Raw genomic sequence first — 63541 nt, 5'->3', positions numbered from 1 at the left:
TCTAAACATAAAGCATAAATGATATCTATAAGTTACAAAATTTTGACATTTTTTTTTTTATAAAAATATACATAAATTTGAAGGCAAAATAAAGAAATTGATAATCCGATTTCACATGTTTGACTTTTTAATTATGTGCAACAATGGCTTTTTTTCATTTCATTATCCACACATGATTTTAATACCTGTAATTATGTTACCAACCACATTCAAACTACACTTGGTCTTTTTTATTCAATAAATTTCATTATCCACACCTAATTTTGATACCTTTAATGATCTTCATAATTCATTATCCAATTTCCTGTTATAAAAAAAATGATTATCACCTTTATTTATATAACTTATTTTATAATGACTTATAAAAGAGAAAAATGATAATTCTAAAACATTATTAAATATTCAAATTTAGAAATAAAAATACAGACGCGCCACGTAAGATCATAATAAAAAATAGAGTAAATGCTACACTATGATCCAGCCTTCGAGACTAACTGGTTTTTTTTTTTTTTGGCTGCAAATTAAAAGTATTATTTATGATAAATGACTATTTAAACATCATATATATATATATATATATATATATATATATATATATATATATATATATATATATATATATAATTATATTGAAAATAATACAATTATTAAAATAAAAGCAAATAAATTTCTAATTTAATGAAAAAGAAAAAATGAACTGTTTCTAAATAGGTTATAACCATAATGGCAGGCAAGTCTGGTATTAAAATAAAAATAAAATAAAAAGGCACTTTATGGAGGAGGGTATTTGTAGGACTTGTTTGATGTAGATTTTTTTGAAATAATATTTTGATGAGAAAATCTAACAAACTGATTATTTGAGTTAAAGAATTAATATATTTATATTTAATATTACAATTTTATAAAAAAAATAAAGTATTTAAACCCTATCTGGTTTGGGTTATATCCCAATATTTTTAAACTGATTTTTTTTTACTAAAATACCTCTAATCAATTTATTTTTCAACAACCGATATAAAAACAAGGTTATTAAATACATAATTGTGATTAGCTAAATAGCCCCTAAATGAAATAAGTCTATTTATTAATTTGATATAAAAATTAGGGTGTGAAAGTCGGATCGAACTGACTTGTAATTGATTCGAACCCGGTCTTATAACCTGATTCAAATTAAAATCAACACAATTTAATCCAAAACTCATTTTATCTTTTGATTTTTTAGTTTTTTCTTAAGAAACCTGATTAATTAAATTTTATAAAAACCCTAATTTTGATGTTTTAAAGACAAAAATAAATATAAGATAATTTTGATAGATAAAAAATCTTAGTATCATTTTATTTAAAAATCAAAAACCCAAAAGAAAAATTTATATTTATATGAGTTATAAATTAAGACAAAATAAACTTTGTATTAATTTTAAGTGACATAAACAATATCAATGAATAACGGAATACAACAAGTCAAACAACAAACCACAATAACATGAAAATTAGGCCATTTTGAAAGTATTTTAACTAGTGACTTCTTCATAAGAGATGCTCCATCTTTGAAAAATCAACCAATTTCTTTGGTAAGTGGGAATTCTCCTCCACGTTTGAATAAATGAGTTTCTATAAAAAATTATACCCTCCAAACTTGTTTAATATCATTTCGAACTCTAGAAAAAACTCTCGCATTCCGATCCATTCAAATGTGATAAATAATATTGGCAAAAAAACACTTAAAGACGTTTGAAGCAAAGTCATTTACCCTTTGCCTTGATGAGAGCAACAACTTTAATATCAATTCATTCTCTTGGAAAACTATGAAGACCCATGTATGCGGAAAACTTATCTCAAAGCAAAGGAGTAAATAGGCAGCCCCCCCAAGAAAATGATTTATGGTCTCCTCATTTCCCACACATAAAAGACAACTTGAATCCCGAATATTCATATACCTCTTATTTGATCTCGCGTATTAAGCCTTCCACGAAACACCAACCACAAGATGAATTGGTGTCTAGTTATGACTTTTAAAGGCCACACCAAATGAAATCATGGTACCGACTCCCCTCTAGCACGAACAATATCCCATGCTAAACTCGAGGAAAACTCATCTTCAATTTCAACACCCCAAACTCGAGAATCCTCACAATCATTAAAATGATAAGAAGATATAAAATTAAGGATCATCGTTCCTTCTGAAATACTCCTAAGAAGATTGTTCCATTCCCCGTACTTGACTTGACAAATAGTAACCAAATGACATTCACTCCTGATTCGAGTAAAAGAAAAATCTCTATTAAGTATAATCAGTTGATCCTCAAACCAAGGGTCATGCCAAAACAGAGTTCTCATCCCATTTCTAATATGAATATTGAGCATCTTACTAACACTATCTTTGAGTTTCAGAATCTTTTTCAGAGACCACGCCATTTCCATCTTAATTTTGCACGTTCAAATGCTGATCTCCTTTCTTATGAATCTCGAATGCACCCATCGAACCCAAAGTGAATCTTGTTTTCTCTCCAACGCTCAAAAATGCCAATAAGTGAGGGTTTTGTTCCATTCAACACAATTTCTAATACCAATACCCTCTTCGTCCTTTGGCTTACAAACATTTGGCCTCGTTTGATGAGGGGGTTTTTGGGATAAAACCCAGTTTTTATCCCAAAACCTAAACATCTTATCAACCATCAAATCAAATAATTTTATCATTTAAATATCAAAACTACCCTCTAATTTTATTTTCTCTCTCTAAACCATCATTCCCTCACCTACACCATATCTTCTAAAGTCAAAGGACAAATTAGTTTTCAAATTTTAAAAACCAGTTTTTTTCTACTTTTTATCAAACAAGGGTTTTTTTGGATAAAACCTAGGTAAAATCCAAAAAACCCTTCCTCAAACAAGGCCTAAGCCATTTCACCTTCTTCGAGAGAACCATGTCCATCTCCTTACTCCCCCAAATGAAGTTCCTCATCAGCTGATCAATCTCTTTCATGACCTTATTCGGGAGAACCAACATTAGAAATCCAATTTTTTGATGAATTTATTTTGAGTCATTTATGTTAATTCAATTTTAACATGTTTATTAATCTGAACGGATTGACCTGATTTTAACTCAAACTCAAACTCAAAGTAATGACCTAATTTAATTAATTAATTAATTTATTTATTTTTATTTTTTTTGTGTGTGTGTGTAGGGCTAGAAATTATTAGATTTACATAATTCTTCTGCAACAATGTGTTAATTAGTATAAAAATGGCGTGTAATCACGCTCCATGTAACGACGTTCTACACGTCACCTCGAAAAAGGCGCGAGGAAGTTCTCTCTCCTCCTCTCTCTCCACCATTTAAAAATTCTCTCTCGCATCTTACCTTTGTACCAGCAGGGATCAAGAACTGCTACGTGTTAATCTCTTACAAGCTTGATTGGATTAATCATTTGCTCTCTAGGAGAGAGAAAGAGACACTGAAGAAGAAGACCTTCTGAAGGAGCAGACATGGACGGCTTAATGAATTGTAAATGACGAGGTCTTGATCAAAGAGAGAGAGAGAACGTACTTTGCCTTCAAAACGACAGAGAATGTGAATTGAAAAATCCCTAACCTCCACAATTTCAGAATTTCTTTAACTCACTGCACATGGCTTAATCAACATCTGTTTCTCCTTTTTTTGCCTTATTCTCATGTTCGTTCCCCCTTCTCACTCTCTCTCTCTACATGCATTATACATTGTTCTAATTATATTTTTATTTGTTTTCTCTTCATTGACCGTTCAGTTCACGTTTCAGTCGCCTCCGTTCAGATCTACAGTCACAACAAAGAAAGAGCCAGAGTCGGTTGAAGAATTCTAATCCAAAATTGCTCTAGTTTCTCAAGGTTCACTTTCCGTCTCTTGCTGATGAATTTTCTATGTCGATTGCATTACTGTAATGCTAGGTTATCTTCATTCTCTACCAAATCAGACTTAGTAATATGAATTATTCTATCATCTGTTCATTTCAGACTCGAATCCTTGGAAATTGATCTACATTCAATTCAATTTGCACTTCGATTGAATCTCTGCCTTAACTATTCTTGTTATGTAAGATATGAGCAAATATTAGCTCGAATCATGGTTATACAATTAAGTTAGTGGACTTTACGTTGATCTTCATCAGTATTGCGTAAGTCCTGATCAGTTTGTTGTTAGATCGTCAGAGGCTCCAGTTTATTTTTTGAAATTGCTCTAGTTTCTCAAGGTTCAGTTTCCGTTTCTCGCTGATGAATTTTCCATGTCTGACAATGACTATATCAAAGGATAACTTATTTGTGTGTAATGCTAGGTTATCTTGATTCTCTACTAAATCAGACTTAGTAATATGAATTTCTCTATCATCTGTTCAATTCAGACTCGAATCCTTAGAAATTGATCTACATTTAATTCAATTTACACTTTGATTGAATATCTGCGTTATCTATTCTTGTTATGTAAGATATGAGCAAATATTAGCTCGAATCATGGTTATACAATTAAGTTAGTGGACTTTACGTTGATCTTCATCAGTATTGCGTAAATCCTGATCAGTTTGTTGTTAGATCGTCGAAGGCTCCAGTTTCTATAACCTTCGTATTTTCTACATTTGTTTGAGACGTAGAAAACATTTGTTTTCCAATTTTAAAGTAGATTATAATCTTATACAGAATATTATTTCACTGTTTTGTGGTGATTGCTATTTTAAACTGTTAGTATTCTTGAATTGTGAGTTTGTTCAGGTTTCTTCTATTATTAGCAGCTCATAATGGTATCTTTTGTGCAGAAGAAATCCCAGTGGACAGTGGGACACCATTTTGGTTGGATTTGATTCAGCTTTAAAATGGTTTGTGAAATGGAGAGTGATCTCCTTGAAGAGATGGATATTGAAGTTGTTTCTTCAATGTGGCCAGAGGATATAAATGATGGAAAACAATTTAACATAGAAATTCCAGAAAGTGATAGAGATATGTTGAAAGAGGTTACAATCAATGAGGATCCTTCAATAGTTGACTTCCAGCGTCTGGCAGAGCTGACCAATTACAGTGAGAAGGGGTCGTCTCAGTTAGCATATCTCTTAAAATACTGGAATTATAAGCAAGCTAATGCTGTGAGATTACTCGAGGAAGAGATTGACAACTTGAGCAAGCAAAGGCAAGAAGTTGAACTCAAGCGCTTGGAGATTCTGGAAGAACATCGTTTTGAGCAAGAAATTTATTATGGTGATAAACGTCCTATTTCCATATTAGATGGAATCTATGATATATGGGAAGATGTTCCTTCCATGACAAAAGATGTAGTTGTTCAGGATAAGAAACTAGAAATAGATGCAGAGTTTGACACTGTATTGTACTGGAAACAACGAGCTATGAATTTAGAGAAGTTGTTGGAGGCAAGTGTTCAGAGAGAGCAGATACTATTAGAGAAGCTGCAGGAAAGTCTAAAAAACTTGGAAAGACAGTCCTCACCTGTGGAAGAGTTGTCCCAAATGCTTAAACGATCAGATAATTTCTTACACTTCATTCTCCAGAATGCACCATTTGTAATTGGTCACCAGGTAACATATTCCAGATCCCATCTTTTAACAATTATGTTTTCTGCTTCGATTCATGAAGTAATTGTATTATCGAACAAGGCCTTGAGGTGTTATTTTTTGAATTATGATTGATGCTGCTTATCTTCTTGTTCATATTCTGCTAATTCTTACTTTTACCCATCTTTTGTTCTTCCAAACTATTCCATCATCTGATTCTAATTAATCATTAATGTCCCTCATTGCAGGATAAAGAATTACGTTACCGCTTCATCTATAATCATTTCCCAAGTTTGGATGAAAAGGTAATGAATTTGTGGTATGACATGGTGCATTCCTTCCTGAATTGGATGTTAAAATTATTCTATTTGTAAGACATCATATGTTCCAAATAGAATCCTAGACCACAGGGCTAAATTTGTGTTTTCTTTAGGATATCATTGGAAAAACAGACGTCGAGATTTTCACTGGCACTGGTGTTAAAGAATCCCAAGATTTCAAAAGAGAAGTGTTAGAAAGAGGATTGCCTGCGAAGAGGGAAATCACATTTGAAACAGAGTTATTTGGGTCAAAGACATTTTTAATATATGTTGAGCCTGTTTTCAGCAAGGCTGGGGAAACTATCGGTGTGAATTACATGGGAATGGAAATAACTGACCAGGTTAGAAATTTTGAGCATTTTTAAACGATGTGCATTCTTCTACTTAAATCATAGTTAATAAGCATCAATGTCAACAAAATGATACAAATATACTAGAATGACTGCCTATTATGGTTAAACAATCTGTCAAAGTTATAATGAGGATCTTGTGGAAATTCTCATGGATTAGGTTTGAAAACGATTGTTTGTAACCATCAGTTTTAAAACCTTTTCCAACCTAGGTTTTGTAGTTTGTGAAGCATTCATTTGATATGTTTTGCTTGAAGAAAGGATCTTAAAAGGATTCTCCATGCAACGACAGGTGAGAAAAAGAGAAAAGATGTTTAAGATTAGAGAGGAGATAGCTGTACAGAAAGCCAAGGAGACTGAGTTGAACAAGACTATTCATATAACAGGTTGATTCATCTCTTTCTGAGTTTTAGTTATTAATGAACTCTCTCAGAAGATAGAGGACGCTAAACAACTTTGTGTTGTTCTTTCAGAGGAAACAATGCGAGCTAAACAAATGCTAGCAACCATGTCTCACGAGATAAGATCTCCTCTATCTGGTGTTGTAAGCATGACTGAAATTCTTTCTACCACAAACCTTGACAAGGAGCAAAGACAATTATTGAATGTCATGTTATCTTCTGGAGATTTGGTCCTTCAATTGATCAATGATATTCTCGATCTTTCCAAAGTCGAGTCAGGTTGGGTGCCTTTCAATCATTAATTGTGTAGTACTAGATGTATTAGACAATGGTTTGATATTTATTATTGGCATAAACTGCACCTTCTTTACCTTTTCTATTTTTTAATTTTATGATTTTCATGTTTCTCAGGAGTTATGAAATTGGAAGCTACGAAGTTCAGGCCAAGGGAGGTAGTAAGACATGTACTCCAGACTGCAGCAGCATCGCTGAAAAAAACGTTAGTTTTGGAAGGGAATGTATCGGATGATGTTCCAGTCGAGGTTAGAAATCTATGCAATTTTGTATAGTTCTTATAATCAATATGGTATAGTGGCGATAGATTGGAATTTGGACAAGGATCTTCCATTTATCCGATACTTGTGTGAGAGACAGTCTATTAGCAAGACTTCAGTTAGCTTCCTATTTCATGAATGATGATGACCTCCAGTTCCAACTCAATATAATCATCCACATCAGGATGTATCTTCTGTATATTAACTAAAACCTCTTATTCAGCTTTCAGCATTTTAACAAGCAAAATCCCAATTTCAGGTTATTGGAGATGTCCTAAGGATACGACAGATTCTTACTAATTTGATCAGGTACGGTTGTGAAGGAATTTACATATATCTTGTAGTTATTCTATAATTGAAGTTATCTTATAAACATATGCTCTTCCACTAGATACTCTATTTTCTTTTCTTGAAAAAGTTAATTGTCTTATTTACCTAAAAATATATTGAGAGCACAAAGAGGCTACACCACTTGGGCATTACTAACGATGAAAAGAAGCTTTATTCTGGTTTGATAATTGTATTTTCTTGACAGTTAAATTTTCTGCAATTCTAAGTATAGATGCATTCTGATTTACATTCATTCTCTTAACTGTTGGAAGTCCTTCTAGTGTACTGAATCTCTATTCCTTGTTCTTTCTAGCAATGCAATCAAGTTTACCCATGATGGCAAGGTGGGGATAAAGCTATATGTGGTGACTCCACCATCTTCTTTAAGGGAGGAAAGTTCTAATCAGAATTCAACTCCAGTGCAGTCTGGTTACCCAGAAACTGGACAAAATATGGATACGAGTTCCCAAAATCGTAAGGAAGACGATCCAAAAAGCCCACTGCAGGACATTTCTCACCTACAAGAAACAGTTTGGATATGTTGTGACGTACATGATACAGGGATTGGAATACCAGGTATACTTTTCAAATTCCTTCCCAACTTAAAATTACACTGAATTCTATGTTTTTTAATTTTGAATTTGATAAATGAATGAATGAGACTTGTCTCTTTGTATTCACAGAACATGCTCTGCCTACTCTGTTTAAGAAATACATGCAAGTTGGCGCTGATACAGCTCGCAAGTATGGAGGAACTGGACTAGGCCTGGCTATCTGCAAGCAACTGGTAATCATGTTGCCATGCATTCTATTATCTAGACCCTAAACTAAATTATTATGAACTGTTTTGCTACACAATGGGCCCATTTGAAACCATTTTTTGTTCTAAATCTGAATTCTGGTTCAGATGAGAAATTGCGTAAAAGTTTCTGAATTTATATTTAACTAAGTTATGTTTCCAAAGGTAATCGAATCTGAATCCACATCTTGTCGAGATATCAGACAAAAGAAAGTGTTTCCATGCAGGCCTAACATTTATGGCCATTGATGCGAAACTAGGAAATTTTAGATGTTTCCTATGAACATGTCAATGTGGGGCTAGTTTGATGTGGGTTCATAATCCAATATACTATCAACCCATCAATGTTTTTTGTAACATTTTAAAATATAACATGTTAAAGGAATTTTTGTTAATTGACCCAAAAATAATCCAATTCCTCATTCAAAATTATTTTTCAAAGAAGAACCCAATGTTATTTACCTTTTCATGGATTTAAGGTATCAATATTTTGTTTGCTATCAGGTTGAACTTATGGGTGGTCATCTTTCAGTTAACAGCAAAGATGGATATGGCTCTACGTTTACGTTTGTTCTACCTTATAAGGTTTCAAATATAACAGATGATTCAGATGATCAAGAAACATTCTCAGACATGGAAGAAACCGATGTAGAGGCTGATTCCAATGATGATAGTTGTGGTTTTTTCCAATTCCATCCACGCAACATAGGTTCTCTATTCTCTTCCAACAGTTCAACAAGAATGCAAAAGGTGTTGCCAAATAATTCATTATTATTCTGTGACTCTCTTGAACTAAATGGATCAAAGGAATTGCCTTCACTCGAGGATGCCGGCTCCATTGTTGTTGATAGTATGGAGACACAACACGAATCTTCTACAACACACAGTTCAGATATTTCCAAAACTAAGCCATCTCATAAAGATAACGATTCAAGTTCCTGTTGCATTGATATAGTTCCAGAAGAAGTTCCAAAGGCTATCATCTCTAAACCTAGAATCCTTCTGGTGGAGGATAGCAAGATTAATGTAATGGTGGCACAGTCAATGATGAAACAGTTAGGCCATAAAGTAGATGTTGTCAATAATGGAGCTGAAGCTGTACGTGCAGTTCAGGGCCATTGCTACGACCTTATTTTGATGGTAAGTCAATCCCATTTGGAAAACACTTTCTTTGTCTGAATCTAGATGAGAAATCGTTAATAAATTGATGAATCTGTGTCTTAATAAGTTATCTTCAAAGAAGTTTATTCACGGTTTTTGATCTAAATTCAGATCTAATGTTTCCAAATGGATATAATGAAAAAGTAAGACTATGTTAAATCGTGTTTTATGTTTAGGAAGGTTTCATTACATAATCAGGTCTTTCAAGGTAGTTGAGAGTAGTTTTTATGTGTCAGGGTTAATTTTTCGTATCCATGAATAAAATTGTTCTAACGTGTTTTTCTCTATATGATTTATGATTACTATCATGGTGTTGAAATTCCATATACAATTTGTGCAGGATGTATGCATGCCGATAATGAATGGACTTCAGGCCACGAGATTGATTCGATCTTATGAAGAAACTGGGAATTGGGATGCTGCAATAGAAGCTGGAATTGATACTCCTTTGCCCTCTTCTTCAAATTCATTACAAAGCAATGGAAACTGTATATTGACAAGAAAAAGAGTCCCCATAGTTGCGGTATTTTCTCTTCCCTTTTCAAAAAATTCAAATTAACAGATATGAAAAATACTCAATTTATTTTGTATTGTGTAGATGACAGCAAACGCGTTATCAGAGAGCGGGGAAGAGTGTTTTGCAAATGGTATGGACTCTTTTGTATCGAAGCCTGTTACTTTTCAAACGTTAAAACAATGTCTTGAACAATATTTGGCTTGAGATAGTTTGAGAATTTGGTTATTGTATATAGTTAGCAAACTTAAAATGTGTATAGATAGTTAATGTATAATTAGGGAAGTTTTGTAATGTCAATGGATCTTTATCTCTCTCGATTGTTATATATCATCACTACGAATATGATCGTCTCAAGGGTATTTTTGTCCAAAAAAAATATGTGTAATTATAAATTTGATAATAAATCCTCACTTAACAATAACTTATTCGATGACTTCATCACTGAAATTGGTTGGTCCAAAAAAATATGGTATTGGAGGTGTTTTTATTTATTTATTTAAGTGGTTTTATATTTGAATTAATTGAATTTATTTTATTATTAATAGTTATTCAAATTAATCATGACATAGATAAACTATAAATACATTGATTTTTTATCCACATTTACATCACAATTCTCAAACTAACACAACCGATACAAAAGTTAATAAGACACGAATGTACTGATTGATCGTGATACTTTGAGCGAGTTAAGACACAATACATAATGAGAGTGAGTTTCGACACAGCTCGACATGATTGAAAATCTGACACGAATTGCCATAATCGAATACGACTGTTTAAACACGATACTGAGCTTTAAATTGAACTTTCACCATTTTAATTATTCGTGATTTTTCCCAATTTAACAAAAATATGTCAATTTTCTTATTCTAAACTATTATTTTTTTCTTTTTTTTTACTTAATTTGTTGCGCCTGCAAATAAAATGATATTTAAAAATTTTGACGATAGAATATTCAGTTGAGATCTAAGTTTATCGAAAGTTAGTTTGAATGACTAAAAAAATGTGATATAAACAAATATTTGAGAAAATATTAATTAATTTAGTATTCATTTTCAGATAATTTTACAACCGTACAAATTTTTATTTGTTTTAAATTGACTATTTTTAAAATATACACATTTGAAACATTTGAATGCAATTTGAAAAAAAAGAAAATAAAAAACAATTGCTAATTTTTGTTTTATGAATTTTTTTTAATTAATTAAGAAAATAAAAATGCAGTCTTTCTTAAGCCTAAATTTGAATATTTCACTCAAATTCAGTGGCCACACCGATCGGAAAATTTTGAATTCTAGAACTGTGATTTAGAGAGAGAATGGGGCATCGTTATCTTCAAGAAGACCGTAATCCGGCGGTAGACGGTGTAGCGAATTTATTTACAAAGGCCAGCCACGATCTATCACTCGTACACGATAAGCTAGAGAAAGAGTTCATAAAGATTTACCCCAATGATGTAAGTATGATCAACCCTTTAACTCAAACCTAGATTTTCTCTTTACAATAAATTGATTTTTCAGGCGAATCCGATGAAGCTTGTGTCTCGGATAAAGAAAGTAGAGGAAGATCTGTCCACTTTGAAAGATCAGTGCCGTGAGCTACTCGCAGCCAAACAGGTATATGATTCAACCCTTATGTGTATTTCCTTCAATTCAAATGATTTGCTGTAATTTCTTCAATTTAATCAAACCCATCTATGTCTTTGCTGAAAATTCTTCAATTCAATCAAACCCATCTTTGTCTTTGCTGAAAATTCTTCAATTCAAGCCTACTTATGTCCTTGCTTCAATTCAAATGATTTGCTGAAAATTCCAGAGAAAGAAACAGTATTGATAGTTGTTAAATGGAATTCATAGGGTATTGATTATAGTTTTTCAAATGTGGTTTGAATTTTGGGTGAAACTCATGAGTTCAATAATGTATTTTTTAACATGTATAGGATTTAATAGATAAAGCCAGGATGACCCTTGTTGGTAATAAGTTGTCAGTACAAAGGATGCAGTCCTCTTTGAACATTCCTGTTGCAAATGATAATGAAGATCCAGCATATGCTAACTTCAATCAGGTAAATGAACCTATTTCGAAACTGCTATTTTGTCACAATCATGATCCCATTTATGATTTGTTCTTTTTTTGTATATGATTGTTTTGTGGATTTAATTGGATCAGATGAAAAATCACTTTTATCTTGTGCAAAGGATATGAGTTTTTTTATCTTCTACTTGTAGCATTGTATTTTGGAGGTTGTAAATTTTCCAAATGGTGTCTAAAGTGGTTACACCCTTTGCCAGCACGCAACCGAAATTGATTGATTTGGCGAGTTTTCTCTTACCCAATTAAGCTCATTGCCTATGGCTCATTAGCTGAAACCTTGCTAACACACATGGCTTCATTTGAAAATATCATTTATGTCTGATTTCTCATTCTGATGTGGATCCATAAGAGATCACATTTGAAAATTGAATTTAATCTCACACATATGATTAGTGATCCTGATGGTATTTGATCATTGACATACACACAGGTTATTGATGAATGGACTGCCAGAGTCAAATCTAAAACTGGTAAGTTTTTTTAGAGAAGATGACTGTTTTGTTTGAGTTGAAAACATATTTGTTCAAAATTTGTTGATCTGGTTTATGCAGGGGATAAATCAGACTCTGAGGATTTAAATCAGTTGCTGTTTTCAGCAATTGTGAATGACAACTGAAACATAACTCATTATACATTGAGCCCATTTCGAAAAACTTGTGGGTCTCGATTTGGGTTTGTCTGTTTCTTGTGGGTCTCGATTTGGGTCTAGCTGAGAAACTGATAAATAATTTTGTTGTCGATATAAAAATTGTAGTAGATTGAAATACATTGATGGTGTTGTTATCAAAAGTTCTAGTGTTAGAAAATCATTCATTTTATGCATTTTTTTGTTAGTTAATTTTTGTATGATGAGTAAATGAGGAATGATATAATTACAGTTAATATATATTAAAAAAAGAAGAAAAAAAAAGAAAATCACCATTTGAGTGAAACTCATTAAACATTTATTGCTTATATAAAATCCAATTGAAATTATGTTAATTTTATAGTATTTTTTGATTTTTTTCTTGAAATTAAGGAGAATTAGCCTAACACTCATAATCGGTTACACTTTCAAATGAAATAATAAGTTCGAAAAAGTAAGATAATAAGAACTAAATATTTTTTGGGTATTTCTTTTCTATAAAAGAAAATGTAAAAATAAATAAATAAGGATTGATAGTAACAATGATATAATGCTTAAAGTTTTCCAAAAATTTAGAAAATTGTCATTGGCGTAAGAAATGGACTATGTATATCAATTTGGAAAGCTTGATGCTTTTAGTTTCACCATTAAGGAAATAAACCATTTCATACAAATTCATACAAATTAAAGAAAATGGTAAATTTTGATAATGTATTCATTTTACATTTAAGGCTAATAAGATTAATTTGTAATGAAGAAATGGTCTAAATTAATGAAACCTATAGGTGAATTTGTTCATTTTTACACTGATAGGGTAAAAATGATCTATATAAGATATGGGCTATTTTATAAGAAAAATCATAGAAGTAACACAATGAAGATCATCATCATGTTCCATGTTGCTATTCTTCTTCTCTTTTCTTTTGTCTCCCAAGGTAACTAACTTCCTTCCAATCCAATGTTCTTATACATATTTTTTTTATTTAGTTGGAATTAAGGAGAAATTGTTGTTTGTATCGAAGGAAATTGCCAAAGAATGTGTTCATTATCGAGGGTAAATATCTCCACTCATAACACATTCACGACGTTTCAAGGAATGACGAGATGGACAGTGACTATAACGAACAATTGTGAATGTATTATAAGAGGAGTTCCAGTTTACTGTCATGGATTTCAAACCGTTCTTCCGGTGGATCCGAGTTTATTATTACAAAAAGGTGATGGAACTTGTGTTCTTATCAAAGGCGACTTATTAATCCCATCTGAATCTGTTAGATTTGATTATGCTTTTGATCCACCTACATTTCTATTGCCCACAAGAAATTCTATAATTTGTCAATCATAAGTTCATAACTTAATTAGGGTTTTTATTAAGCTCATTTTGATCTTTCATCCACTTTCATTTCTTGTTGTTATTTGATGTGTGTTTTGTTATATTAGTTGTGTGTTGAAAAAATGTAAGTGAGAAATGAAATTGTATTTTGATGAGATTTAAGATCCAACACAACTCAATTGACATCTAGTGGACAAAATTTGAGAAAAATTAAAAATTAAGATAGAACAAGTATATGCATTTTTTTTTTTTCAATACTAACTTTTTAGCCAGTAAATTATAAATAAATAAATGGTAAATTAGTACGACGAATTGAACTTTCTCCGCTAACACTTTTTACTTTTTTGAAAATTTATTATTGTCTCAAACTACTCTAACATTATTTTTGTCCGTGTTTCGTTAATGATTTAGTATTAGTATGCATTTTAGAAAAAAATTTGAATGAAAAAAATTAATACTAATATTTACCTCATTATTTTACCCTTCAAATTATGAGGTTTTTAATTAGAATTGAACCTAAAATATACCTCATAAGTAACTCTTCAACATGACTTAAACCTGATAATTGTAAAAATAAATTAACTAAGAACTGAGATTAAAAAATTACATGTAAGAAAATAATAATACCCCCACTAAATAGCTTAACCGATAAAAGTGATTTCTAATCTATATATATATAATGATGCTTAATTTTTAAAGTGTCCGGATTGTCGGGTCGAGAGTTGTGGTTAATTTGGATACTTGGGTCGGATTGTGGGTTGACCCATTTTTAAATTTAAAACGGTTAAAAATAAAATTAAAAATGTTAGAGGTATGTTTCGAACTTGCAATCTAACAAAAACAAGTACAACTCTTTAACCAACTAGACTACAAAGACTTTATATTTTAAATTCAACACCAAATTTGATAAACGTGGGACGTTTTAATATTAATATAAGTTCAACTTTTTAACTAACTAATCTATATATATATAATGATGCTTAATTTTTAAAGTGTCCGGATTGCCGGGTCGAGAGTTGTGGTTAATTTGGATAATTAGGTCGGATTGTGGGTTGACCCGCCTTTAAATTTAAAACGGTTAAAAATAAAATAAAAAATGCTAGATGTATGTTTCAAACTTGCAACTTAACAAAATAAGTACAACTCTTTAACCAACTAAGCTACTAAGACTTTATATTTTAAATTTAACACCAAATTTGATAAATGCGGGACGTTTTAATATTAATATAAGTTCAACTTTTTAACTAACTAATATATAATGATGTTGAGTAAATGGATACTTGGGTCAGATTGTGGGTTGACCCACCCATAAATTTAAGACGGTTAAAATTAAAAATGTTATTCGTAATTTTTTTCACGATTTTTTTTATATTATTATTCGTGCATTTGCTAAATGTTAGTTGACTAAATGTTACATGTTTGACTTAAAACAAGTTAAATAAAAATGGAAACCAGGATTCTCATTGTCTAAGATGTTAGGCTAGCTTTTTACATTAAAATAAATAAATAGATGATAATAATAAATAAAAATAAGTATTATGGTACATGAAAAAGTTAGATGTGAGAGCCTTGCCGGGCATATACGAGACTTGATCATGTGCTCGAATTTTGAATTATACTATACAATACTCTAACTTCTCTATTCATCACTGACAGTTGAATAACTTCGGAAAAAAGACAATATATTTAACCTTAAAATCCTCAAACTCTTGCAATTAATGTTGTTCCACGGGATATTAAAGTTATCTTGATTATTCACCTTCACGTCTAGCTCTTGGATATAGATGATTTTAGAGCATTTGATTAGGAAGTTGAAAGTCGTGGTACTTAATGCAGAGGATTTCAATTTTAGAGTTATTATTGTGAATTTGTTGTTCTGGAGAGACAGAGTATTGTTGAGAAAATTGATGTCTCTAACATTCGATGTGGTTCATTCAGAATAAGCGTTCTCCATGAATGTTTCGGAGGCGAAAAAGCGGCAATGGTTATGAAATCGAGGTAGGGGATGGAAGAAAAAACATTCTTCAACGGTGTGAAATAATGATAGTTTGGGCGGCCGATCTTATGGATAAAAAGGAAGAATATCATGGATTATGTGATCTGGAAGCTCGCTCAGTCGATCCTCCTTGTTCTTGAGGCATTGTTTGTCTTGGTTAGGGTTCATCATAAGTTCATAACTATCACCCCACCAAAGTAATCTAGTGGTAGATTCGACACAAGTATCTTATTTTTCGATTGAGTTTATAGCTAAATGAGCAGTTGTGGTAGAATGAATGATAAAGAGTAATCTATTTTGTTGGTACAAAATAGGTTGATATAATTATTTTGTAATATAATATATTCACTTTATAATAATAATATGTAATATATTAATAATTAACCATCATTCCTTTATTAATATATTACATATTATTAAATAAATAAATAATAAATAATATTATTTATTTATTTATTGAATAAATAATATATAATTAAAGAATTAATTATAGATTTTTTTTTAAATTATTATAAAATAAAATAATATATAATTAAATAGGTTAATTATGAAGTTAAAGATTTTAAAGAATATATAATCTATTTATAAAAATAAAATAATATATATAATCATCAAGTTAATTAAAAAAAGAGTTACAATTAATTTTTTTCTTCAAATATTGGACATATAAATATGATAAACATGTCAAAACTTTTTAGATTACTTATTTGAAGTAATTGGCAAAATGTTATTTTCTTGAAATAATTACAAAGTATAAGAAAAATTATTTTATTTGAAAATATTGTGAAATAAAAAAATTGATATCTTTCTACTAAAGTAATATTGATGGTTACTCCTTTATTCATTCCTAATAGTTAGAAATTAAGGCCTTGTTCGGTTCTGGGTTTTTAAAAAACTAAGAGAGAGAAAATTTAGATGATAGGTGATGATTTTGAAAAAGTAATGATTATTTTTGATAAAAAGACTTAAATGGTATTGATATTTATAAATAAAATATAAAATAATAATTTAAAATAGAGGGTATTTTTGTATTTTGGTTAATGATATGAGTGATGTGATGGATGAGAAGTGATTGATTGGAAAATGAATTTTGTGTGGGTTTTTTAAATAACCTAAAGAGAACAAGGCCTAAAATAATATAACACGTGAGACTCTCATCTTTATCGATATCCCATAGTTTGATCCGATTCACACATCAACTTGCGGCTCGGCTCAATAATTATCGCCTCTTAACTCACGTTGCTCTTGCGTGAGACGAAAAATGAGTCTTGCCAAAAAATCAGCCATAGTTGGACCCCTCTCTCCTTTTCTCGGCCAGCCTCTATGGTTGGTCGGATGCCTTAAAAATAACTTAATGTCCTTAATCATTTTTACTTTTTTTTTTACCCATAGATGAACTTCAATTCTAGTTAAAAATTAAGATAGAAAAAATATATGCATTTTTTTTCAATACTAAATTTTTAGGATATAAATTCTACATAAATAAAATGTTTTATGACAAATTAAACTGAACTTAAGCTCATTTTGCTTTTTGAATTTTGTTTAGTCTCAGAAACTACTTTCATAAGTTATAATTTTTTTTTTAACTTATTAATGTTTTTGTATGCATTTTTTTTTTTAAATTTAAGAAATTCACAGGATTCTTCACTTCTTATGGCTTTTTTTTTTTTTTTTTTAAATGTGATTGAATATAAAAATAATTGATTTTGGTAAGACTTTTTACACACTTGACTTACAGTAATAAAAAAAAAATTAACTAGGAATTGAGATTAAAAATTGAAGATAACAATAAATGATAATAATAAATAAAAAATACCAATTATTATTTTGGGTTCGAATTTGTATCGTTTTTATCAAAATAAAAAGTGTTCTAACTTTAAATTGTGGCACATAAGATTCTATTTATCACAATTTTAATCATTTAAAACTTTTTCACAAACAAAGTATTTCAACTTTTTAAAATTAATTTATCACATTTATAAAAATAAAACAACATTTTTTTCTTTAAATTTATTTTTGTACATTACATATTTTGTAAGGCATTTAAACTGAATTAAACAGTTTTGAAATTATATCTCGAAAAAATATTAAATTTAAAAACACAAATATGTACAAATTGATAGACCATACACAAAGTTATGTTGTTACGATAATTTTTGAAAAATAATTACAAAATCTATCTCTATATTTTTTCAATTTTTTTTTGATGAGATTACACATTTTTTAGTCACTCAAACAAACTTTTGTAAATTAAAATGTGTAAATTTGAAAACAATACTTAATTTAAAAAAAATACGTTTATAAATATTATTTCATTTAAAAACTTAACAAATTAATAAAAAAATAAAAATGATATGTTAAAATAAAATAAGATAACAAAGTTTTTATCCATTTGAGAAAAACCTTTAATGACTGAAATTTTGTTAAAATTTTGTTAATTCCATCATACGACACAATTTAAAATTCAATAAAAAAAAAATACATTAAACCAAAGCATAAACAAGTTTAGAAAAGAAAAAAAAGAGATATATAATGTAAGTTTAAGAAGAAAAATAAATTTCCATCTATAAAATAAAGTCAATGTATGAAAAAAGTAACCTAGAAACAATTCAAGGGCATAATTATATATTAATTTCCAAACCAAAAAAAAAATATCTTTTTCATTTCCTAAACCTTATCACCACCACATTTTACAAACCCTAGAAAGAGAAGAAACCGACGAAAATGGAGCTAACACTGAATCAGCTAAAGGAATTCGATGGATCGGATCCATCTAAGCCAATTTACGTATCTGTAAGGGGTCGAATCTTCGATGTAACAACCGGAAAATCATTCTACGGTCCCGGCGGTCCTTACGCTCTCTTCTCCGGCAAAGATGCTAGCAGAGCCCTCGCGAAGATGAGTAAGAACGAAGAAGATGTTTGTGCATCTCTAGATGGACTTTCGGCGAAGGAAATCGGCGTTCTTGATGATTGGGAGAAGAAATTTGAAGCTAAGTATACTGTTGTTGGTAAGGTTGTATCTTAATTTCTGTTTAAATTAACAAGATTGTGATCAATTATCATAAACCTGTTTTAATAATTGGATCCTTCTTCTCTGGTTGATCGCAATTTGTAGTAATGGAAATTGGATCCTTCTTGAACTTGCTTTGTTGAAAATTTGAAACCTTATCAATAATATGTTAATGAATCTGTTTAATGTTTTTGGTTTTTGGATTGAATATGTTGCTGCTGTTTGAAATCAATTCATCTCTTTGCATTCTCAATTTTCATTCATTGGATTGAGTTAATCTGTTTTATTGAATCTATTGCAATGTTAAAGGTATGTGATTATCTTCTGTGTCTTCTTTATAAATGAATTGATGGTTGAAACCTATATTGATGGTTCAAATGGTTCTCGGGTTCGATTTCCACTTTGAATCCACCTTAAGTTTGATTTTCACCTTGAACGCCTTAAGTTTGATTTTCACTTTGAACGCCTTAAGGGTTCGATTTCCACTTTAAATCCACCTTGAACGCCTTAAGTTTGATTTTCACTTTGAACGCCTTAAATTTGATTTTCACCTTGAACGCCTTAAGTTTGATTTTCACCTTGAACGCCTTAAGTTTGATTTTCACTTTGAACGCCTTAAGTTTGATTTTCACTTTGAACGCCTTAAGTTCGATTTCTCTTGTGAACCTCTTTTAACACCACCTTATGTTGTTGGAGTGATTGAAGTGAGTGTTATGACGGTGGGTCAGCTAGCCTTTTCAGTGTTCTAAACGGCGGTAGGCGGTGGCGGAGCGGTAAGTGACTGCCTACTGCCTCGGGTGCCTAGGCGGTGCCTAAGCGGTGCCTAGGCGGTTGAATATAAATATAATAAAGATGTTCTATAATTATCATTTTACTAAAAAGTCAAATTAATATTCTCTAATATAGTAACATTTAACAAAAATAAGTATGTAGACGAGCTGGAGAAGAGATAGATGATTAGATGATCTAAGAAGATGTAGATGATCAAGGAGGTGAAGTGAATAAGATAAGAAACAGAAAAGAAAAAGATAAATGAATTATCTTAGAAACAGAAAAGAAAAAGATAAATGAATTGGAATGTAAAGAGCCATTTCAAAATTTAAATAAATAGTGGGTGATAAAGAGTTTTTTTATTAAATATATATATACATATATTAATATTAGTAATTAATTAATTAAAAATAATAAATAATTAAATAATCTGACCGCCTCATGTATAGGCGGAGCGGTGTTGGACCGCCTATCGCCTAGGCGGCCGCCTCGACCGCCATTTAGAACACTGAGCCTTTTACATAGATCATATTTTCAACTTTTAACTTAAGTCATTTTTCGTCTATGAACTAAGTGATCAGTCTTGTCAGTCCCGAAAGGTTAACTTCAACTTAAGTCATTTTTAGTTATACTCGAACATATGACATTCCAAACCTAAAAGAGTATTAGTGGAGACATTTATTCTTATAAGTTCATATTTGATTTCTACAATGTGGGATATCACATATATCTGTTTTATGTTTTATGCACGAATAGAGAATTAGATTTGTTACCCCTTCTATGCAAGTTGGTAATGTTGAAAGTAGCAATTATGATTTGAAGCTTTGGAAACTTGTGGACTAAATCATATTGATTTTAAAATACAAAATTTTCAATTGTATGAGGGAAATAATGATTTATTTGAATTGATATGGTCGTCCAACTCAATATATTGAGGCAAAAATCTCACTAAATGGGAGCTCTTTTATTACTCAAAATGGATAGCGGTTAAACTTAATCAATATTGAGAGTTTTAAAATGCATAAAACACAAATATATATGCAATTCTTCAAAAAATTCATAGCAATAAAATAAATTCAAATGTTTATGATAACTATAAAAATAGTTTTGTATATTAAACTAAATGTCTTTAATAATTATTATATATATTATGATAAACAAATAATCTACTTAAATAAAATAATAAAAATAATTAAACATATAACCTTTTAGACTGAAAAAATAATAGTGTTGCACATGGCCTTAAAGCGCCCTACTAACACACAGGTCATTTTAGACTAAAAAACAATTATTTTTTAAACAGAAAAAAGGGTTGTACATGACATTTTAAACTGAAAAATAAATAAATATTTTTTGAAATAGAAAAAAAATGTTGTATATGATTTTATAAGGCGCTGCATTTCATATTTGACCTTATAGGGCGCTGCATATGGCTTTATAGGGCTGCACATATCATTTTAGACTGAAAAAATAATATTTTTTTTTTAAACAGAAAAAAGTGCTCCACATGACATTTTATAGACGAAAAAAAACTATTTTTTTAAATAAAAAAAAAGTGTTGCACATGACCTTATAGGCCGTTGCATATAGGAGGTGTCAAAAATGAACTCGACCCGTCAATCCGACACGAGTCGACCCGAAGAATATTGGGTTAGGGTTGGGGGTTTTCGGGTTTGAATCATTTCGGGTCAGACCCAAAATATAACCTGAAAAAGAAAATTGGGTTGGGTTGGGTTCGGGTCAACCTGAATTAAAAAATCTTGTCACTCATCAACTCGAACGGGCCTAACTCATATCCTTAATTTCTATTCTTTTTTTTTCCTTCCGTCTTTCTCACTATTCATTTTCTTCCATCTTTCTCACTTCTTTTCAATATACCTTCCTTCTCTAATTTTCATCTATTTTAATCTCTTGAACTCCGTAATAAAATGAGTTCACAAATTAATCTTGATCTTGAGGAGGATAGTGTGGAGGGTTCACCTTTGGCAAATTTAGATGCAAATAAAGAAACGTGCATTGATTCCCAAGATCAAGCCTCCAAAACTAGTATCGGTAAACGAAAGAGACCATTAAAATCAAAGTGGTGGCAGTATTTTGATATGCTTCCTAAAATAGAGGGAGAAGATTTGCAATTTGGATGATTTGACTGAAAATATTATGAGTTTATTCATAAATAGGGATGATGGCTTAAATACTACTTAAACTATGAGAAGAGATCATCTAGATTTCAGACATTAGTATTGATACTCGATATTAAAAAGTAAGTAAGTTAAATTAATATATTTTTAGAAGATTTTAGAGTTTAATTTTTTTTAATTTCATATTTTATTTCAAGGTTGGACTCATACAAAAAGGTGTACAACGATGAAGAAGTAGTGGAGTTTGAACTTGAAAATACTTTTGTGATGATTGAAGACTTTTTTTTTATAATGATATCATAATTTCGTTGTGTAATATTTATTTTGTGAAAATTTTGAATTTTCTAAACATAATTATTATGTTTATGCCAATTTTATTATTTTGTAATTGAATTAAAGTATTATTATTAAGCAAAAAACTTATTTCGGGTTAGTCGGGTTGGTCTGAGTTCGGGTTCGGGTTTGTTGTTTTCAGGTTGGTTCAGGTTCGGATCGGGTTTGGATTGAAAATTTTGTTATAATGCACCTCTTTCAACCCGACTCGAACCCACCTGAATTGACACCTCTAGTTGCATATCACCTTATAAGGCGTTGTAAATTGCATTTTAGATTGAAAAAAATGTAAATATATTTAAAAACAGAAAAAATGTGCTACACATGGTCTTATAAGGTGTTGCATATGACCTTATAAGACGCTGCACATTATATTTAAAGTGAAAAAAGTAATAAAAAGATACATTTTCATGTTTTTGACATTGTCCAACTTACAATTACAAAACTAGAAAATATAAATATTGAGTTTTCGACAACAATACGAATAAAAAAAACAAAAAAAAAACAAAAAAAAAACTAGAAATAACTTACATTTGATAGTTATCGACATTATCTATGGTTTCAGGATTTATATTCTCCTGAAAATAAAAAAAACTTGTTATTTTTGGGCAGAAGAATATGGTTGATTGAATAAACAAATAGTTGTTGAAGACTTACCATTTTTTAAGATACGAAGGACAAAACAAAAAACAACAACGTTAAAATTTCTACAAGATATAAGTAATATTCAGGGTTTCAAAATTTTGTGAAGAAGAAGATGTATCTTTTCTGAAGAAGAAGATGAAAACCCTCCGCAAACGAAGTAGATGAATATCGTCGAAGAAGAAATGAGAAGAAAATTGTCGAAGAAGAAGTGAGAAGAAAAATTGATGAAGAAAGAAAGAAAAAGAAAAGAGAAAAAAAGAGTCGACACGAAAAAAAAGATAAGTGAGCGACAACGTGACCTGCCACGTAGATTCGTGGCCTTATTTTCGTTCCTATCTCGTTTTCACCTTTATTTCTCAATTATAAATATTTAGAACTAGTGTTTAATCAAGTACATCATTTTCAGAATTTGTTTATCATTCATTTCACATGAGTAAATTAAAGTTAAAAATAAAAAAATGGAAATGAATGAAAATAAAAACAAAATAAGAATGAATATCCACTCAAAGTTACCATACTTCAAAGGAAAAAAACTCACTTAGACGTATGTACTTGTACAACTAGCTCACTTAGACGTATTCACTAATAAAAGTTCATTTAAACGTACGTACTATCAAAAATTGGCTCATTTAGCCTCTTTTAGTAACCATGGTTAACTTTTATTTTTAAATTTAAATATTTATTAATTAAATATTAATATATTTTCTCTCTCTTCCCTTTTCATTTATTATTTCATTTATTACTAATAAATGAACCCTCTATTTTTATTTTTATTTCTAATTTTTTATTATTTCTATATGAGTATTTATGATTGATTATTTTAATTTTATTTTATATATATGAGCATTCATCATTAATTATTTGAACTCTATATTTCTTCTTCTTTTTTATATATTTTTTTTATATTCACATTAATTATTAATTATTTTAAAATTGTTTGATCCCAATAATTGAATATAACAATGAAAATTTTTTCAACAATAAAAATCCTTAAACACAAAACTAAATTAATTAATAATTAAGAATTAAATAATAATAAAAACTCATTCATCAAACACCAAAAGAGTAATAATCAAATATTAGACAAAACAATTTCTTTACTACTAATATAAGTCGTGAATAAAAATTAAATAAAAAATTATTAATTTCATTTTTATTTATATTAAACTAAATAAGAAAAAAACTCTTTTTTATTTTTATTATATTAAATTAAATAAGAAAAAACCCTTCACAAAAAAAATTACAGAAAAACATAAAATTCATAAATAAGTTGTTAAATTGTTTTAAAAAAATAAGAATTTAAGAAATATAAGAAATAAAAACTAATAAAACAAAAGATGAAATATAAAAGATAAATTAATATTAAAATAATAAAAAAATTAAGAATAAAATAAATTACTTAATGAAAAAGAATGAAAGAGAAAATATATTAATATTTAATTAATAAATATATAAATTTAAAAATAAAAGTTAACCATGGTTATTAAAAGAGGCTAAATGAGCCAATTTTTGATAGTACATATGTTTTAATGACCTTTTATTAGTACATACGTCTAAGTGAGCTAGTTGTACAAGTACATACGTCTAAATGAGCTTTTTTCCTACTTCAAATTGATACATATGTTTGCATTAATAGATTTATTAATAAAATATTAAAATATAGTAAATTAATTTTAAAGCAAGCATTTAAAAGGAGGGATGCCGCATATGCCAACGAACCCCATAATATAATACTTTAAGAGATTATTATTGTAACTGCATATGCAGTGTTTTTGTTCATTCAACTTCTCACAACACATCTTTGAAGGTGGTGATGTGGGCTTTGTTATGGTTCCTCCGAGACAAGGGTCGATCAATACATCTGAGTCGCATTCAACCGCTTCGACTCGAGATATTTCGGTTGTCAATAATATCATTCCCACCACCGCCGCCCAGATGGTGAAGCGTGTCATAATCGGTTTAGTTTTGATTAAGGGTAGGTAGATTATGAGTTTATTGTGAACGATATATAGTTAATTTATAGAATTTGGGAGTCACAAAAATAAATATTAAATAATCTTTTTAATTAATAGCTTTATGGTCCACCTTCTTTTGGCATTGTTTTATCATGAGGAATGATAGAGAGCGCGACTCTGAGACAGCGACTGGGAGCGCGATGATCTACGTGGCCCGACAGGTGGAATTAATAAATAAATAAAAATATAATAATAATTAAAATAAGAATATTCTCTCTCCTCTTATTAATTAATTTTTCTCTCATCTCATTAAATAATTTCTCTCTTAAAATAACTCAATAATTTACAACAAACTCTCACATTAAATATTTAAATATTTTAATAATATGTTTAAATAAATTTTAAACCCTAAATCTTAAACCCTAAACTCTAAATCTTAAACCTTAAACTCTAAATCTTAAATACTAAACCCTATATTCTAAACCCTAAACTCTAATTAATATTACTGATTAGTTGAATTATTAATTTATCTCTTTTATTTATCAAATATTTTTTATGACATCTTTTTTATTTTATTTTATATGATAGAAATTATTTAATAAAAAGAGAGAGATCTTTTTTCTTTTTTTTTATTATTTTATATGATAGAAATTATTTAATAAGAAGATAGAGAAAATAATTAATAATAGAAGAGAGAAAATAATTAATAATAGGAGAGAGAATATTTTACATGTCAAACACGTAGGCATCGCTCTCCCAGTCGCTGTCTCAAGTCGCGCTCTCTATCATTTTTCTTTTATCATATAGTTTGATTATATATATATATATATTGAGTAATGATCCCGCAAATATTGGATATTCTGTTTAATCACAGAATATTCTCTCATCTCGTTAATTTATTTCTCTCACTCTTATTTATCTCTCATCTCTTTCATTAATTTATTTCTCTCACTCTTATTTATCTCTCATCTCTTTCATTAATTATTTTCCCTCTTCTCTCCCACTAATTAATTTATTTCCTCTATTAATTAATTTATCTTGATTATTAATTAATTTATCATTTTTTTCCGATTTATTAATCTATTTTCTCGGTAGATATTAAGTTTTTTTATTAATAATTATTAAAAATATTTTTTAAATTATAAATCCTAAACCCTAAATTCTAAACCCTAAACCCTAAATTTTAAATTTTAAATCCTAAATTCTAAACTCTCATTTCTTTTTTCTTTTTCTTATTATTTTTTCATATCTAATATTTTTATTCTCACGAATTTTTTTTCATTCATTTCTTTGATAAATTCATAATTCAACTAAATATAGATAAGAGATATTAATTATGGTTTAAGATTTAGGGTTTAGAATTTAGGGTTTAGAGATTATGGTTTAAATAAATTAATTAGAGAATGAGAGAGATAAATTAATTAATTCATAAAGAAGAGAAATTAAGAGAGAAATTAATTAACAAGAAGAGAAAAAAATTAATTATTAAGAGGAGAGAAATTAATTAATAAAAGGAAATAGAATATTCGGTGTTTTATGAGAATATTCTATTTTCGCGAACTTTCGCGGCCCCAGATTCGTGTTCCTTATCATTACTCATATATATTTAGTCTTGTAACGTTTTTTTTATTACATGTATCTTAGTCTTGTATAAATTTCAATTTATTAAAATAAAGGGAATGTAACAATACACCTTATACATTATTTCTAATTAGTTTATTTTTAAACATTTAGTTATAATTCTCAAACAACTACATTTTTGTATTATATTTAGTTTTCAAAATAAATAAACTATTTCAGTAATATGTGACTATATATAAATTAATTGTTCTAAATAAAAAGATTAAATATGAGTTGTTCACTTTATTTATACATTTCAAGAATTGATTGTTTATTTTTATGTTGATATATTTTCCATGCCTATCTTTTATCAGATTTTGTTGATTTAGAAATGAAAAAAATATAATAAAGAAACCATTTAATGTAATAATATATCGAAGATTGAATCTGCTTAAATCTTAATATTAGAGTAGTAAAATTGATATTGGAATTTTAATTTCAATTTAAATTTTATGAAAATTTATATTAAATTATAATTTAATTCATAGGTTGAAAAATCTATAGAATTATAATTTAATTATATTTTTTATGTTTAAAACAAATATAATTTAAATAATTTAAATATATATATTTTTAAATATTAGTTTGACAATAACTAATATGTCAAAGAGTTTTCTCTAAAATTTTATTATCATTAAAAAATACCGGTTTAACATATTAATTTCATAAACTCAAAAAAACAATTATTAGTTAGACATTTTAAATTTCTAAATTCAAAAAACAAAATATTGTTTCAAAATTTACTAAATTAAAAAAAAAAAAAATCTGTTTAATATTTTAACATTCTAATTTTTTTTTTATATAAATTGAAAATGTTAATCGTGTTATAAATGATAAAATAATAAAAATATTTTGTTTGGTAAAAAAACATAAAAATATAAAATTTAATATTATAATTCATAGATAAAAATAGTGGAAATGAGAATTATAAAATTAAACTGTATTGAATTTTAATTCAAAATCTTAATTTCAAATATCCTATAAACTTAATAATTAGAATTGTACCTCAATTTCAATTTCAATTTCAATTTCAATTTCAATTTCAATTTCAATTTCAATTTCAATTTCAATTTCAATTTCAATTTCAATTTCAATTTCAATTTCAATTTCAATTTCAATTTCAATTTCAATTTCAATTTCAATTTCAATTTCATGGTTACCAAACACACTATAAGAATTGAAAGTTTTTTTAGACAAACAATACTAACCATTTAGAATTTTCATTAAATATTGGTAGACAAGTTTGATTTAGGAGAAGGAAAAAACCGAAGTATACAAGAAACATCATTAGGTGAAGGATTAACATTAATTAAAGTATATAAACTGATAAAAACATCATAGAAAAACAGGCGGAGGGGGAGGTAACTAGGTGTATAATTTCTGACCCAATACGAAAATGCAATCCGAACACAAAAATATCAAGTTAGGCAATGTTTTTTGGGTTTGAGTCGAAATCACGTCTACCCATTTAAGCTCGTTAATAAATAAAGAAAAATGATATAGGAGGAAATTTGAATTAAGGAATGACATGACAAAATTTGACTGAAATGATAATAAAAAAATTTCTCTCTAATAACTCTACTTTTTTTTTCATCAAATAATTAATCACAATTGAAGTAAATTGATGTAATGTATACTTTTCTTTTATAAGGTTTTGTGTTTGTTTTACATAGTCACCCACTCATATTTTTATAAAATAATTTTTTTAGTTGAAGTATCTAATGATTTAACTTTATATGATATTAATTAAAGAGGAGGGACAGTGGAGTAATTTTTTTTTTTTTTAGGAATTAAAAAAAACTAGCTTGCAATCCAATAGTCATGCCTTCAGCTTCAGATGTAATTAAATTCGTGACTTTTTAATCTCTTAAGTCGACTCTTACCATTGGATTATCTTGGTGGATTATAAAAATAGGACAACATATTAAGTATATAGTCCGCAAACACACTTAACCATTTAAACTTGCTGCCTAACGAGCTTAAACTCAAGAACTTAGGGTTAGTATCATATTTTTTTGCCGCTAGACTAGAAGAGGGGATAATAGGGGGAGGAAATTTAGGAGAGGGAATATGGGAGGGAATGACGTGTCATCATATATCACATCACTGACTTGAAAAATGATAAAAGCTAAGGAGAGAGAAGAGATAATTTTTTTTTTAATTTTTCAAAGAATGATTATGCAAAGTAATTTTCTCTCCCAATCATTTCTCTTAATTAAATTTGGTTAAATCATATTGAATTAATAGAGTCGGTTTAATTCAATTACAAATACACATCCAAAACTTCGTATATAAATATAATCTTTATTTATTTGTATGAATAATCGATTATTATTATTATTATTATTATTATTATTATTATTATTATTATTATTATTATTATTATTATTATTATTATTATTATTATTATTATTATTATTATTATTATCCTTTTTGTCTCCACCTCTTATGACTATAGCCACTGAGAGGATACATTTTTATAATTTATTTTTGTACACTTTTATTATACTTTAAAAAATAATTTTTATTTGTGTCCAAAAATGATATTTTATAATAGTAGAATTAGAGATGATAACATATAATGTTTGAAGCTTTTAAGTTGGACAAGAAATTCAATTCTCATCACAACACTTATTAGGATACAAATACAATAAACATTGTCCTATAAACAAAAGATTTCAGGTATTTTTACTATGGGGTGCATTAAGTTTGAACATGAGTGACAAATTTGAATTCGCCAAGAACCAACATTCATAACCGACAAGATCTTGAAGATATGGCCACGAAGGTGGTGAAGGGAATCAAGTTTCGAAAATGTTGCGACTTGATTCACGTCACAAAGGTTGGAACGTAATCGGAGAAGTAGGAGGATCGGTTCTAGGGTGTTCTTGGTGATGAGCCTCATTTGTTTGACAATAGACATAAAGGAAATGTGGAGAATTTGTGGAATTGAGCCTATGATTTTGAGACCTAATTTGATGTGTCACAATGATATGTACAAAAGGGGAAAAAATATGTGCGATTATTTGTTGGATTAAAAAATGCATGAAATCACATAATGGTGAAGATGATAATCAAATCCTATTATTATGGAAATGTCAAGTAAATCATATAATGATAGAGATGTCAAAGATATCACATGATATATATAAATACATTGTAAACGAGAAGAGAGTGTGAGACTAAACCTAGAACAAACAGAGAGAGTTAGAGTTTGTAATCCCTATTATAACTTTATTGAATTGATTCTCCGAAAAATGACGTAAAATATTATTGGTTCGAACATGGGTAAAATTCTTGTGTCGTTATTTTGTTTTTTCTTACTTTTAGGTTATTGTTTTGTATTTCACTACGATTGTTATTATTCCACTTTCATTTTTAGAGTGATATTTTCACCACATTGACTTAAATCTCAATGTCAAACTCCAAAATATTTATCAAAAATATTTTCCTTCTAATGGAAACATAGTCCGAGAAGAAAATATTAGACTAGTGAAAATATTAAACTTTTCAATATTGACTCACAATTTAAAGCATTCTTTGAACAATCATAAAATACATGATTATCATGTATATGCTTGACATTTCTACGTGTAACATGTATAATACATAATGTATAGTCAATGAGCATATTGAAATGAAAAAAAGACATCCTTACCCAACAATCCACTTTGATGAGACTAATTTATTCTTCGAAGTTCAACCTTTTAAAAAGTGCTTAAATGACAATAACTAACAAGAATTGATACAACGGTCACTCTATCTAATATCTTTTGAATTTGAAAAACCCTTTTATGACTTACATTCACACTCACATCAATTTGGTTGTCAAAATGAATAATTTAATCCAACAAATTCATTTATCCTCAATCCCCTTTGGGGAAGTGTAAAGCTATCAATATCCATGCCATTACTTTGAAGCTTGTGCATTTTATTTCAATTGCAACCATTCAAACTCACACCCAATTAAACCAAAGATTCAAAGAAAATACCAGATCGAATAATTTTGTTACTATAATATTAAGCTTCAATATCTAGAAACGGATAATCAGTGTAGCCGATAATCGGGTCGAGTATGTAAAATGTTTCTCAATTGTACTTGTTGAGAGGCGCATTAAGCTTGAACCTGAGTGGTAAATCTGAATTCGACAAGAACCAACTACCATAAGCAACAAGATCAGTACGATTCTCACGTATGGCTTCATTCCCATCTTCTTGTACATATCCTACAGCCGAAATAAACGTCCCATTGAAAACCTTCCTCATGGGAACAAGACTATCCGAGCATTCACTTTTTTCAAAAACATTTTTCATCCTCGGTTCAAGCATGTGGCAATAGGCTATACCATACTTGTTTAATGCTTCAGTCAAGTAGATCCCTAAAGCTTTAGGATTTGAGTCACCTGATTCATAGTAGTTAGAAAAGGGAGAAAGCCTTATACCGACTCTGTCTGCTCCTATTTTGTTTACTACATACAGCTTCAACTACTTCCAATGCAAATCGACAACGGTTCTCTAAAGACCCTCCATATAAGTCTGTTCTGTCATTGATTTGGTCTTTCAGGAATTGGTCTATTAGGTAACCATGAGCTCCATGGATCTCAACACCATCAAATCCTACACATATTCAATCAATCAAACACATGATCAGCTACCTTACCTATGTGGATTCTGGTTCAAATCATAATTAGACTTACCAGCATCTATAGCATTTCTGTCTGCAAGTCTAAAATCATTAACAATTTCAGGAATCTCTTCAATACTCAACCTTCGGGGGAGGTGTAATCTGTTCAACGTCAATATCAATGCAGAGAAGCTGTGGATCCAATGTGTTGTCGGTGCTAGAAATTGGAGATTGTCCATTTGGCTGAAAATCTGAACAAATGGATTCAAAAATCTCAACATAATCTAATTAGTTTGTGTTCAAGCAAGAATGAGTAAGTATAGATTGGAGACCTGAATTTGAAACTCTTCCAGCATGCCAAATTTGACAAAAGAAGATTCCACCTTTTTCATGGACAGCATCTACAATGGGTCTCCAAGCTTCAGTTTGTTCCTTTGTAAAAATACCAGGTGTTTCTGAATACCTTAAAATTGAAAAAAGAAACTGAATAAGAAGAATGTTTGACATGAAAATTGTGTAAGAAGAAAAGTACCCTTGTGCAGTGTTTGATACTCCAATAGCCTCTGATATGAGAAGGCCCCCTTTTGTAGTCCATTGTGAGTAATACAAGATGGCATGTGGTTGAGGAACATTGTTATAAGATCTTTGTCTTTTCAATGGTGCCACAGGACAAAATTAATGTTCAAAATGAAAAGAAAGCATTGGACAATAAGTAAAAAGACAAGATTGTTTTAGGAAAAGGAAGAAACAGCATTTGGTCATTGATTAAGAAAAAACATGTAAACTGATCAAATGGGTTACCTATGTGAGAGCTGGAGATTGGCCATCTTGTTCTTGTAGGGAGTGTGAAGATCAGGGATCGTTTCCATTTGATCATCAGGGATGGTTTCTTCTTCGATTCTTTCCAATGGAAGCTATGTATGGAGATTGAAGACACTGCCTGGAGGAGATTCATTCCTGTTCATCCCATATTGGAAATCAAATGTGGCCCCGTTTAATAAGAAGGGTGAGATTTGATTACTTACCTTATCATCCATCTACTGCATGTGCTCGCAGAACAGTCCACTTTCAAACGTCAACACACAGGAGTCATTCCCATTTTAGATCAAACGCCTGCCTCATTATTGTGCCAAACCACGTCACATAGTACTAATATTTGTTATAATGAACTTTCATATTTTCCTATTCCCATTTTTAATGATCCATTTAATAAAAAAATTGTTTAAGCATAACGATAAAAGGATGACATTAAAAAAATTATGTACAAATTTATTATATTAGAATAATTAATTGATTCGAAGATTTTCAAAAAGGCAATAAGATCTTCACACGAATCAACGGGTTTTTCGGATCTAATCTCCGGCATCGTCATGATAATGGTATTGTGAATAATTTTTAACGGCCTACTTTCGTTGTTAAAAGTTCTCCGATTTCTTTTCAACCAGATAATCCACCCGAAAATTATAGGGATAGAGACTCATATTCTTAGTCTCGCATTTTTAGTCGCCCCAATTCATTCCTCCCAATAGTCTTCTAGTTAAATTCCACAAAAGACTCCATATACTTGCAACAATGTGACAATGTAAAAGTAGTTGAGAAACTGTTTCAACCTCTTTATAACACATACGACAATGACTCACAAAAATCATGTTTTTTTCATATATCTATCATCAGTAAGAGTTCCGCCGTGAATAAAACTCCAACCAAAAAATGAAATCTTAATAAACATCTTAGACTCTCATAAATTTTCTCAACAAAGATATATCGAACTAATCTTATTGAATAATCAAAATGTAACAATGTTTCACATGAAAACTTTCATATTGTTTTACTATTATACTTTCATATATATATATATATATATCAGAAAAACCATGATTAGATGGATATCTTTTATAATAGAATTATTATTTCGTGTTCATGTTAAACCCTTAAAACACATTAAAAAGTAAATTAAAGTGTAAAATATATTTTAAAAGGTCTTTTAAGTATTTTTTTTTATAATTCCAACAAATACTAGGCATGGTAAAAATGGAAAAATGTCATAATGGTTGAAAAAATATACAAAGTTATTTTATGATTAGAATATTTTTAGAAGCACAAATAAATTGATTTTATATTTTTGGTTTGAAAAAACGATGTTTCAAGTCCCTCAATGCTCCGCGGAAGAAACAAACGACGTTGTTTTCGTCCCTACTTTGTCTTCTTTCTCGCGACGAATTGAATGAATATCAACCGAAACTTTTGATTTTTCAAAAGTGGAATCGGACGATATTCAACCAAATGTAATGATTCAAATGCTGAAATGATCACCTTAGCTTGGGGATCATTTTGCCAACGATCATAGACATTAATGACTTTTTATCTGAAATGACATTAATGATTCAAATGCTGAAATTAAACATCTCTATGATGTACTCTCTTATATTACCATTGCCCTTATACTTCATTGAAATCAAACTCTCTTAACAATAGTGCTTGTTTCAGCCTTATCGCTTTTAACAAAGCACTTTTCAATTTATGCAAGATAATCTTTAGCATTGGTGGTGACTTCAGACACAGCACCCATGAACACCTTCAAAATTGCACGTTTTATGATCATAAGACTCATGCGGTTAGAGCGTTCCCATTTCTCAAATTTAGCCTCCTCTTCAGGAGAGCTAATAACCGTAGGAGTAGCGAGTTGCTCTGTCCATATCGCAAGGTCCATGTCCATGCAACCGAGAACTATCTGAATGTTCTCCTTCCAATCCTTAACGTTAGAGTCATTAAGGACTGAGACTGAACCTAAGTTGGCATTAATATTTGCAACAATAGCTGAAAACATAATTTAAACTATAACTAACATGCTCAATTCTGTAATTTTCAATCAAATTTAAAATAATCAGCAAATCCCATCCAAAATATCTAGTGCACCATTAAATTCAAGTCTTTGGACAATGAAATTTAACTGCGAGTGATATTTTGTTGTAATAATCAAACACTAACAATAATGCATGACAAATAACAAACCTTTCTTTGGAATGATTTTATATTCTCATGTAAAAATCTTTATAATTGTTACGTGCTTATTATCACAGGTAATTGTGAACTTCGGTCAACTAGTAACCTTCCTTTGGGTCGATTATTTAGTCACATTAAAATTCACCATTACAAACATTCAAAATTCGAACTTAAACAAACTAAATTAGAGAGGTCACTTTGGTGACGTCATAACTTAACTTATTTAATTTAAATAAAGAACAATCCGCAGAATTTAACTAAATAAATAATAAAATTATTTAGAAACTTAACTGTTTTAAAATAAAATCAAAATTTTATTTTCTTATAAAATAATTAAATAATATTATTTCTTAAAAAATTCTAAATTGAATAATATTATTTTATCTGAATATTATTTCTTAAAAAATCCTTAAATAAAAAAAATTATTTTTCAATAAAATAATTATATAATATTATTTCCTAATGATCCTCAATAATAATATTATTTATACCCTAGATGTTCATTCTTGTTCCTGAGATATGAAAGACAAAAGCAAAATATATATATATATATATATATATATATATATATATATATATATATATATATATATATATATATATATATATATATATATGGATCCTTAGACATGATTAGATGTGATGGTCTTTCAAAAGGGCAGAAATCCTTTAACCTTATTTCTTCAATGATAGGGATTCAGAGAGAGAGAGAGCGTGTGATAAAAAATAAGTTCGTTCTTAATTTTTACCAACCAACCTCCCTTTTATAATTTCTTCTGCCTTTTGGGGATCATAACCGTCATAACTGTCTTATTACACTAATTTCTAATTTGGCCTCTCATCAAATTAGAAATACCGCAAGGTATCTACAATTTAACATTCATAACAATAACGTCCTTAAGTAAAATCTCAAACTTCCTTAGATCACATAATATTGACTTATTATAATCAATGACCATATATATTCATTTAAATATATAAATGTTTCTTTAAATTCTAACATTTTTTACTTAATTTTAATTATATACCGAACTATTTTGATTGATAAAGCAGACGAAAAAAATGACATTTGATTAGCTAGGACGGTTTAGTTTCTTAGTTTGGTAGTGTGACTATGAATCAAAATAGCATAGCATTATAACATATTTATGATGAATGCTTACATGCTACGGCTGATGCACATGATTTCAATAACTTGTATATTTTTCATAATATGATATCATAATTTTACTCATCCATGAGCAAATAGTTACATATAATACTTGTTCATTCAAATTTTAGATAAAATAACTTCATTATACCTTACCATGCACTAACGAATGAATCGATCAAACGTCATTTATTTAATATTTATTTAATTTAGATGGAAACAACAATGATCACTCCTGACCATAAATCTTGTTCTTGTACCACAAGACTCCTTTGTTTGCGCCCTCATCTTCATCGGCCTCCACATAAAGACATTCCTTGGCTTCTCTCCATATCGAACTTATAACCGAAGTCCCATCAAAACGATAGTATTCTCCCAACATAGGCTTTATCGCCTTAGTCGCTTCCTTCGCATGATAATGAGGCATGGTCGAGAACAAATGGTGAACAACGTGAGTATCCGTAATATTATGGAGCACCTTGTTGAGAATATTTCCGAAGTCTCTATCCACAGTCGATAAAGCCCCCCTCAACCAATCCCATTCCTCGGATTCATAATGAGGCAACGAGGGGTGAGTGTGTTGTAACCACGTTATCAGCACCAAATATACATTCATCACGAGAAGAGGCCCGACGTAAACGCACATAACCCAACCGATTCCCCTGGCCAAGGCGAGGCGGTAGATAAGGAATCCGACTGAAAGAACGCCCATGTTCGATACAAGTATCTGAAACCGCTCCTGCTTCAAGTAAATCGAGCTGTAGAAGCTGCGAATTAAATGCAAAGGCCAACCCATGGTCAGCAAGATGGTGATCTTTATGGTCCGACCAATTGGATTTTCGGTGTATTTAGCTAGGTGTCCCACAGTTTCCTTACGTTTGGGGACGAAAACCTCGTCGCGTTCGATAGAACTGGTGTTTGCATGGTGCTTGCGGTGGTTGTGTTTCCACGTGAAGAAGGGGACGAGGAAGGCCGAGTGGATGATGAAGCCGACTGTATCGTCGAGCCATTGGTAATCGCTGAAGGCGTGATGGCCGCATTCGTGAGCGATGACCCAAAGGCCGCCCAGGACGGTGCCCTGGACGTAGGAATAAATAAGCCAGGCGAATCCTGACAAAGCAGGGGGTCCCGGGAGGAGATGGATGTAGGATGTGGCGGCGTAGTAGATGAAGGAGACAATGAGGAGATCGTATACAACGTAGGAGAATGAAGTGATGACCGATCTTTGGAAGCAATGTGGGGGGATTGATTTCTTAATCTCGGCTAGCGTAAATGGCGGTTTCGAGGATGGGGCTCGATCGAGGCCGTTCGCTTGTGCTTTTTGGTTCGAAGGAGGATCAGACATTCGCCCACCTGCACCCATTGCTTAACAAACGTCGACCTGCATGCATGCAATAAATATATAATAAGCTTGGATCCATTCAACAAATTAACAATACATACATGATACATCACAAACTTGATCCCACAAATTATAGATGCCATTCAATTAGCACTAAGACACAATATTTCAGTTCAGTTTGGATTGAATTTGAATTTGAATTTAGAATTATATATTCAACTTATCCAAACCCAAATATATTCTCTAATTATTAATGTATTTCATCAAAATAATTTTTTATACTTCTTTTTTTATCAACTATATAAGTAACAACCAAATTTTTTTTTAGCTATTAAATTTTTATTTTAAATTAATTTTAAACTTAAATATAAAAAAATGGTACAACAGATTAAGTATTTAGCCCACAAACACACTTAACCAGACGCAGAACTTGTCATCTGACGGACCCAAACTCAGAACCTTAGGATGAGTATCCATCTCTTATTGCGGGTAGGCTAGAATATGGTATTAATTTTAAACTTAGGGATGCTTATTTGATGGTTTCCTACTATGTGAATCCACTTAATTTGATTACCCTAAGTAATAATCCAATCTACTCTTTCCGATACTATTCAATTTCTCTCCAAATGCCTATTTTTTATAATTATAATTATATTCTTCATTCCTTTATAAATATAATAATAATATTAATTTATTTATTAAAAAAAAATATTTCAATTATTTAAATAATATCAAGTAATTATTTGAAATAAAATAAAATAAATAATAATTTTATTAAAATAAATAATATAGTCATTTTTTATATAATTAATTTTAAATATTATATATTAATAATAAAAAGATATATCATGTTATAACCTGTGTTATTAAGTAAAACGTTATATTTAAAATAAATGTGTTTGATCTATTGTTAGATATTTTAAATTTTTTTATCATATTATTTATATTCACATTCAAATAATCTTTTTGTTTTGTTTGTTATTGAAAATGCATCAACTTTGTAGTGAAAATAGATAGATACCTGAAAGAAGCTTCTGGAAGGAAGGCGCGCAATGAGAATTCTTTTCCTCCCCTGTGAGTGTTAGAGAGAGAAACAGGAGCTGTTTGAATTTGTCAATCCGGTTGAAAAGTCCGGTATTTAAGCTTATGGAGGTGTGATCTATGATGTCGTCTTCCGTTCAAACAGTACTGTATCTTCTATTTCGGCGGCAACGCATATCCTAATTATTGAATGAGGATACATAAATATTTAACATAAAACAATATCTATATATATATTTATATATAATGCTTAATTTTTAAAGTATTCAGATTGCCGGGTCGAGAACGGTGGTTAATTTGGATATTTGAGTTCGGATTTTGGGTTGACCCGCCTTTAAATTTAAAACGGTTAAAAATAAAATTAAAAATGCTAGAAGTATGTTTCAAACTTGCAACCTAACAAAAACAAGTATAACTTTTTAACCAACTAGGCTACTAAAAATTTATATTTTAAATTAAACACCAAATTTGATAAATGCGGGATGTTTTAACATTAATATAAGTTCAACTTTTTAACTAACTAATCTATATATATATATATAATGATGCTTAATTTTTAAATTGTCCGGATTGCCGGGTCGAGAGTTGTGGTTAATTTGGATATTTGGGTCAGATTGTTAGTTGACCCGCCTTAAACTTAAACCTAACAAAAACAAGTACAACATTTTACCAACTAAACTACTCAGACTTTATATTTTAAATTCAACATCAACTTTAATGAATGCATGACGTTTTAATATTAATATAAATTCAATTTTTTTAACTAATATATATATATATAAATAATGATGAGTAAATGGATACTTGGGACATTTTTAATTCTATTGCAATCTTTGGACATATTAAACCTCTTTAAAAAAAAAAAAAAACTAATAATTTGTAACTTGTATCAAGATGCAATAGATATATATAAAATTAAAAATGTTATCCGTAATTTTTTTTCACGATTTTTATATTATTAATCGTGCAAATGCACGGGCTAAATGCTAGTTTTAATAAGAGGATAATAAAAAAATAGTCAAGTCACGAATTCGACGTGACCGGTCAGGTTGTCCCCGCGTCTTGAAACGTTTATTTCTGGACATTTTTAAAATTTTTCTCTCCTACTCACGTAGCATGTCACGTTGATTTGTGAATTTGTTTTTTTTTTTTTAGTTTATTATTTTTCTTTTAATAATTCACTTTTAAATAAATATTCAAATAATTTTTTTTTTCTTTATTAAACAGTTTTCTTTTAGAAACGATAATATGATGATCTAGCTAGAGTTGGGTCTGGGTTCTTATCTGGATTAAGAAATAATTTTTCTTGGATGTATCTGAAAACTGTTTTTTATAATTTATAATATTATTTTTTTATATTTGTTCGTTGAAATGCATATTAATTTTATATTTATTATATTATTTATAGTTTAAAAAACTATTTTTATTTAATTAGAAATGATAATTATAATTGAATTATACCATAAAAATAATTTAAATATTGTTTAAGATACTCTTTCATTATATTTAAGATTTTTAATATTAATTAATAATTATAACCTGAAACATATTTTTTTTAATGTGTTTGTTTACTGCATTACCACAATTCGAATGATAAAACATCTCTAAATACACTCATTTCTTCTCCTTGTCACCATAAATATTCTCTTGCAACAATATGTGTTGGTTTCTTTGTCTAGAATATTCTTTTTGAGTGTTTGTCCCACATAGGAAGTGAGCAAGAAAAATGTCTTGACTTGGCCTTATAAATAAAGGGCTTGGGTGTTAGTGTTCTCTTGAACTATTGAGTATCTGTAATCCGTGTTAATGATTATAATGAAATATTTTTCAGTGGCTCTGCCCGTGGATTAGTCAGCACTTTTGCCGGATACCACGTTAAATCGGGTGTCGCTTTTATTCTGTCTTTTACTATTATTATTATCATTGTTCTCGCATCCGTTATAACAAATTGGTATCAGAGCAGAGTTGTTCAGATCTGCTCAGGCAAGAACGATGGTTGGAGGTAAAAGTTTGAAAGTCGACAAGTTTACTGGGAGGAATAGTTTCAGTCTGTGGCAGATCAAGGTCCGGGCATTGTTGAAACAACACGGCCTATAGGCTCCCTTGATGAAGCCTGCACCTGTCCCACCACCTGCTCTTATGGAGTCTTTGGAAGAAAGGCGCACTCAACATTGCTCTCGGCTTTGGCAGACGATATCATTACTGAAGGTGGCTGAGGAGGAAACTGCTACTAGTTTGTGGTCTAAGCTGGAGACTTTATACATGAAGAAGAGCTTAACCAACAAGTTGCTTTTGAAGCAACGTCTGTTCAGTCTGCGTATGCAGAAGATACACCTCTTAAAGACCATCTAGATCAATTAAATGCAATATTATTAGATCTACGTAATATTGATATTAAGATAAATGATGAGGATGCTGCCTTGATTCTATTAGTTTCTTTACCAATATTATATGAAAACTTTAGGGAGTCTTTCATTAGTGGTAAAGATTCATTGGCTCTAGAAAAAGTTAGATCTGCCCTTCACAGTAGAGAATTGCGACATATATAGCTGCAGTGACACTGTTTCAGATAGTCAGACTGTTGGGCTAGTTGCAAACAACCATCGGGGATATGTTAAACTGGGGAAAAAGTAGTTCCCTAAGAAACTAGTTAGTAGGGGTTCGAAACCATCAGATGTGTGCAATTACTGTAAGGAAAAGAGAAATTGGAAGAATGAATGTCCAAAAAAGAGACAAAATCAACATGAGAAGGCACCAGGTACTGTTGTAGTTGCTGAAGATGGTACATCTCCGAAGAGGATATTGCCTTAGTTGCTGATGGTCACACACATTACAATGATGTGTGGGTTCTGGATTCTGGAATATCTTACCATATTTGTCCTAGGAGGGAATGGTTTTCAACCTATGAGCAGATGGATGGTGGAAATATTTATATGGCCAATAGCTCTACCTGCAAGGTGGTTGGGATGGGCTTGATCAATATTAGGACTCATGATGGAAAATTCCGTACATTGAACGAAGTTAGACATGTTTCACACATGACGAAGAATCTGATATCTCTAAGTCTTCTGGACAAGAAGGGGTTTAGCTTCAAAGGTGAAAGTGGAGCCTTACATGTTTACAAGGGTTCAGGTGTGATTCTGAAAGGTGTGAAGCGGGGCACTTTGTATTTTCTACAAGGTACTACAATATTTGATTCTACTGCTGCTGCTTCCTCCGAGATTGACCAAGGAGACATGACGAAGTTGTGGCACATGAGGCTTGGGCATATGAGTGAGAGGGGGATGCAAATTCTGGCTAAAGATGATCTTTTGTGTGGGCATAAGATAAAGGATCTTGGGTTTTGTGAACATTGTGTTTTTGGGAAACTACATCGCAGAAAGTTCCCCAAAGCGATTAATAGAACAAAAGGCACACTTGATTACATCCACTCTGATTGTTGGGGGCCGTCACGTGTAGAGTCTTTGGGGGGTCACAAGTATTTTCTATTGTTGATTGATGATTATTCAAGGATGACCTGAATATTCATAAGAGTGATGCTTTCAAGAACTTCAAGCAGTGGAAGGCATTAGTGGAGAATCAATTTGGGAAGAAGGTCAAGAGGTTACAAATTGATAATGGTTTAGAATTTTGTTGGTCTGAGTTTAATGAGTTTTGCAAGACTGAGGGGATTGCCAGACATCATACGGTTAGGAATACACCTCAGCATAATGGTGTAGCAGAACGTATGAATCAGACATTACTGGAGAGAGCTCGGTGTATGCTCTCAAATGTTGGGTTAACAAGAATATTTTGGGCTGAAACAGTTAACACAACATACTATCTGATTAATCGTGGACCTCACACATGTATAAATTTGAAAACTTCTTATGAACTGTGGTCTAGGAAGCTTGCTGATTACTCTATTTTGAGAACTTTTGGTTGCACGGTCTACTATCATGTCAATGAGGGGAAGTTGGAGCCAAGAGCAAAGAAGGGAGTATTTGTAGGCTATGGGAATGGTGTGAAAGGATATAGGATCTGGTCCCCTTCTGAGTAGGAATGTTGTCTTTGATGAAAATTCCATGCTTAACCCAACTGTGAAGTTCACCATTCCGGTAGATTGTGATGTCGAGAAACAGGTGGAGTAGGAAAAGACTGAGGCTAGTTGTGAAGTAGAGGAGAGTTTTTCTCAACCATTTTCAGCGGCAAATTTTTCAGTTGCTCCATCATCATCTGTAGAACATCAAAATCTAGCTCTTAATTGCCCTAGAAGAGCTAATTTTGGTGTACCTCCTATAATGTATGACTTTGAGGACATGGTTGCCTATGCTTTACAGGTTGCAGAGGAAGTGGATCCTCATGAGCCATCCACCTACAAGGAAGTTGTTACGGGTACCGAGTCTGTCCAATGGCTTGTTCCATGGGAGATGAGATGGCATCACTTCAAAAGAATCAGACTTGGGAATTAGCTAGAAGACCACCAGGGAGAAAGATTGTCACTTGTAAATGGTTGTTCAAGAAGAAGGAAGGGTTGTCACCAGCTGAGGGGGTCAAGTATAAAGCTAGGTTAGTTGCTAGAGGGTTAAGTCAGAAAGAGGGAGTGGACTATAATGAGATATTCTCACCAGTAATCAGACATACTTCCATCAGGGTGCTACTTGCTATAGTTGCACATCAGGACCTGGAACTTGAAAAACTAGACGTGAAAACAACTTTCTTACATGGAGAGTTAGAAGAAGAGATATACATGACTCAGCCAGATGGTTTACAGGAACCTGGAAAAGAGGAATATGTTTGCAAGTTGATGAAGTCCTTATATGGACTGAAACAGTCTCCGAGGCAGTGGTATAAGCGGTTCGATAGCTACATGTTTGAGATTGGCTATTCAAGGAGTTCGTATGACAATTGTGTCTACTACAACAAACTCAAAGATGATTCCTTCATCTATTTGGTATTGTATGTAGATGATATGTTGCTAGCTGCTGAGAAGAAGTCTGACATTCAAAAGTTGAAGGGACTACTCAGTATAGAATTCGAAATGAAGGATTTAGGTGTTGCTAAGAAAATTCTGGGAATGGAGATCTACAGAGATAGAAGTCATAAGAAGCTAATCTTGTCACAGAAGGGATATATTCAGAAAGTTCTATCGAGGTTTGGAATGGCTACTGCTAAGCCCATTGATACTCCTAGTGCTTCAAATGCACATTTGTCTGTAGTATTTGCACCTAAATCATCTCAGGAAAAGGAATACATGTCACATGTTCCTTATGCTAGTGTAGTGGGAATCCTGATGTATGCTATGGTCTGGACTAGACCGGATCTTGCACATGTTGTTAGTGTTGTCAATAGGTTCATGGGAGACCCTGGTAAGGAACACTGGCAAGTAGTGAAGAGAATTTTCCGCTATCTCAAGGGTACATCTGATATTGGTCTCAGTTATGGTGGTGATAGTTAGTGTCTAGTATCTGGTTACTCTAATTCTGACTATGCTGGAGATGTAGACAGTAGAAGATCAATAATCAGTTATGTATTCACGCTTAGCGGTTCTGTTGTGACTTGGAAAGCTACTCTGCAGCTTGACAGTAACTTTGTCTACTACAGAGGCAGAATATATGTCTTTGATAGAAGCTGCTAAGGAGGGAATCTGGTTGAAAGGATTGGTTAGTGACTTGGGTCTACACCACGATCAGGCTTCAGTGTACTGCGACAGTTTGAGTGCAATATGCTTAACCAAGGATCAAGTTCACCATGAAAGAACAAAACACATTAATGTGATGTGCCATTTTCTGAGAAGTGAGAAGAGGATCAAGGTAAACAAAGTGGGGACTGTAGACAATCCAGCTGATATGTTTACCAAGCCGGTTCCACAGAGCAAGTTTCAACACTGTTTGAACTTGCTCAATGTTAGAAGCTTTTGATTGCCCTTGAAGGGGCAAGTCCTGAGGAAGAGCAGGTCACATCTGGGCATTCAGTGTAATGCATCTGTTTTGTTTATCTGGGCATTCAGTATAATGCATCTGGCACATCTGGTATTTAAAGTACATCTGGTGTAGGGCTGCAAATGAGTCAAGCCGCTCGTGAGCCGCTCGCAAGCTACTCGGTCGAAGCTCGACTTGAGCTTGACTTTGACTGAGTTCGAGTCGAGCTCGAGCCGACTCGTTTATTATTCGAGTCGAACTCGAGCCCATATAAAGCTTGCTCGATGGCTTGTCGAGCTTTTTCGAGCCTCAAAATAATTAAATATTTTTTATTTATTTAATATTAAAATTTACACAATATTTTTTTTATTTCCCTCTCTCTTCAAAGCCCAATATGAAGGACCATAATCCTTAATGTAAAACCCTAATTTCTAATATATATAATTCATTCATCATATTCTACCGTCACTCTTCTTCATCGGTTACTCTTCATCTTCTTCATCACTTTATCTCTTTTTCATCAGTTAGTCTTCATCTTCTTCAACAGTTACTCTTTTTCTTCAAGTCTTCTTCAACAGTTACTCTTTTTCTTCAAGTTACTCAACTTCTTCATCAGTTACTCTTCTTCTTCAATAACTCTTATCTTTTTTTCTTTAGTTTTTCTTCATCTTCTTTAGTTTTTCTTCATCTTTCTTTAGTTATTCTTCTTCTTATTCATTAGTTATTATTCTTCAGTTATTATTCTTCTTCGTCATTCTTATATTTTCTTCTTTAGTTTTTATATATTTTTATTCAGTTTTCACAATTTCTTTTACTCTTCTTTTTCTTCTTCTTTCTTTAATCTTCACATCTTACTAATTTACAAAATCCTATTGGTAACTAAATTTGTTTTAACTTATTTTATAATTATTGTTTTTGCTTTTAGCTAATTTCTTCATGTATTAGGAGAAACTTATGTTTATATAGATAAAGTTGAATAAATATAAAAAACACTGATTTTCAATTGATTGAGGATAGAAAAAAAATCGACAAGCAATATTAGGGATTTATGATAAAAAAATTTAATATATTATATATATAATAAAAGTATATTATAAATAATATTAAAAGAGATAAATAAAGATTAATATATTATATATAATAAAAATAAATATTAGGGATATAATAACTAATATGTTATATATAATATTTAAAAGATAAAAAAATATATATTAATATATATATATATAATAAAAATAAATATTAAGGATGTAATAATGAATATATTATATATATAAAAAAACGTTAATATATTATATATAATAAAAGTATATAATATATATAATATAAAAAAAATTAATCTATTATATATAATTAAATTTTGGTTCAAGCTTTCGAGTCGAGTCGAGCTTTTGGGTAATATAGTCGAGTCGAACTCGCTCAAATTTATAAGCTCGTTCGAGCTCGAGTTCGAGTCGAGCTAAGAAATACTTAATCGAGTCGAGCTCGAGCTCCAACAAGCTTGAGCTCGGCTCGGCTCATTTACAGCCCTAATCTGGCGCATATGGCTATATGGGAAAATATTCAAGTCAAGGTGGAGATTTGTTGGTTTCTTTGCCTAAAATATTCTTTTTGGTGTTTGTCCTACATAGGAAGTGAGCAGGAAAAATGTCTTGACCTGGCCCTGGCCCTATAAATAAAGGGTTTGAGTGTTAATTTTCTCTTGAACTATTGAGTACATGTAATCCGTGTTAACGATTATAGTGAAATATTTTTTAGTGGCTCTGCCCGTGGATTAGTCAGCACTTTTGCTGGATACCACGTTAAATCGGGTGTCGCTTTCATTCTGTCTTTTACTATTATTATTATCATTGTTCTCGCATCCGTTATAACAATATGTATTTGAGTTTTTATCGAAAATCTAACATAATTTTCTAGAATTCGCCATTTTGTTTTTCATATTTCAAATGCAAGTTTGATCGTTTGATTGTAGTCCTTCAAAATGAGTTTAACTGAAGAACCTCTTTAAAATTGTTTCACGTCATATTTACTTTTAGCTTTATAACAAGCATGAAACCTAATAAATAAAATAATTATAACTTGAATATATACAACATATTTTTAAAATATCTTAAATTACTTGTTAAAAGACGTGGAAAACGTGGATCGACGGTTTTTCAAAATTCCAGTATGGGAGGAGGTGAGAGCTGCTCCAAAGTAATTGAGAGTTGTACTGAGATTAGTCTTTATATAATTAAGGAGAAAGTTTTCAAATGAAGTGAAATAAGTGTCTTAATGAAGTGAAAGTCACTGTGGAAAAAATTTATATTATAAGAATAATATTTGAGCAAATAATTGAATATTATCAAACTACATTTATTTTGGATTTTAAAATAAACTCAAACAAATAAATTAAATAGTCATTTTATCGAATTATTGGAGTGTAAAATTAAAACATAACAAAAATTAAACATTTTATCGAACAGTTGAAGTTTAAGTACAAGATTGAAAACAAAAACATGTTAACATTATAATTTTTTTAACATACATAAAATTAGTTGTAAATATTTTATTTATGGAAACTGTATTTTATTTTACTTACCATGGAGCTATTATTGAAGATGAAATTGATGGATTATAAAATTATGAAAGTTAATTAAGAATGAAATTATAGTAAACAAATAATAAATTATATAAAAAGATTGAAAAATTTTAAATTATTCTAATTTCTTATCTTTAACAAATATATATATATATATATATATATATATATATATATATATATATATATATATAAATTATAGGTAAGCTCAGCCTAACATTAGCATGCGAGGAGGATAGAGGGGACTAACTTAATTTACTCAAAGTCAATCATTAACAAAACAATAAATACAAAATATATTTGTTCATTAAATATATATTCTCATGTGTTAAATCAGCATTTATATTAAAATTTGGTAAACATACCTAATTTTATGATTAATTTTATTAATATTTATATCAGCCTTTCGTACCTGGTATAACCTTTTTTAAATAAAAATTATAAATTCTTAGAAGTAAAAATAAACAATTAGACATCAGTTTAGTGAAAGTAAGAAAAATATATTTTATAAACTAAATTTATTATAATTGTGAACTGTGTTACCCTCTTCAATTTAAATGAAATTACGACAATTATCATAGATAACAAAATTAACATAACCTCCAACTATGGGTTAAACGAGCCGAGTTGAACTCGAACTAGCCCTGGCTCAAGTTCGACTCGAATTAGACTTGACTCGAGTTCGGCTCGACTCGTTTTTTATTGGCTCGGCTCGAGCTCTATCGAGATTTCAATATTAAGCTCGAACTCGGCTCGATCATATAATCATAAGCTCGAGTTTAGCTCGAAAGACTTGAATTTAAATATATTTATATATTATAAAAACATAATGGAAGTCGAGAGTTCCTCACGAAGAATACTTTCAAGTCGTGTATTTGAGATAAACTTGAAAAATATATTAGACTTCATTAAGTTTATTTTAAAAGATAAAACAATTTATAGAGAAATAAAAATAGTTTTATATCTTATAAAATATAATACATTGATATTACATATATTAAATAATATTATGTTATAATTATATTTGATTTAATTTAATTTTCAAAAATTATGATTGGTAATTATATTATCATCAAATTTATTTATTACCTTATAATTATTATATAATATATATTTTAATTTATAAATATTATTTTGGTATATTTTGATATACCAAAATATTGAAAATCTCATAATTTTTACTGTACAAATAATTTCGGTATCGGTATAATAATTTTTTTTTCAGTATACCAAAAAAATCGATACTCTCAATATATTGTTGTACGATATTTTATTTTTGATATATCTATAATATCAGTAATATTTATCACCCCTATATATATTTTATGTTATATTAAATAAATATGATATTTTTATATAATTATTAACAAAAAATAATATTGTCAGGTATGGTAAGATATTTTGTTAATATAAAGTCGATTACAACAAAAATAAAATAAAATGATTAGGCTTGAAAAAATTTGATGAGCCATCAAACGAGTTTTATCTAAGCTCGAATTCGGCTCGAATTTTAAACGAGTTGGCTCGAACTCGGCTCAAATTCGATTTTGACCAAATTCGAATTGAACTTGGACTGAGCGATTCGACTCATTTACACCCCTACCTCCAATAAAGTATAAAACACTAAATTTTTGGACTATATATATGAAATATAATCAATTATATTAGGCTATTTATATATATAACTATTTTTAATAAATTATTTCATTTTCTAATCCTAATTCATAATTAATCAAAAAAAAAATATTTCTTAAAATAATATTTTTACTCATTTATTTCTCAGTATAATATATATATATATATATATATATATATATATATATATATATATATATATATATATTCCATTTCTTGATAATTATATATAATAAATAAAAGTTTATTATAAATATTCCATTTCTTGATAAGTATAATATAATAAATAATATTTTTACTCATTTAAATTTACCATATTTTTATGTTTTTTACATCTTTTTATTTTTGTATGGATTATATTTACACAAATTTTATTATTTTTTAGTATACATAAAAAATTTGAAACAAAATTAATAAAAATTAAAAATTAAAAATTATATCTTTAATCATAATTATGACAAAAAAAAAACAAATTCTTTAAGAGGTATATGCGTATAAGTTGTAAAAGATTGATTGTACGGAGTGTTATGAAGTTACTTTATTTGATTTTGTTTTTAATGAAATTACATAATCAAGATTCTACAATGTATCTAAATTCTAAGTTATACAAATAGAGAAAGTTCAAACAAGGATTGCCAGCATAAAGATTCAACATAAACTCATATATAGGGCCTTGATTATCGTCTATGAAGAATATTTTGTTTCTATGAGCCAACATTTTCGAAAAAAATGTGCCATTGTTACATATGATTCGTCAATATTTCAGTTTTTCATAAAATAAAACACTATGATAATTGAGGATGATTATGAGAAGAACATATTAATTCAACACCTATTAGGTTTTTTTTTGGGTAAACTATTAAACAGCTGATCTATTTTGTTTACACAGATTTTTTAAAGAGAAATGTTAAGCATATAAGTCCTCTATTATATTAGGATTTAGTCCCACTTTCTACATTTTAGTGTTATCTTTATGCTCAAAATTTTTTCATTAAACTCTTGGAACTAAAGAAGACAATAGATTGAGTTGATGGGTAAATATCATTCTCACTCTTGTATATCCTATCAAAATCATATATATTTTGAATATAATTAAATTTGACTACATTTAACATTTTGGCCACGGTGAAAAAGGGGTCAAAATCGAGAGTTTTTACTCTCGGGAATGACCCTATATCTTTCGGTATAGACCTAATACTGAAAGTTTGGGTGACTCGCCATTCCTCGGTATTGATACTTTCGGTAAATATAATTGGGCATTTACCGAGAAATATCATAAAGTTTTTGGTTTTTCTTCATAGAGTAAAACCGAGAGATTTCTAATTAACTTTCGATTTTTCCCTCTGAAGAAAATCGAAAGTTTTTCAATTAACTTTCGGTTTTCCTTTTCAAAAAAACCTGAGAGGTATATGGAAATCTCTCGGTTTTTCTTTCAAGGAAATCGAAAGCTTTCCATACAACTCTCGGTTTTTCCTTTTCAAATAAACCTGAGAAGTTATATGAAAACCTTTCGTTTTTTCCTTTCAAGAAAAAGAAAGATTTTCATATAACTCTCGGTTTTTCCTTTTCAAATAAACCCGAGGTATGTGAAGAACTTTCGGTTTTTCCCTTTCAAGAAAAAACGAAAACTTTCCACATAACTCTCGGTTTTTCATTTTCAAATAAACCCAAGAGGTATATGTAAATCATTCGGTTTTTCCTTTTAAGAAAAATCGAAAGATTTCCATTTAACTTTCGGTTTTTCCATACAAAATATACAAAATAGGTCGATTGTTTTGTGCGCAACCAAAACCTGTTTAGCCAAACCAATATATCAATTCATAAAACAAATGACATTCATAAAGCAAATGACCATTATCATTCCAAAATTCTCAACCAAACCAATCATCCAAACAACCTATTTTAAATTCAAATTAAAACGTATTCAATCAATTCATAAACCTGTTTTTAGTCGAAACAACCAATCAAAACGTACTAGAATTAGTTGGTGGGGGGAAGAGGAGGTGGTTGATGTTGCCTCATAAACATTTCAAAGCTCTCCATTCTTGCATTCATTTCTAACATTTCTCTCTCGATTTTTGCATTCATTTCTAACTTTACCCTCTCCATTATTGTTATCAATTCTACATTTTCCGCTTGTATTTCATTAATCGTTCGAGTTTTTTCTTCATCCCTCTTTTCCATTTTCTCCAATTTCATCGTCATTCTTTGATTCTCCTCAAACAATCGATCAATGATCATTGTGAATTATTGCCACTTCGACGATCCTCACGAAAGTATGTGGGTCGGACGCCTGATCCCATCCCGATAACTCCCCCATGTTTTTGGCGTCCGAACATCCTCTTCGTCAACTCAAAGTCAGATATTTCTGGTTCGTTATTTCTTACTTCCTCCATCTCAACCTACACATTTGAAATAAATTTTCATTTATATAATAAATAAACTAGCTATAAGTAATTTATTTAAATTCAATTAACTTACAATTTTCTCTTGCGCTAGTTTGTATGGGATGGGGGTTGGGTTTTCTTTGGTAGGTTTTGAGGTACAGGTCCTCTTAAATATTTCAACAACAGAGGGGGTCCGTCCCATTTCAAGCGCCTGTTGAAATAAATGATTTATAAAATTAATAACAATCATTATATTAAGTTATTAGAAATAATGTACATACCAACTCTTCCTCCACTTGAGCAAACGGTCTACTTCCAATATGATGTGAGAATTTTAGCTTATTTCGGTTAACAACATTGGTACGACTATTGTGTTGTATTTGCAATAAAAAATGAAGTTATAATAATTAATATCAGATTTTATTTGAATTATGAAACCGTACCTTAAATTTTTTAGGGAAGTAATGGTTTCGACACACAAACTCCCAATCATCTCGATCGTAGTCTCGTGGAGGATTGGTCAATATCGCCGCCTCTTCTCATTGATGAATGCGAATATAATCCCTATTCAAATCTGAGCGCCATCTATTCCATATCTGTTTGGCGTGTGCCAATCCGGTCCTTCGATATTGATTAATAGAACCATTAGTACACTCGAACGGATCCTGAAAAATAAATAATTCAAATGTCATAAAAAAGTATTGAATTATTAATGTATAATTAAGTAATGATTATCGTCATAGCAATCCAAAGTGAATCCAATTGGTCAGCACTTAATGCCTTCCACTTCAGGAGGCGGTGTGAGATGGCTTAGGGGTCCCGCACAACCGACCCTAAATGTTTAGATCAAATTGTTCTTCCCTTGCCGATACTGCCCGGCCTCCCATCTACCACACTAAAATTCAGAGCAATCTTTGTCTTTGGTGGCCTCCTAGATAGCGCGATATTTTTGTTCTTCCCCCGTCTCTTGTGGGCGGAAGATTCTTCAAAATTATCAAATTCATAATTAGATATAAATCAATATAAACAATAACTAAGTGTAAACATGTTACCTGTCGATGATGGGTCGGGAGTGGAATGATCCTCCTCATGAGCCTCCTCGTCATCCCTTATCTCAGCAAATGTACTCTCAATAAACTCTTCAACCTCAGCATCAATATCCTCGTCATGTATATCTGTTGGGGGAGCAATAGCTAACGGGTCCACAACTAATGGTGCTTGATCTCTAGAAGACTCTTCTCAGAATTTTAAGTTTTCAGATTGTACAAGTAGGTTTTGGTATGGATTACACAGTTTGCTGAGTGTTTTCCTCATTTTCTTTCAAGTAGTTTTCGGACCTTCAGACATTCTTAATGCATACTATTAATAAATGAGCGAATAATTGAAATAAAGTAGTAATAAGAATAAATATAAAGTAAAAAACATAAATCTACATAACTAATCAATCTGAACTATATATTGGTATACCGCAAATTTATTTTTGTCACAATCTTCCAACTGGGTCGGGCTGACATATCAGGGGTGTAGAATACTTGTTTTGCTTGACTCGCCAATATATACGGGTCCTAATTTTGGGTTTTTAAAATTCAGTTTACATTTATACTTACGAAGCCATATTTATCCACGTTCATTCCTAGTTCCCCCGAGTGTGTATCAAACCACTTACTGAATAAGACAACTCGTTTGTGAGAAAAGTATTGTACTTCAATTATATCCGTTAAAACTCCGTAGTATAACATAATATCTGACCCGTTGTACCCTTCAATAACCACCCCACTATTTTGATTGGTTAAACCTTCGTCGTATTTTTCTGTATAGAATTTGTATCTGTTTACTTTACACCAAATATACATACACGAGTACATACTTGGACCTTCTCCTAAGATCTTGAGATCCCTTCATATGTCGTTATTTCCGGCTAATTGAGCGACCTATATATATTCATTCCCGAAATTTAGTCGTTAAAATAAATTTAAAGTTATTATATATGGTTTTGAATTTAGTCATTCTATGCTTGAAATAGGTGACATACGTTTCTCCACGGGACTCATTGTTATTTGCAATATTGCATATAATCATTGTAAATAGATCGGATATTAAATAGCATACTCTTTAATGCTAATTAATAAGACGTACCATAATAGCAAAATATTGAATCTTACATGTAAAAATGTTCTACTTTGGGGCAATTTTTCAAAATGTATGAATGTGCTCTAACTCGATTGCTATAATCCAAGTTGTATATTTTTCCGTTGGATAGGTCTTCCAACGATGAAAATATTGAAATACCCGAGATTTCAGTTTGTGCATTTTCTTGGTCTTCTTCCTCCATATACCTGGCACATAAACTAATACTCTCATTTACAAGATAACTCTCGCTTATTGAGGATTCGGGGTGATTTTTATTCCGCAAATATCTTTTCATTGTACCCATGTAATGTTCAAACGGATACATCCATCGATACTGGACATGTCCCCCAAGAAAAGCCTCAAATGACAAGTGAACCGTGAAATGCATCATGATGTCGAAAATTGACGGTGGAAAAATTATTTCAAATTTGTAAAGTGTCAATATAATATCCATGTACAATTGTTCGATGTACGCTGCAATCAACTCATTGAAGCAAAACAACCGAAAGAACCGAGACAAATTTACTAACGCATCATACACATGATCTGGAAGGAATCCACGAGTTGTTAAAGGAATAAGATATTCCAATAAAATGTGACAATCATGACTCTTTAATCCCGTAATCTTTTTCTCTTTCAAATTTACACAACCGCCGATATTTGAGCAAAAATCATCAAGTAACTTAAGATCTTTCAAGAATTTACAAAGACGTTTTTTATGATCGGATGTCAAAGTGAAAGACGCTTCTGGATAATGAACTACTCATTCATCATCTAAATATGTGCAATCAAGGAAAAAGACAATGCAAAAAATACAATTGCATAGGCCCCCAACTTTTCGGGGTCCCCAAATTTTTAATTTTTAGTATATAATATTATTAATTATATATTATATGATATATATTTTACCGTATAATATCATATTCTTTTATATTTATTTCCTTATAATAAATGACTAACTTTTTCTCTATATATTATATATAATAATATTTTCTCTCTCTTTATATTCTATAATAATATATTACTTATTTTTCTTTATATTATATATAATATAATAATATATTAATTTTTTTCTCTCTACATATTATATCTAATATAATAATATATTAATTTTTTTCTCAATATTGTATTTTATAAACAATTTTATTATTTTTTATAGCATTTTTTAATCATTAATATTAGGCTTATTTCTACCATAAATCCAACCCAACTTAAAATCATTTGTGAGATTACATTTTAATGCTCTTAATTTTTTTAAATTTTTTTTATTCTTATATTTATATTCATAATCTCTTCACATTTTAAAATATTTATCATATTTTTTTATTATAGAAACATCATACACAATATATCACAAATATTATTAAAGAAGACTTCAAAATCGCCAAAAGCATATCAATACGTACCACCATAGATATTTTTTTTTTTGAAACAATGATCTAGTTATATATTTAATTTGTATTTTTAATATGTTTTTGATAAAATGTACAATTATTATATTCATTTTAATTTTGGGGGCACAAAATTTGAATTTGTATTGGGCCTCCCAACTCTCGGTGTCGGCCCTAAGTGCACCCTAGGAAATGAAAGGAGATTACTATTCTAACATGATCATTGGTTAGAAAGTAATCCCATAATACTCAAAGATGATTTTCAACGTTGTCTAAAATTCTCAGTTAGAGAAGCTTATAAAGAAAAATGTGAATAAATTCTAAGGCAAATTCCAAAATGAGACAAAATTCTGAATTTGATTAATAATTTGTCGTTCAATAAAAGAAGTGACAATCTATCTTGGAAATCGAAAGAAATAGAAAGTTTGTAGCTGGGTTTGGCATGGGAAAGCATTAAAACAAAGGAATAGGTGGTCGATTGACATAAAGTAGTATGATCTACAAAGATAATCAATTAACATCAATTCATCATATGACTAATTTACCGGAAGAGACTAACGACGCGAGATATAATTTGGAAATACATGAATATACCTGATTTATTTGGGGAATGTTAATTCTTATTTATACTTTGATCTAATTTTACAAAAAATGTGAACATTTCTAACTTTCCGTGAACATGGAATGAAATCAAAGAAAATTATAATAATAAAAGGGAAGAGAGACAACTTCTACGCAAATTTGCTGAAATGCTTCTATAAAGCACTTATCTACAATGCATAGAAGGAAATAAATGCAAGAATTTATAGTACAATGCGCAGAATTGTGAAGAAAGTCTGGAAGATGTAGTTGCAAACGGTAATGCACTAATTCATACTTTGAGAGTAATTCAGAAAAATGAAAAAAACTGGAGCTTAAGCCAAAGATGGAATATCTCTTAGGGTGTGTTTGATAACCCTGGAATTAACATTGGAATTGGAATTGGAATTGGAATTGGAATTGGAGGGTCCAATTTCAATTCTTATGTTTGTTACACTTTAATATTAAGAATTGGAATTGGAATTACAATTCCAATGGAATTCAATATAGTGTAATTTGATAGTTCTCAATTCCAATTTTTTAAGGTCGGAATTGTAATTCCAAATTAACACGTTTTTCATGTTTTTGACATTTTCAACACGTTTTTCACACATTTAACACGTTTTTAACACGTTTAACATATTTTCATATTTTGGCACGTTTAACACTTTTTGGCACGTTTAACACATTTTTGACACATTTAACACGTTTTTAACGTCCTTGACACGTTTAACACGTTTTTGACACGTTTAACATGATTTTCACGTTTTTAACACGTTTAACACGTTTTGATACGTTTTTGGCACGTTTAACACGTTTTTACACATTTAACACGTTTTTCACGTCCTTGACACGTTTAACACGTTTTTGATACATTTAACACGTTTTTCACGTCCTTGACACGTTTAACACGTCCTTGACACGTTCAACACGTTTTTGACACGTTTAACACATTTTTGGCATGTTTAACACAATTTTGGCACGTTTAACACGTTTTTGACACGTGTAACACGTTTTGACATATTTAAAACGTTTTTCACGTCCTTGACACATTTAACGCATTTTTGACACATTTAACACGTTTTCACGTCCTTGACACGTTTAACACGTCCATGACATGTTTAACACATTTTTGACACGTTTAACATGATTTTCACATTTTTAACACGTTTAACATTTTTTTGACATGTTTAACACGTTTTGGCACGTTTAACACGTTTTGACACATTTAACACGTTTTGACACATTGAACACGTTTTTAGCACGTTTAACACATTTTTGACACATTTAACACGTTTTTGACACGTTTAACACGTTTTTGGCACTTTTAACACGTTTTTGGTACGTTTTTGACACGTGTAACACGTTTTGATACATGTAACACGTTTTTCACGTCCTTGACACATTTAACACGTTTTTACACAGTTAACACGTTTTCACGTCCTTGACACGTTTAACACGTCCTTGACACGTTTAACACATTTTTGACACGTTTTTGGCACATTTAACACGTTTTTGACATGTTTAACACGTTTTAACACATTGAACATGTTTTTCATGTCCTTGATACGTTTAACACGTTTTTGACACATTTAACATGTTTTTCACGTCCTTGACACGTTTAACATGATTTTCACGTTTTAACACGTTTAACACATTTTTGACATGTTTAACAAGTTTTTTACATTTTGGCACATTTTGACACGTTTAACAAGTTTTTTACATTTTTAACACGTTTTTGACACGTTTAATACGTTTTCACGTTTTCGATACGTTTAACACATTTTTGACATGTTTAACACGTTTTCACGTTTTAGACACATTTAACACATTTGTTTATGTTTTTGACACGTTTACCATATTTTTGACACGTTTAACATGTTTTTCACATTTAAGTTTTTCACATGTTTGGAACGTTTAACACGTTTTGACACGTTTTCATGTTTTTAACACGTTTAAAATGTTTTTAACACGTTTAAAACGTTTTTAACACATTAAACATGTTTAACACGTTGTTGACACGTTTCACATGTTTTTTACGTTTTTGAAACATTTGACACATTTTTAACACATTTAACACATTTTTAACACGTTTAACACGTTTTTCACGTTTTGGCACGTTTAATAAGTTTTTCACTTAGTTGACATATTTAACACATTTTTGATACGTTTAACACGTTTTTACGTTTTTGACACGTTTAACACGTTTTAAACCTATCAAAATGTGTGAAAAACATGTTAAACGTATTAAAAATGTAAAAAACGTGTTAAACATGAAAAACGTGTTAAATGTGCCAAAACGTGAAAAATGTGTTCAATGTGTGAAAAACGTGTTAAATGTGAAAAATGTGTGAAAACGTGTGAAAAACGTGTTAAATGTGCCAAAACGTGAAAAAACATGTTAAACGTGTCAAAAATGTGTAAAACGTGTTAGACATGCAAAAAACGTGTTAAACGTGTGAAAACGTATAAAACATGTTAAACGTGTGAAAAACGTAAAAAAACGTGAAAAACGTGTTAAACTTGTTAAAACGTGTGAAAAACATGTTAAACGTATTATAAATTTCAAAAACGTGTTAAACATACCAAAAACATGAAAAACATGTTAAACGTGTGAAAATGTGTTTTAAGTGTGAAAATGTGTTTTAAGTGTGAAAATGTGTTAAACATGTCAAAAACGTGTTTGAACGTGTCAAAAATGTGTAAAAATATATTAAACATGTCAAAAATGTATTAAACATGTCAAAAACGTATTAAACGTGCCAAAAACGTGAAAACATATTTAAAAAGTTAATATTTTGAACCGATATTTTATTTTGCAAACATAGGAATTAGAATTTGAATTATAATTCTATCATTTTCCCAAACATAGGAATTGGAATTGAATTACAATTCTATAATTTTATTTCCTTACAAGTGACTTGCTAGTTGGTATACGTGTCACACTCCCATTGGTTACTTTTACCTTCGCCACAAGACAAAACCTACTCTTCACTTGTTTTTTTTCAAAATACACTTTTATTAATAATAATAATAATATATATATATTAACATTAATCATTACTATAGTTAAGTCTTACTATGAGATTATTTTTAAAAAAATTATAATGTTTAAAATTTTAATATATATTTTTTTTAGTTCATATCATTTAAATAATTAATAGTTAAAATATTAAAATAATTTATTTTTTTACTGTATCAACTACTCTATTAATAAAATATGTTGATGAGTTTTTCATCTAGTTTAGTGATAGAAAGATGTGATATTTTGGGCATATATATATGTTAAACAAATAGTAACAGTAAAAAAGGAATTTGACATATAATTTTTTTAAAAAAATAAATTCAATATTTATTTATTTAATAATTAAAAAATAGCAAAACTAATAAACTGCTTTATTCATAAATTTTCCTTTATTTTCTTAAACCTACCTCAAATATTTTTTAAGTCTATCTTAACTCAAATTCCACTTTTTTTTTAAGTTCTTTATTGTTTCTCTTAGGAAATAGTCACGTCTCTTTGTTGTTTGTATTTCTCTTTATTATGAATATGCCACGTTGACTCTGAGGTGACACGTACATTTGACTCACATTTGACTCACATTTGACCCGCGAATTGGCTCGGACAGCTGGCCTTAAGGGTCAGTTTGTTTGAGTCTTTCAACTTATTTTCTATTTTAAATACTCTAAACTATTTTTAAAAAATTCCTTTACAATATTTATATAAAAAGTATTTTATTATGGGATCGTTTGGATTTATTTATAAATCTAACTTATTTAAATTATTTTTTTTCAAGTGTCTTTTTTAACAATTCTTTACATCAATAGTAGATATCGATATTTATTTAGTTTTTTACAATTTTAAATGTCAACCTTAAAATAATGTTCAGAATTCGAAAAAAAGGATTAAATAGAACGTGAAATCGATGTTTTCAATAACAAATTTTTTGTAAAGTATAAACCACTATTTAACGGCACATTCATAATCGTAACCAAACCACGAACTAAATGAATGTATAAGTTTTTATACAAACTATTTTATGGATTTAAAAAAATCTCAAACGGTGACTCTAAAAAATTAAAAGGATAATTTATTGTGGAAATTATTATAATAAATTTAAATTTATTTTCTTTAAAATAAATATTTTAAATGAATTCATTTTAAATAATTTTTAATTTATTTTAGATAAATAATGAATTTTAATATTCCATCCTTTTTATAAAACAAATTCCTTTTTAGATGTGTTGTTATATATATATATATATATATATATATATATATACTTAATAATTAATATTTATTAGTTATTATTTTAAATTTATAATTAAAAAAAATATTTGGTATAACTTATACTCACCTATTAATTTACGGTCGAGTTTATATTTAAATGAATCAACCTGTTCATTTTGTCTAATATAAATATCCAAATCACCCAAATCGCTCGACCCGTCTACCCTCACTATTTCGTTATTATCGATCACATTATACTATCATTTTAAACATTTTTACCGACCATTCTCTTAATCCCTCAAATTCACACCCACATATACCACTATCACATAACTTTACTTTGAACATTATGCATTATCAAATTCATTTAGACGCATTATCAAATTCATTTTAGACATTTTGATCAATTATTCATTTAATCCTTCAAATTCACCTCCACGTATTTCACCATCACATAACCTCATTTTGAACATTATGCACTAGCAAACTCATTTTAGGCATTTGATCGATAATTCTTTAATCTCTCAAATCCACACACACGCGCATATATCACATTTTAATATTAATAATATCCCATTAAAATCCGCATCAGCTAGGACGCGAACCCTAGTCTCAAATTTAAAATGTATTTTAACCACTACAACACTTGTGATTCTTGAAATTATTTATAGGTCGATTGAGATTTGGTGGTTGGTTTTGTGGTTGGATAAAATGTGTGTGAGGTCACATATGAGAGGTGAGTCGATTGAGATTTGGTGGAGGGATAAAAGGTGTGTGAGGTCACATATGAGAGGTGAATTGTGATTGTTGGTTGGTTTGTCGATTTGGGGGTAAAAAAGGTCGCGATAAGAGATTAAAATGTTGATAATATTATGTAAAGTAGCCTAACATTACTTTAGATAAGATAAAAATGGATGACTTACAACTTCAAGTAAATTCTCCAGACCGATCTATCATGACTAATAAAATAAAGTGTATAATTGATTTGATTTATAATAAGAAGAAATTTGTCTTTCTGAATGGAAGAAGCATATGATATTATCCCATTTCAAATGAGTTAGCGAAGACTACACAAAGACAAAGACAAAATGTAATGTAAATCTTGAGATCTAGAAAACTTATGACAATGTGAGATGTGTCAATTTTCGTGGTGCTCTAAAGTGATATTGGTGGTTAAAAATATAAGAATATATGAATTGAGATGTATTTTGACCAAAGTTCGGTCAATTTACCGAAGTGTGAAAGTGAGGTACATTGGGAAACAAAGTATATTGGTGGTTAAATATGTGATGATGATGATGATAAAGAGGTGAGTATCGTATATTTTAACTTTGTATATGTTATATTTTATTTATTCAATTTGTCAAATATGACATTTTTTAAAGTAAAAACTTTTTAGAGTTACTTTAAACTAATATTGTTTATTTTTGAATTTTTTAAATAGACAATCACAAGACTAATAACAATTATAATCAAAAATGTAAAATTTATTAATTCTGTTGTGAGGCATTATGTTAGTTTATCTCACTACTCTAATTTATATTTTATATGTAAATATTAATTTTAATGAATATTCAAATTATATTGTGAATTTTATTTTATGTATTTAGTTTTTTTTTAAAGGTGCAACTAAACATGATATAAGTTATAATATACTTCTTTTATATAAGAATTTTTTTTCATTTATTTGGTTGAATTATGATTTATTAATTTTTTTTAAATAATTATAATTTATGACAAACATAATTAATGATTTTTTTTGTTTTTATTTTTATTATTTTTGGAGAATATGGTGGGATGTGTTTATATATTCTATTGCAATCTTTGGACATATTAAACCGCTTTACAAAAAAAAAAAAAAAAAAAAAAAAAAACTAATAATTTGTAACTTGTATCAAGATGCTTAGGGAAGGCCAAGTAGATATCACCCACCTTACCTTTTTACCTTGTATAGTTTTATAATATATTATAAACTCATCATTATAATTATTACTTAAAAATAAAACTCATACCTCTCAAACCTTCAATTCATTCACTGTTACCATCTTTATAGTTTTACAATATATTATAAACTCATCATTATTATTGCTTAAAAATAAAAATAAAATATACCTCCCAAACCTTCATTCACTGTTATGACTGCCATTTCTTCTTCTTCTTCTTTTTTAATACAAATGTCTGATTCAGTTGGGATAGATTATCTCCTCCCAAATTTCCTTTGCTCCTCATGTTCTCTCATAGAAGGGTTCAAAATAGTCATTTTTTTAAAAAATAAAAAATAATATTTACAAACGAGCAACTAAGAAAAATGATTTTTAATGAGTATAGAGTAATACTATCAAAATCAAGCGGTAGAGAATTTTAAAATAATATATAACATTATTATTATTAATTTATTTTTAATTAAAATATAAAATTAATTTTATTTAATATTCAACTAATATTTATATAATACAAGTAAATATTTTAAATTAAATCATTATCTATAATTATAATTATAGGATATGAGACTAACCAAAAAAAAATGTTATGTATATATTAACTATTTAATTAAATTAGATTATTATTAATAAATAAATTAATAAATCTATTACAATTATATTTTAATATTAATAAATATATTCGTAGATCTTTTGAAATATAAGACTAGTTCAAATTTGGGTTAATGCAATAACATATTTATTTGAAAAGATAATCTTTGAGAGATTTTTTTTTTTTTTTTTGATAAAAATATTTAAAACCAAAATGTATCGGGATTCGATTCTATCTAAAATATCTTGTTTCTATTGGCCAACATTCTGAAAAACATCGTTCTAATGTTATATAATTATAATTTTATATAATTATTTTTCATAAAATAAAACACTATAATAATATTAATGATGATTATGAGAAGAATACATTAATTAAACAACTAATTAATGAGTTTTGTTTTCGAATATTTTTTAAAGAAACAACGCATAGAGGTCTTCTAATATGCTAGGATTTAGTTCCACTCTTTACATTTTAAGGTAATTAATATTTTAGGTTCAACACATTTTCATTAAACTCTTGGAATTAAAGAAAAACAATATATCAAGTTTGGTGGGTAAATATCATTCTAATTATTTTATATCCTATCAAAATCCTATATATTTTGAATGTAACTAAATTTTACTATATATAACAATTTATGTTCATTTAGTTTTTATTTAAAGACTCAATATGTGACCAAATACTATATTAAAATTTTATATTTTATAATCGGATTAAGTTACTCAACCCATGTGGAATGCCTATAAATAGTTAGAATAAGTTTTTTTACTTAATTTTAATCATACACCGAACTATTTTGATTGATAAAGCAGACGAAAAAAATTACATTCGATTAGGACGGTTTAGTTTCTTAGTTTGGTAGTGTGATTATGAATCAAAATAGCATTATAACATATTTATGATGAATGCCTACATGCTACGGCTGATGCACATGATTTCAATAACTTGTATATATTTCATAATATGATATCATAATTTTACTCATCCATGAGCAAATAGTTACATATAATACTTGTTCATTCAAATTTTAGATAAAATAACTTCATTATACCTTACCCTGCAGTAACGAATGAATCGATCAAACGTCATTTATTTAATATTTATTTAATTTAGATGGAAACAACAACGATCAATCCTGACCATAAATCTTGTTCTTGTACCACAAGACTCCTTTGTTTGCGCCCTCATCTTCATCGGCCTCCACATAAAGACATTCCTTGGTTTCTCTCCATATCGAACTCATAAACGAAGTCCCATCAAAACAATAGTATTCTCCCAACATAGGCTTTATCGCCTTAGTCGCTTTCACCGCATGATAATGCGGCATGGTCGGGAACAAATGGTGAACAACGTGAGCATCCGTTGCATTATGGAACATCTTGTTGAAAATCCCGAAGTCTCTATCCACGGTCGATAAAGCCCCTCTCAACCAATCCCATTCCTCCGACTCGTAATGAGGCAACGACGGGTGACTGTGTTGTAACCATGTTACCACCACTATATGAACATTCGCCACGAGAAGAGGCCCTCCGTAAACACACATCACCCAACCGATTCCCCTGGCCAAGGCGAGGCGGTAGAGAAGGAATACGACTGAAAGAACGCCCATGTTCGATACATGTATCAGAAACCTCTCCTGCTTGGTGTAAATCCAGCTGTAGAAGTTGCGAACTAAATGCAAAGGCCAACCCATGGTCATCAGGATGGCGATCTTTATGGTCCGGCCAATTGGATTGTCGGCGTATTTAGCGAGGTATCCCACAGTTTCCTTACGTTTGGGGACGAAAGACTGGTCGCGTTCGATAGAGTTGGTGTTTGCATGGTGCAGGCGGTGGCTGTATTTCCAAGTGAAGTAGGGGACGAGGAAGAACGAGTGGATGATGAAGCCGACTGTATCGTCGAGCCATTTGTAATCGCTGAAGGCTTGATGGCCACATTCGTGAGCGATGACCCAAAGGCCGACCAGGGTGATGCCCTGGACGTAGGCGTAAATAAGCCAGGCAAATCCTGACAGGGCAGGGGGTCCCGGGAGGAGATGGATGTAGGATGTGGCGACGTAGTAGATGAAGGACGCTATGAGGAGATCGTATACAACGTAGGAGAATGAAGTGATGACCGATCTTTGGAAGCAGTGTGGGGGGATTGATTTCTTAATCTTGGCTAACGTAAATGGCGGTTTCGAGGATGGGGCTCGATCGAGGCCGTTCGCTTGTGCTTTAATTTGGTTCGAAGGAGGATCAGACATTTGCCCACCTGCACCCATTGCTTAACAAACGTCGACCTGCATGCATGCAATAAATATATAATAATTAAGCTTCGATCCATTCAACAAATTAACAATACATACATCACAAACACAAATGATCGATAGATGCCGTTCATGTTTATCATTGAAAATGAATAAAGTTTGCATGTAGTGAAGATTGATTGATTGATAGATAGATACCTGAAGAAGAACAGTTGATCAGAATTCCTTGAGAGAGAAATAGAAGCTGTTTGAATTGCCAATCCGGTTGCAATGAGG

The 63541-nt window shown here is 30.0% G+C and overlaps 5 protein-coding genes and 1 pseudogene across 5 annotated transcripts; 3 read left to right on the top strand and 3 right to left on the bottom strand.

Annotated features, from left to right (window-relative positions):
• Nucleotides 1-3765: 3765 nt before the first annotated feature.
• Nucleotides 3766-10225, top strand: LOC124941079 (histidine kinase 5). The gene is made up of 13 exons (XM_047481344.1): nt 3766-3864; nt 4785-5555; nt 5780-5836; nt 5965-6192; nt 6494-6587; nt 6675-6881; nt 7014-7165; nt 7416-7465; nt 7800-8062; nt 8170-8273; nt 8790-9425; nt 9787-9966; nt 10045-10225. Exons 2-13 carry the CDS (start codon nt 4842-4844, stop codon nt 10165-10167), a joined length of 2808 nt encoding a protein of 935 aa, XP_047337300.1. The 5' UTR covers nt 3766-3864; nt 4785-4841; the 3' UTR covers nt 10168-10225.
• A 1016-nt stretch (nt 10226-11241) lies between these two features.
• On the top strand, nt 11242-12741 carry LOC124942807. Its single transcript, XM_047483363.1, has 5 exons — nt 11242-11422; nt 11487-11582; nt 11906-12031; nt 12491-12530; nt 12612-12741. The coding sequence occupies exons 1-5, from the start codon at nt 11285-11287 to the stop codon at nt 12674-12676; spliced, it is 465 nt and encodes a 154-aa protein (XP_047339319.1). The 5' UTR covers nt 11242-11284; the 3' UTR covers nt 12677-12741.
• A 5951-nt stretch (nt 12742-18692) lies between these two features.
• Nucleotides 18693-19236, top strand: LOC124942111 (probable steroid-binding protein 3). Its single transcript, XM_047482535.1, has one exon. The coding sequence runs from the start codon at nt 18739-18741 to the stop codon at nt 19039-19041; it is 303 nt and encodes a 100-aa protein (XP_047338491.1). The 5' UTR covers nt 18693-18738; the 3' UTR covers nt 19042-19236.
• Nucleotides 19237-30406: 11170 nt separating this feature from the next.
• LOC124943030 lies at nt 30407-32149 on the bottom strand (annotated as a pseudogene).
• Nucleotides 32150-35494: 3345 nt separating this feature from the next.
• Nucleotides 35495-36646, bottom strand: LOC124943029 (delta(12)-fatty-acid desaturase FAD2-like). The gene has a single exon (XM_047483597.1). The coding sequence runs from the start codon at nt 36626-36628 to the stop codon at nt 35495-35497; it is 1134 nt and encodes a 377-aa protein (XP_047339553.1). The 5' UTR covers nt 36629-36646.
• A 25500-nt stretch (nt 36647-62146) lies between these two features.
• LOC124943028 (delta(12)-fatty-acid desaturase FAD2-like) lies at nt 62147-63295 on the bottom strand. Its single transcript, XM_047483596.1, has one exon. The coding sequence runs from the start codon at nt 63278-63280 to the stop codon at nt 62147-62149; it is 1134 nt and encodes a 377-aa protein (XP_047339552.1). The 5' UTR covers nt 63281-63295.
• Between the last annotated feature and the right edge of the window lie 246 nt (nt 63296-63541).

The sequence above is a fragment of the Impatiens glandulifera genome, chromosome 6 (genome assembly GCF_907164915.1).
Source record: "Impatiens glandulifera chromosome 6, dImpGla2.1, whole genome shotgun sequence".
Classification (NCBI taxonomy): domain Eukaryota; kingdom Viridiplantae; phylum Streptophyta; class Magnoliopsida; order Ericales; family Balsaminaceae; genus Impatiens; species Impatiens glandulifera.
Note: the sequence above shows the minus strand (reverse complement) of the source record. Positions and strands in the feature narration are given on the sequence as shown.

Excerpts from the sequence above, each read along its gene's own strand:
- LOC124941079 (XM_047481344.1), top strand. The coding sequence starts at position 4,842 with ATGGTTTGTGAAATGGAGAGTGATCTCCTTGAAGAGATGGATATTGAA. Across the intron at positions 5,556-5,779 it reads CATTTGTAATTGGTCACCAG|GATAAAGAATTACGTTACCG; the intron begins GTAACATATTCC and ends CCCTCATTGCAG. Across the intron at positions 8,063-8,169 it reads TACAGGGATTGGAATACCAG|AACATGCTCTGCCTACTCTG; the intron begins GTATACTTTTCA and ends TTGTATTCACAG.
- LOC124942807 (XM_047483363.1), top strand. The coding sequence starts at position 11,285 with ATGGGGCATCGTTATCTTCAAGAAGACCGTAATCCGGCGGTAGACGGT. Across the intron at positions 11,423-11,486 it reads TAAAGATTTACCCCAATGAT|GCGAATCCGATGAAGCTTGT; the intron begins GTAAGTATGATC and ends TTGATTTTTCAG. Across the intron at positions 12,032-12,490 it reads CATATGCTAACTTCAATCAG|GTTATTGATGAATGGACTGC; the intron begins GTAAATGAACCT and ends ACATACACACAG.
- LOC124942111 (XM_047482535.1), top strand. The coding sequence starts at position 18,739 with ATGGAGCTAACACTGAATCAGCTAAAGGAATTCGATGGATCGGATCCA.
- LOC124943029 (XM_047483597.1), bottom strand. The coding sequence starts at position 36,628 with ATGGGTGCAGGTGGGCGAATGTCTGATCCTCCTTCGAACCAAAAAGCA.
- LOC124943028 (XM_047483596.1), bottom strand. The coding sequence starts at position 63,280 with ATGGGTGCAGGTGGGCAAATGTCTGATCCTCCTTCGAACCAAATTAAA.